Raw genomic sequence first — 69,599 nt, 5'->3', positions numbered from 1 at the left:
AGTGACAATAAGGTTAATAATAATAAAAACGAGATTTGGCTTTGGCATAGACGACTAGGACATCCCTCATTTGGTTATCTTAGGAGATTATTTCCCTCTTTATTTAATGGTTGTAGTCTTTCTGAGTTTGCTTGTGAAACCTGTGTAATGGCGAAAAGCCATTGTTTGGGCCCCACCTTCGGTGTGTTCTCAGACTCGGATCCGGCCCATCACCTTTCCGGACTTGGGTCCAACATTCTGGATTCAACCCAACATGATTCGGACTTGGTCGAGATCCAAATATTTACAGTGCATCCGCGGGTGATGTTGGGGCCCCACCGGTGTGTGTTTTCGGACTTCGGATCCGGCTCATCACCTTTCCTGGGACTCGCCCAACATTCGGATTCAACCCAACATGATTCGGACTTGGTCCGGATCAAATATTTACAAGTGCATCCGCGCGCGGTTTAAGAAAGAAAAAATAGGCAGTCCGGGTCAGCGGGGCGAGAAGGAAAAAGAAGATAAACCAAAATCTTGAGGAGATTTGGGGTTAGAGTGGGATCCGGATTTTGGAATCCGGTCTTTCTTATAAGAATCTGCTCTCACTTTCCGGAACTCACGGAAGCAAAAGCGCTAAGACTTGATCCCCTGTTTCCGGAGATGCAAGGCGTGAGGGACCTTCTAAGGTTGATCTCATTTCTTTTGGTCAATCAATCCACTCTTCTTCACAACCCTAACGTGTTTGGGAATTTCTAGTCCAAACATTTGCGCCGTCGTACTTTTCAAATCCACACCAATGGGAAGAGCACAAAACCCGGATCACAAAACCAATGGCCAAAATGGCCAACAACATCTGTAGTCTCCCAACGATCTACTCGGCGTAGAATGATTCTTCCAATGCCACACACGCAAGTAACATCCCACAAAATGTTGTCCGGGATGTTCCGGAATCTTCACGCCATCCGCAACAAAGTTCAACCCAATCGGATGAACTCCAATCGAAATCATGAGGCTTTACGCGAGAGAATGAAAGACTCGGAATGCTAGGGGAAAAGGCCTAGAATTCCCTCCCGGATAGTTATGAACAACATTTATCAGCACCACGAAGGAATCGAAATGTTTCGATGATAGCGAGAACCGGTTCCTCCAAAGACAATCAATGTATGGGGACGGACTAGGTTTAGATTCGCCATAATACGGAAGGATAGAGTCGGGACATGGAGTCCGGACTCATGATCATCATTCACCCGGAAGGACAAAGTCGAACATGGAGTCCGGACTCATGATCATCATTCAACCGGAAGGACAGATTCGGACATGGGCCCGGACTCGACTACTCCCCATCCCGTCATTCCGGACAGGTAAATTTTGATTCACGTGGTAATCGACATCGAGTTCTGACTCCTCCCCCATATGCTCACAGATATCGTCCTACTCATTCACACCGACACGATTTCCCAGAAGAAAGTAATGCTGGACTCGATCGAAGGACTGTCGAAGATATTGTAGCAAGAGCAATCAGAGGAAGAAGTACTCGTAATGACCAAATCAGAGACTTAGCCATAATGGGTTTTCAACATTATCCATTTTCAGATTATATTCGTAACTATCGTCGCCCTACGAACTTCAAGAAGCCCGACTTCGAAATGTATGATGAAGAGAATGGAGATCCATACACTCATATGTTTTACTACAGGTCCCAAATGGCTATGGAAAATGATGATGCACTACTTTGTAAGTTGTTTCCAGCCACTCTCAAAGGTGATGTTTTAGTATGGTTCAACTCTCTTACTTCCAAATCAATTAGAAACTTCCCAGAATTAGCTAAGAAGTTTGTTGATCACTATCAGTATAAGCAGCTTGAGATTAAGCGGGGATTACATTTGCCTTATTTAATCTCACAAAAATTCGGAGAATCTATCGGGGATTTTTGCAAAAGGTTTCAAACTTTACTCAATGTTCTCGATCCTCCCCCTCGACCGGTTTATCATCAAGCTTTCAAAGATGCCATAGGATATGATCGTAGTGGTTATACAATTCGCTTCACTAGGCAGGCCTTTGTTGTATCCGGATAAAAGAAAACAATAGAAGACAAGGACGAATAATAGAGGTAATAACCAAAGCGGATTAGCTGTCCTTAAGGAAAGATTTAAGCCCCTTCCAATGGTGCGAAAGGCAACGATGGCGTCTTCCTCCACGAGGATTCAATGGTTAACAGCGGTCGACTTTGCACTAGAACGGACTACCCTCTAGAAGCAAACAATATAACTCTCTCGGGCGGTGGGGAAGAAGAAAGAAGATTTAAGTAATGGAAGACTTAAGCTGTTTCGTGTATGGTGGAGAAGGGAGTATCCCCTGTTTATTTGGTGTGTATGGAGGCAAAGACGACTTCGTCTTCTCTCTCTCAATATAGAAGAAGCAAAGATCAGATATACGAGTTCTCTCTTATCGTCTCTCTCTCTCTCTCTTTCGTGATTCATCTCTCTTATGAACACAGCGGTGTTTATATAGAGGTATGATCGAATCATAGATGGAGAAGGACACCTCTCCATTCGGTTTCACAAGACCAAGTTGAAGTAGAACTCTCTCAAGCCGATCTGAGAATCCAGTAGTAAGTGGAACTCCAGCCGAAACTTGTTCAAAAAGAAAAAGTTTAGGCTATTGATAATCCACTACCCACTAGACTAACAGCCCAAGCCCACGACCGGACGGCGACTTCATTTCGGTTCGATTGTGGGGAGGATGGGCTGTAGCAAGGCGTGTGTGGCTTTGGGTGAGTCCTCCCTCCTAACACAAAAGCCTTTGTACCCTAAGGGCACGCCCTTATGCTAGAGGTTCACCTCAAATACCTCACTTGCTAGTGGTGGTTCATCAATGTGGGACTAAACAACACACAAGTATTTGAAATACACATGAAGATTCCAACAATCCCCCACTATTTCAAAATACTTATAGTCCCCCACTATTTTGGAATAGGATATTACAAAAGAAATGGGTTAACAAAATGCCGAGAGAATCGAAAAACAATGCATAAGATCTTTGGTGCTTTTCGGGCTTGAACCGGTCATAGGGTAACATGTCTTATAATACGTGAAAGTGGTGGATTAAAATCTTTGAACCAACATTCCCTTGTAGTAAAAAAATAGGACATGCACCCACATCTCTCCTTCATTATATGCGTTTCGTTAGCGCGGTGTTGCGCTTTTTTGGCCATTAAGCTTTCGCGTGTTATGTGAATGCTCTAGAGTATTTGCTGAATACTCATAAGAACCGACCCGGTTCTACATTCAAGTAGGTGGATATCCATCAAGTGTACATAGCAGTTAAAATACACTATCTCATAAAAATAATGGACTATGGATTCCATTAAGAGTAAAATAACTCATCCTTTTTCTCATTGCTATTCAAGTTATACAAAGTATACAATAATGCTATCTAGTCATAGGGTGGACGTCTCAAATAAAAGACAATAGCATACCGAGGCGACGAGGTGACTTGTTTTTCCCTTTGAACCTACTTCATGGGATCTCAATCACATAGGTGGGGTTGCGTCCGTTAATAAGCCCTCTATCTAAGGCAAAAGTCCCATCCCCCTCGACGTATCAACCACTTGTCTCATGTTAAGTGGCTTTGTCAGAGGATCGGCCAAATTTAACTCTGACCTCACATAATCTAGAGCCACAACTCCAGATTCCAAAGATTTGCTTTATAGGCGTAGTCTCGGGGCGAATATGCTGCTTTTCCCATTATACAATTTGCTCTTTGCCTTTGCTATTGCGGCTGGCCGACAAATACAATGCATAGGAATACATAAATTGGAGGCGGTTTTGTACCAATAGGAAGATGCCAAGAGGTTTCTAAGCCACTCAACCTCAAGACTTGCTTTATCTAAAGCAATAAGCTCGGACTCCATGGTTGAGCGAGCTATCAAGGTCTGCTTAGAAGATTTCCAAGCGATCGCACCTCCACCTAGGGTGAAAATATAACCACTAGTGGACTTGATATCATGAGAATCGGATATCCGGTTTGCATCACAATAACCCTCTATCACGAGGTGGAGTTTGTCAAAAACCTTATGCCGTAATTCATTGTTCCTCTCAAGTACTTGGCTAATCTCTAAAGCACTCCAATGTTCTGGCTAGGACAATGAGTGTATCTGCTTAACCTCGCTTGCTGCATAAGCAATGTCGGTCTAGTACAATTCATCAAGTACATGAGACTACCAATAATTTGGGTATATCTAGACTGAAGTACACCATGTTGAGCATTTTCCGAAGTTCACTATTTGCCTCATAAGGTGTCGACACCGCGGGCTTACTATCATAAAAGTTAAACTTCTTTCAAAAACTTCTCAACATAATGCTCTTGAAAGCGATATAGCCATCATCAAGCATTTACGATGATTTTGATTCCAAGAATCACATCGGCTTCTCCCAAATCCTTCATTTCAAATTGGGAGATAAAAACATCTTGGTGTTTCTCACAACATCAAGGCTAGGACTCATGATTAACATGTCATCCACATATAGACGGATAATCACATATGAATTCACATCAAAAGATTTGAAGTAAATACATTTATCAAAGATCAGATTTTACTACTAAAAATCTATATGCAAAGACTATTATTATGAGCATAACCAATGAACAGACAATCAACAGTTCTAGGTCCCAATTTTTTTTTTTTAGGTTCGTTCACAAGAACCTTAGCAAGACACCCCACATTTTTAAGTATTGCGGGTTAGGTACATGACCTTTCCATAACTCATATGGTGTCTTATTCCCTGTTTTTCTTGTTGGGTATCCTATTCTCGTATATGGCAAGCGGATAGGATTGCTTCCCACAAGTTCGAGGGAACCTCGAACTTACAAGCATAGCATTCATCATCTCTTTTGTTGTTCTTTTTTCCGTTCAGGCTACTCCATTAGACTTCGGAGAGTATGGTGGAGTAGTCTCATGAATAATGCCACTCTTGTCATTAAAAGTCACGGAAGGGTTAGACTCATATTCTCCACCCCTATCGGGACCAAGTCTCTTAATCTTATAGTTGCTTCGGTTTTCAACTTCACTTTGTACTTGAAAAACATCTCACGCCTCATGCTTGTGTCTAAGTAAATATACCATGGTGTACCTAGAGAAGTCATCTATGAATGTAATATAATAAAACTTCCCCTCTAGACATGGTACCGAATTCACCCAAATCCGTATGAATAAGAGTTAGTAATCCGGTTTATCTCTAGACACGTTTCTAGGGGTTTCTTCGTGGCTTTAGTCTCAAAGACATATCTCACATTTATCATTAGAAAAATCAGAAATATTAGACAATAAACCACATGCTTTCATCCTTTTCATATCTTGAACATTCACATGTCCTAGTCTACCATGCCATATATTAAAAAAGAGTCAAGCAAGTAAGCGTAAGCAGATTCATTCTTATTAATAATAATGTTGTCAAGTACATTCAACATGAAAAAGACCACTGCTATTATTACAATAACCTTTACCAACAAAACCCTCATTCTTTGTCGAACAAACTTGTCACTCTCAAAAGTCACCTTGACCCGACTTTTCCCAGTAGGGACCACGAAATCGATTCGGCCGAATCTCGGGGAACATGAAGAACATTACTAAGTGAAAGGGTTTTCCCGAAGTTAACCAGAAGAACCTTGCCTGTTCCCTCAACAGAACGGACCTAGAGTCACCCATATAGACCTTTTCATCTTTCACTAGTATGTAGTCCGAGAAGGCTTCAACATCACCACCAGGGCGTGGCGGGTGGCACGAGAATCTAGTACCCAGTTCCTCTTCCCGGTGGCTATGAACACTTGTGACATGGACGGCAACAATAATATCATCTCCCTCAACTAGATTAGCATTGGGAGGATCATCGGTGTCTTTCTTTGTATGCCTTTGAAAAGCCCTATGTCGGGTTTACCACAAACATAACAATTTCCATTGCGGTACCACTCCTTTTAAAAGAAGTGCCTTTGACCTTGAAATTCTTATTTTTGTTGGACTTACGCTTTTTTAGAGGTTTTGTTAGATTTCTTTGGGATTACCTTCAACGATATTGGCTTTAGAATGAAATTCCTTAGACAACACCTCATCCCGAAGTCTTGTTCTTTTCCTCTATGTGAATGTGAATGATCACATCCTCAAGAGTCATCGCTACGCTTTATGCTTCATACTATTTTTATAGTGTTTCCAAGACTCGGGGAGTTTCTCAATCAAACATCCGCCAACAAAGGATTAGGGTAAATTAATACCCCGGTTTTCAAATCATTAATCGTACATGAAAATCATGGATTTGAGAAGTTACATCTCTATCCTCTCATATGGAACTTTAGAAAATTCCCAATAGCATATTTAAAGTACCAAAGATCCTCTATTATGTATTTTTTTGTTCAAACTCTCCCATATATCATGTGCATTCTTATTTGAACAATAAATATCAAAAATCTCATTGGACAAGGTACTCAAAATAGCATGACGACATACCTTATTCCCATTGAGCCATGACTTGATTTCTTTCGAAATCATTAGAACCCTCCATGGGTCTTTGTATCGTTGAGATACTTTGCATAGTTGAGTACACATAGGGCTGTGAACACCCTTTCTCTCCATCTCTTGAAGTGTGAACCGTTGAAGGATTCAATCTTGGACACATTAGGTAAGTTCGCGAGCATTCATTATAGGTCGGCGTCTCTCATAGGCGAAGTAACTTCCATGACTCTTAATTGGTTTCTTTGATGGTGTCAGCGGGTGTAGACATCTTTCTTTCCTTAAGATTGTTGTATCGGATAAAAGAAAACAATAGAAGACAAATGAGAATAACAGGTAATAACCAAGGGCGGATTAGGTCGTGTCTTAAGGAAAGATTTAAGCCCCTTCCAATGGTGCGAAAGGCAACAGCGGTGGCGTCTTCCTCACGAGGATTTAATGGTTAACAATGAGATCGACTTTGCACTAGAGCGGACTACCCTCTAGAAACGACAATATAACTCTCTCTGGGCGGTGGCGGGAAGAAGAGAAGAAGATTTAAGTAATTGAAGACTTAAGCGTTTTAGGTGTATGGTGGAGAGAAGGGAGTATCCTCTGTTTTTTGGTGTGTATGGAAGCTTACGACGACTTACGTCTTCTCTCTCAATATAGAAAGTTAAAGATCACTTGTATACACGAAGTTCTCTTATCGTCTCTCTCTCTCTCTACGTTACGTGATTCATCTCTCTTATGAACACAGCAGTGTTTATATAGAGGTATGATCGAATCATAGATGGAGAAGGACACCTCTCCAATTCGGTTTCACAAGACCAAGTTGAAGTAGAACTCTCAAGCTGATACAGAATCCAACTGTAAGTGGAACTCCAACCGAAACTTGTTTTAGGCTATTGATAATCCACTACCCACTAGACTAACAGCCCAAGCCCAAGCCCACGACACGACGCGACTCGGTGCGGGCGCGCGCGTGTGGCTTTGGGTGAGTCCTCCCTCCTAACACAAAAGCCTTTGTACCCTAAGGGCACGCCCTTATGCTAGAGGTTCACCTCAAATACCTCACTTGCTAGTGGTGGTTCATCAATGTGGGACTAAACAACACACAAGTATTTGAAATACACATGAAGATTCCAACACCGCCTTTCTCCAAATCTGAGCTGTTTGATCGTGATGAAGAGTTTGCACGAGTTGAGGATGATCTCAAAGCTAGGCGACCGAGAAGAAAATCTTGAGAAAAACAAAAAAGAGTCGGATGAGAACTCCAAAGAACTATAAAGGGCGGACGAAACAAGAGAACAACTTCGGTCGGACGAGAACTCTAAGCCTACCCAGCCAAATAAAGAGGAAAAGATTTTCACTCCTTTTTGTCGATGAAACTTTACGAAGTTTCTGAGAAAAGAATAAAAGGGCGAAATCTTCTTTATAAGCCAAGGCCATTACCTGAATATACAGCCAACATCAGAGATAAATCCAAACGATGCAAATTTCATGATGATTTTGGCCACACTACTGACGATTGCAGAACTCAATTGCTACAAAAATAGGATGCTAGTGTAACTTATGAAAATGAGTCCGCACTAACCTTCTGTCGTGTCTGTGTGCTTGTGCATTCGAGGGAATCAGATGATATTTGCAACTTCCTATCTTTGACAACGTAAAAGGAACCATTATCTTTGAAACAGAAGCTAATGTAGCCCTCATTGGTCATAGAAGATCGATGGGAGCCTGACTTATTTTGAGCTGGTTCACTGTCTGCATGCAGAAAGAGTTGTTTGATGCTTTTCGACATTGTTTGAGGGCTTCTCATCATTCATTCACTTGCGAGTACGTAAAAGCATTGTTATAAACGAGTTTTTGAATTTGAAAAGGGGAAGAGTTACAAGTTTAATTTCATTTGGTCAGTTTCGTTTTTCAAAAATGGCAAGGAAAAAGGAGGTTAAATAGGAGAAATAGTTGGGAAGAAAAGTATTTAAATTGAGAAACTAAACATGGGCTTTAAACGGCTAGTTGCCTGCTTGTCAACAAGGCCCAAAGTAGGATCTAGATTTTTTTAACAATATGGGATTCTGGCTAGGGTCTAGGGTCGTTTCAAAAAATTGAGGAATCCAGAAGACAGCTGCAGCTTCCATTAGAGGTGTTGTTAGTTGTTACGGTGGTGTTGGGGTATATCCTAATCAGTTGCTTTTTGCTAGCATTTGCAAACGTTGCAGGGTATGCTTTTGATATCATTCTCAAGGTAGTGTAAGGCAAATGGGGATGTGGATATCAAACAGTAATTAGTGCTTCGGAAATGGTTGAGATATGTGTAGCACAAGATGACTGCGCCATGCATAAAAAGTTGTAATATGTTGCAATTGAGTACTATACCTATGCTCTTGGATACCGTGACATTGATTCTAAATCAAACTACAAAAGGACTGTTGTTTTTTACTATTTCAACATATATGCCGAATCAACTAAACACTCAGAAAAGGCCATTGCAATTTATCCGAAATTCAGCAAAGCCTATAATTGTCTTGGTTGGGCATACTGTCGCGAAAAACTCTGGAACTGGACCCAAAATACATCTTTTTGAAACATAACACTTGGGTTGCAGAGCAAGCCTTGATAAATGCAGAACACTATCAGAATGGAGGGGGTACAATAAGAGAGGCCATGTATGTTAGATTATATTTTATATAAGATGCATTTGGTGCATCATACATATACTCTATATTGTTGGAATCTTCATGTGTATTTCAAATACTTGTGTGTTGTTTAGTCCCACATTGATGAGCCACCACTAGCAAGTGAGGTATTTGAGGTGAACCTCTAACATAAGGGCGTGCCCTTAGGGTACAAAGGCTTTTGTGTTAGGAGGAGGACTCACCCAGCCAAAGCCTTGTAGCGCCGCTCCCAAGCACCGAACCGAACCGAACCGTGGCGTGGGCCGCAGCTATGTTCATTAGAGGGGAACCAGCGAAAGCGAAGTGCTACACCCTTCTCTTACCTACACGAAGCGGATAAGTCTTTATTGCTTCAATCTTCTTCTCTTCTTCCCCGTACCGCCGTAGGAGAGAGTTATATTCACGTTTAGAGGGTATCTATTCTAGTGCAAAGTTAGGCAGCGTTAACCATTGAATCTGTGAGGAAGACGCCATTTGTTGCCTTTTCTCGCACCATTGGAAGGGGCGAAATCTTTCCTTAGGACACACTAATCCGGCGCCTTGGTTATATGTTATTATTATATTTTCTATTGTTTTCTTTTATCTGCATACAACATATATTATTTCGTAGACTAATTTAGAAATATTCTAGGATCCAGAATGTTTCGAAGTTACGGCGATTGTGTATTGACATCTTTTCTCTTTAGCGACCAAAGACGAGGTACGCCTAGTATGAGTGTATGACACAAATTGGAGGGAGATTTTTCAGCTAGGGAGAATATATTTGTGAATGTTTGTTTGCTACTCTTTTGCTAGAAGCATGTTTTAATGTTTTATCATCAATAATTCACAACAATAATTTACTACAATACTAGAGTGTCAGAAACTCAGAGTTGTACAAAAAGATCAGAGTTGAAAGAAAATCTATTACAATTCTATAGTTCTACAATAGTACAAGCTAGTTTCAAAGCGGTGCTACGTAAATATTTATTGAAAGAAATTAGCTAGAGTTGTATAAAAATGATCAACTGCTCTGAAGCATCAACTCATCAACCTTGGGTGATCAAAATTCCAAGACATGGTGAAAAGATAGTATATATATATATATATATGTATATATATGACAAGCAAAGCCTCACTACCTTAATAAGGTCCGGTAAAGGAAACAAAAATGCAATGACAATTTACATTACAAGGGTTGCACCTGAGTGCCTATGTAGCTGTTGTTCTCTATGAACATAGGGAGAGAATGTAGCTAACTTCTCTGCCTTCCATGCTCTATTAATCTTCTCAATAAATTCTTCTGCTCTTATCCTCAATTCATCTTCACCTTCCTCATCGTCAATATTATCATTGCTATCCTCGTTAACTGGTTTCCCGTCGTCATTAGATACACTTGGTACGTTTGATGATTCTTCAATGTCGATTGGCAACAATGTTATTTCATCTGTTTCTATCTGTTCATTCTCAATTCTCTTGGGAATCAATATGTCGTTACCACCGCTTTCAATATTGGAATGAGATGAATTAGACTTTGAACTGCTAACAAAGAGAATGCCTATGATCAAATTGCAAAAACAGAACACCAAGTGAGAGTTTGAGGAAACTAGAGTGATCAACTCAATTGCTAAAATGAACATGGTTGGATTTACTATGTCAATGTGACAGAAAGGATTAAGCCCTTTTTAAAGGATTTTAAGAATGAACAAAGTGTACCAAAGAAGCCCTTTTCCTGTTATAAGATAAAGTTTGGGTAGTTAGGAAATAAAGTAGTTGATAGTGTAATGTGAAAGCTTAAGGGTTGACGTAGTATTTACTTTTTGTTTATGAGTCTTTGTTTATTGCCATGACTGATAAGGAAGTTTCTTGAAAATTGACTCATAATTTAACAAACCACATCAACGGGACGTAGACTTATCGGTAGACAAAGTCACAAAACTCAGAAGGGTTGGATGATTGGATGTCTAGCAATCTGGCATCAGCCAAATGCATGAATCCATGATTGGATGGTTTGTTATCGTTCATCCTTGTACCCATTTGAGGAAAGGAAAATAGTGGTAGCACACTCAGATTCAAGGGAATGATAAAAAGTCAAGCAACCAACAGTGGTAGCATACTCAGATTTAAGGGAATGATAAAAAGTCAGGCAACCAACAGTGGTAGCATACTCAGATTTAAGGGAATGGTAAAATGTCCCATACAACCAACAGTGCCTTGTCCCATACTTGAATGGCCGCGGTATTGATAGCCCTATAAATGGGACTAGCACCCATTTGACCAAATCAAAGGTACCAGCACCCCTCTATTAAATACACAAAAAACACTAACGGCAAGCAGCTGCCGCGAGATCATACAATCCACGATATCGGGTTGCCGCAAAATCCTATATCCCACGAAAAGTGATTGACATGGGTTCTTTGTTTTTTTAATAGCCACCGTAAAAAAATTAGTTGCCGCGAGATAATTTTGTTTATTAAAATGGAATATTTGTTTGTGTTAATTATCAAAACTCTTCTTCATTAATTTGATCACAAAATTTTCTTTATAGATATATGAAAATATTTGCTTGAGATAGTAAAATTATGGCTCGATTGTACATTTTTTTTTTGTCATGGTTTTAGTGTTGTTCTTGGAGTGTATAAATAAACTTTAAAGAAGAAAATGAGATCCATTAAAACCAGGGCCGATTCATTAATACCGATCAATATTGTCTCCAACTTCACTACCTCTAGAGCAGAAGCAATCTTCACTTGAAAAACCATAGTATATCTATCGTCACCTTCTATAGGTTTAGGATCTTGGTTCTTCACTGGGAACTTCTTATTCTTGGTGACTAATTAGTTTCTGCCCATTATTGAGAGTGCACTGTTGTTTGTAACTAGGTGTTGTTATAGGTGAAGCTCTTTCTCACTTCTTCTGTACTGTCTCCAGATTATCATATTTAAATAAAATTCACTTATAAAAAAAAAAAAGTAAATCGATACGTCACCTTTGGTGCTTAACTCCACACATCCAATACTCAAACGGTTATCCTGATATGGAACTTTGGTGTCATTCATCTAAGCTAATAATCCTGTAAAAATGCTAATAATCCTCTCTAGTTCTTTGATCAGTAAACTCTTACTAGTAATTAGCTTCTTAGACCGAACCATTTTCTAGGTGGAGCCAACTAACTTAATAGGGAAGACTCAGGACTCCTAAGAATGTACACTGGTTCCTCCAACCAAGAAATTGTAACCACTAAATTCTAAGTATCATTATTTGATACACAATCAATGTAAAAGGGGCATAACCATTTAATTTGAGATTGAGATGAATAACTTTCTAATAATTTGACAACAATGTAATAAAAATTCTGTAATGATTAGCTCATTCTTATAGTTTTGACTTTTGGATACGTGTTTACATCTTGAAAATAAAAAAACGGAAATATTAAAAGTCTGCATGGAGAATTCCCATTGGCGGAGCCAGGAATTTAAGTAAGGGTAAGCCACTCAGAAACCAAACATAAAAAAAAATAAAAAAATAAAAAAATAAAAATACACTAATTTTTTTTTAACTAAAAATTCAAGCCCGATCACAAAACAAATATATTTCAAATATATAAAAAAAAAAAAAAAAAAAAAAAATCATATAAAATGATTGTAATAAATGTAATATAAAAAAATAAAAAAATAAAAAAATCTAAACAAATACTTCTTCATAGTTGTTCTCGACGGCTTTCTTTTTTGTCATCCTTCTTTATTTTTTGAAAGCGTTGCAAGATCAACTCGGTATCAATACTATCAAAAACTTCTTTTTCAATGTATGTTATTAAATAATCATTCAACCATTCATCCGCCATCCCGATTGCATAGACAATTCTTTATGATATTCATAGCAAAAAATACCCTCTCTACGGGAGCAGTAGCAATAGGTAAAATTAGCGCCAACTTAATCAACAAATACACAAGTGGGTACACAATGTCTTTCATCGTCTCAACCATTTTTTTGGCTATACTGCTAATTCCATTTACTTTATCAAACTTAGTATCGGAACGCACATCAATAATATAATTCTCAAGGTGATCCGCTAATTCCATTTGATCTATTTCTGAAAAATCATCGAGATAAAGTCGAGCAAAATGAATCAACTTTTGTTTATCGAAAAGCGACAAGCGACTCACAACCCGCTTTGATGTAGGTTGTTCAACACCACCATCCTCAGTTTCTTGGTAACTTCGCTTTGAAGAGGATCCTACTTCAACACTAACAACATGATCTGTGTTACTAGTTGGTTGAGCGGGCAACGACTTTTCTTTGATCAAATACTTTAACATAGTTATTTAAACAATTAAAATAAACCACCAATCAATTTAATTGATATTGCACGAATTAAAATAAATCATCAATAATGTGCACAAAATAAAATAATAATCACAAAACATATAAAAATCTAAATAATATGGTTTAGGAATCAGTACAAAAAGACGACAAAAAATTAAATAATGTAAGGGTTACCTCTACAAAACCGGTAAGTGTAAAGGTACTTGTTTGGCTAGAAGAGTAGAAGACTTAAATTTTAATATAAAGTAATAGAGAATGAAAGAGAAGAGAAATAGAGTAACTCATAGGTTTTTTTTTTTTCTTTCTTATTTTTTTAATGAATATGAGAGAATTTCTTTGTTTGGGTTTATATATGGGTGTGTTTTTTCCGTGGAGTGATTTGTTGAGTTTTCTATTTTCTTTTTTTGGTTTTTTTGGTACTTTGTTCAAATACTAAAATATATAACACGTCAGCACAGCACATGACATTTTGTTTAGTTTCTACTCACTTGTTTCTACCTCTAAGTACTCAAGTACGTGTGAGTACGTACATCAGTGGCACATGGGCCAATATTTTTTTGCTCATTAACTTGTGCTATTTTGTAATTAATTGATAACTTTTTTTTTTTTTGGGTAGAGTTGAGGGTACGCCAGGGTGTACCCTGGCCCCCCTGGCTCCGCCACTAATTCCCAATGCAGGTGGATATAGTGGGAATGTGACAATATTCACTTTTTTATGGTTCAAAACTAGGGCAGGGATCGGATCGGGTTCTGGTCGGATATGGCTATATTCGAATCCGAATCCGAACCCGATTATATCCAAAATTTAATATCCGAACCCGACCGAACCCAACTAACCCGATCGGATAACACTAAAACTTCAAAAAAAACCCAAAAATTATATCCAAATCCGAATCCGAACCCGACATACTCGAACCCTAATCCGACCGGAATATATAAACGGATATGAAAATCGACCCGAACCTGATGTATTTGGTAATCGGGTCGGGTCGGATTCGGGTCTACCCGACCCGATTTCCTGCCCTATTCAAAACTTTTGTCCAATGCAAAAGTGAATATCAAAGTGACTATTTTTCCAAGTCAAAACGAAGGTGAAACCTTCAACTGAGATAGTGGAGGCTGAATTGTGAACTTCGGACGGGATGTTGGATTCGTCTCGCGTGTTTTTTCGATTTTTTTTTAATTTCAGACGAGATGTTTCATTCCGTCTGCCGTCTGGCGTGTTTTTTTGATTTTTACATTCAGACGAAATCTGACATCCCAAGATTAATATTCACCTTTGTATTGGACAACCTCACCTTGTTTTTCATCAAAATAGTAGAAAAAATGAGAAATTGAACCTACGTAGAGGTAAATAACATTGAGATGCATTGGGAATGCTCTAAAAAAATAGTAGGTGAAATAGAATTTTGACATGCTATTATCAGCTGGAGATCGAAGTGCTAAAAAATCCCACAATCTCGTATCAACCAATTGATATTCAAGTTCTGACTCCATCATGTATTCCTTTTTTTTTTCGATAAACTATCATGTACTCCTTTTAGTATCAAGTGTAGACACCAAACTTATTTGTTGACCCTGGTCAATTAGGTCTCGATCAGGAAAATATGTCAGTCACAAGACACATATTGACTACTGTTGTATTTTTTATTTTATTTTATTTTATAATTATTGACTACTGTTGTATTAGTCCCTGGTCTGAAAAATAATATAATTCACAGCGAACCAAAATGACCAGTCGTTATCCCAGCATATGGGATGATAGTTCAGGCATTAGCTATTTTACTCCCAAGTACTGTTCTCTCTGTGTATTTTTTTATTTTATTTTTCATTAAGAGCATTGAAATCTTCGTTTGAGCAGAGTCAAATCGATCTAGTCAATCTATGAAAAAAAATGCTTCCATCAACTAGTGGGAATTTTATCCATACATGTGCATTTATTCACATATTTTTTTGTGAACCAATCATTTTGATTATTTAACCTACGGTATGCATCAAGACCAGTGCCGGGCCTGATGCAAAGTGGGCTACCAACTCCTAACTAAAAACTAAGGCCACATTATCATTAACATAAAACTTTTCCAATATAGACTTTCCACTTTATTAGACAAAAATGCTTACCAAAATCCAGAAAAGAAAAAAACTCACGATTTCATCTCTTAATCAATTATTCCGAGAACCCAACTTTAATCAATTATTTTGAGAACCCAATTTTATAACAAAATCACTCCGCTTTCTCTTGGACTATTGATCTACTTTTTTCATTTCATTGTTTGAGAAATATATGTGTTTAATATTAACGCATATATAGCCACATTCTATTGCGTCGCTTTGGGCCATCAAAAGATCAAGGCCAACACTGATCAAGACAGTTCGAGAGCTAGGTTAAATGAACAAAGTTGTAGTCATTAGTGAATGAAATAGAATAAAAGGAGAAAGGCAGAATTCTCTTGAAAATACATGTACTGTGTATTGTTTAAGTTGGAATTAGTGTTTTAAAAGGCATTTGAGGTGCAAGCCTAGAGGAAAGCGAGGCGTACCTAAAACGCCCTTGAAGCGTTGGGTAAGGCGTTTGTGCAGGTGATGCGTGCACTTCAGGGTCTGAGGCATTCACCCGAGGCGTTCGCCTCACTAGCGATTGCGAAAATTTTGTCCACATTTTAATAACATTTAAAACCATTTTTTTTTTTCATCATAAAGCATTTAAGTCACGAGATTTTCTATTTTTTTTTCCCTGGAACATCATTTAACCCGTCAAGAAGAAGCTCATGGTCTCCTTCACCATCAGCAAGCTTAATAAAATGTCTAGTTAACATTTACTAAAGAGTAATGACATGAAATTTTTTGAGCGAAAATGTTAATATGGATAGTTACATACAAAATTATTGATCATAAATTTTCACATCTAACTGTGTTACTGTGTATCACATACTTTATATGATTTCATTGATATTTTTTGTTAAATTCAAATTTGTAGGATAAAGAACTTTGAATTTATGTACTATAAAGTTTTTGGAATTTAAAAAATGCGCTTGAGGCTTACGCCTTGCATCATGGGCTAGTCAAACGCCTCGCGTCGTGCATTCACGTTTTAAAACAGGTTGGAATTAACCAATGTAACAAAGATACAAAGAACCACAAAAGACTCTAGCCGTCTAGCCTAACCCACCTACCCCATAAGACAAGTATGCAAACAGTGTTTGTCTAGCATAACCCACCTACCCCATAAGACAAGTATGCAAACCGTGTTTCGCATCGGTTTTTTTCTAAAGTCTTGAAACCCATCATTCGAGATCGATAGTTAACATGATTTCTTTGGATTATAATTGTAATTGTTTGGGTGAGAACTCACGCAAACACACCAATGATCTTGACATTCACCCACACATAATTCGTTCCCAAACTCCTCTTAACAAGGAAATTGCACCCTAGCTGCTAACTAACGAAAGAAGACGAACGCTAATTTATTGACATTCAAGCGAAAAGACCAATAGAAATCAACCACAAGGTGTTCTCAAGCGATATCCATTGACATGGAAATTCCATTATAAAGGGACGGTGCAACTAATATGTAGAGAAAAAAGTTGTTTTCTCATTCGGTGAAGAAAGCGACCCGCTCCATTTACACTGGCAAGGCGACCAGCTCATGCCTTTGGTGACTTACAGACTCTTCAGTGCGACCCGCGCTCAACTTTGCCTGGTCGAGGGCGCGACCCGCGCTCCACCTTATTTCAGCACGAATTTGCCATTTTTCGGAAGTTTTCTGAAATAATATAAATATAAGTTTTTTTCTGTAGAAACCTAACTTTTTCAAAACAAAGAATTGCTCAAAGAATTCCAAATCTCTCTCTTTTTTTGTTTTGGAAAAGTTAGGTTTCTACAAAAAAAAAAAAAAAAATGGTATCAGAGCGTAGGTTTACGACCTAAGAATTTGTATAGACAAGGTATTCGATTAAATTCCTGAGTTAAAGTTTTTTTTGTTATTGTGTGTAACTTGAAAAAATGGTTCCCAAGATATCAAATGCTAAATTTGAAGTAGAGAAGTTTAATGGGAAGAATAATTTTGGGATGTGGAGAATCCAAGTAAGGAACATCCTCATCCAACAAGGTTTGCATAAGGCTTTAAAGGGGATTAAATCTAAGGCGGCGAGTATGAGTGATGATGATTGGGAAGAGTCCGATCTACAGGCTTGTTCATCAATCCGACTTTGTCTTGCTAATGAGATTATGTATAGTGTGATAGGAGAAGATACCGCTGCTGATATTTGGCTTAAGCTAGAGTCTATGTATATGACCAAGAGCATGACTAACAAAATGTACCTTAAGAAGCGTCTTTATCAGTACACGATGGTGGATGGTTTAATGAAACAAGAGCACGTTAGTGAGTTCCGTCGACGCCTAGCGGATTATTTGAATGTTGGCATGAAGATGGATGATGAGGATCAAGCGGCATGTTTAATATTCTCTTTGCCAGAAAGCTATGAGCATCTAATGACTAACTTTATGAACAGAGAAGATGTAGATCTCGACGAAGTTCAAACTGCGCTTCTTTCTTATGAGTTGATGAAGAAGACACGAGTTGAGAATAGTATTGATGCAGGATAGGGGATAATGGCAAGAGGAAATTCGTATGAACAAAATTCTACAAGCAATGAGAATTCTAGGTCCAAGTCAAAGAAGCCTTTAAAACATGTACAGTGCTACAATTGCGATGAAAAGGGACATTACGCAAGTAATTGTCCTCACTCGAAGAAAGAGAACAAGAGAGATGGTCAGAAGAAATGTAAGGCAAAAATTGAGGCAAATTATGCTTCAGGCTCTAAAGGGGATGAGTTCAGTCTCTGTGTGTCCACACAAGACTATATGACCGAAATATGGATTCTTGATTCCAGATGTTCCTATCATATGTGCCCGAATAGAAAGTGGTTTACTTCTTATGAGAGCATTGATGGTGGTTCCGTTTTGATGGGTAATGATGTTGCTTATAAGACGGTAGGAATTGGAACTATACGGGTCAAGATGTATGATGGTGTAGTGAGGACTTTAACCGATGTGAGACATGTTTATGAGCTAAATAAAAGTCTTATTTCTCTTGGTACATTGGATTCCAAAGGCCACAAGTTTGTGGGCGAAGGTGGAGTCCTAAATATTGTTAATGGCTCTTCAGTTGTTATGAAGGGTAAAAAATATGGAACCTTGTATACTCTGATAGGTAGTACAGTGATAGGCGATGTAGTAGTGGGTGCATATAGTAATGATTCTGAGTGCACTAAGATATGGCATATGCGTTTAGGGCATATGAGTGAAAAGGGTTTGTCTGAGTTGTGCAAGCGAGGGTTCTTGAAGAATTTGAAGAAGCCAAGTATGGGGTTCTGTGAGCATTGCGTCTATGGGAAACAGTGCGGAGTCAAGTTCAAGTCAAGCAAGCACACGACAACATGCATCCTTGACTATGTGCATACGGATGTTTGGGGACCCTCCAGGGTGGCTTCAAAGGGAGGTAACCGTTATTATGTCTCATTCATTGATGATCATACTCGCTATGTGTGGGTGTATATGATGAAATCGAAAGATGAAGTGTTTGAGACATTTAAGAAGTGGAAGGCAAGGGTTGAGAATCATACAGATAGAAAAGTAAAGACATTACGGTATGACAATGGTATTGAGTATACCTATGGACCTTTCCAAGAGTTTTGTGCACAACAAGGAATTGCTAGACACTAGACAGTCAGGGGCACGCCACAGCAGAATGGAATGGCAGAGAGGATGAATAGAACCTTGCTTGAAAGAGTGAGATGTTTGTTGTCTAATGCCAGTCTAGGCAAAGAGTATTGGGCAGATACAGTGTCCATGGCGTGTTACCTATACAATAGGTCACCAGTACCAGCTATAGATTGCAGGACAGTACACCTTATGAGGTGTGGTCAGGTAACCCAGCTGATTATAGTATTTTACGAGTGTTTGGATCGACAGCTTACTACCATGTGAAGGAAAGCAAGCTAGATCCTAGAGCTAAGAAGGCCATATTCTTAGGCTTCGCAAATGGGGTAAAAGGATACAGATTGTGGTGTCTAGAAGACCACAAGTTCCTGGTCAGCAGAGATGTTACCTTTGATGAGACTTCCGTATTATCTTTCAGTAAGCCGAAAGTAGGGGGAGAATGGGCGAAGTCTATAGAAGTTCAAGCCTCTTGAGCTTGAGTTGTGCGATCGCAGTGAGATGATTTGGTTAGATCATGATGAGGTACCAAATCATTGAACCACACAGCAACAGGAAGAAGAACAAGAGCATCCGCAATCTTGTAGTGGCTAACCCTAACCCAAAGAGACAAGTTAAAGAAGTGCACAAGTATGGACACGAGAAGCCGGTGAAACACTATGGTCAGGTGGATTTAGTGGCATATGCACTGAATATCGAAGATGATGAACCAGATAGCTTCAAGAAAGCTGTTAGAGATGCTCATTACAGAGATTGGTTGGTAGCTATGCAAGCAGAGATGGAATCTCTTGATAAAAATTACACATGGGACCTAGTTTTATTGCCAAAGGGCAAAAGGACTATCGGCAGTAAATGGGTGTTCAGAAAGAAAGAGGTTCTTCTTAAGTCCGACAGTACTGAGTACAAGGCAAGAGTGGTAGCAAAGGGTTTTTCACAGAAAAAAGGAGTCGACTACAATGAGGTATTTTCCCCGGTGTTCAAACATACGTCCATTCGTGTGTTATTGAGTTTAGTTGCTCACTTCGACTTGGAGTTAGAGCAACTTTATGTGAAAACTGCTTTCTTGCATGGGGACTTGGAGGAAGAGATCTATATGAGACAACCTGAAGGGTTTGTCGTTATTGAGAAAGAAGATCATGTATGCAAATTGAATCGGTTACTGTACGGGTTAAAGAAATCGCCCAGGCAATGGTACAAGTGCTTTGACATGTTCATGATGCAACATGAGTACACCCGAAGTAAGTATGATTGTTGTGTTTACTTTCGTAGGCTTCGTGGTAATGACTTCATCTATCTCCTGTTTTATGTGGATGACATGTTTATTGCTTCCAAAAGCATGGTGGAGATAGACAAATTGAAATCTCAACTTAGCTCTGAGTTTGAGATGAAAGACTTAGGTGGAGCCAAGAAGATACTAGGCATGGAGATTGATAGAGATAGGCAGAATCGACGGATAGTTGTATCTCAGAAGAAATACCTTCAGAAAGTACTTTCGCGTTTTGGTATGGAGAATGCAAAGTCGGTTTCTACGCCTTTGGCTGGGCATTTTAGGCTTTCAGCTAAGTTCTCTCCTAGTTCGGTAGAGGAACAAAAGTATATGGCACATGTTCCTTATGCTAATGCAGTGGGCAGTTTGATGTATGTTATGGTGTGCACACGCCCAAACATTTCACAGGCAGTTAGTGTTGTAAACAGGTATATGGTTAATCCTGGAAAGCAGCATTGGGAGGGTAGTGAAATGGGTATTAAGGTACTTGAAAGGTACCTTGGATGTGGGATTAGTTTATGATGGAGGCACTTGTTATGTCAGTGGATATGTGGATTCAGATTATGCAGGTGATTTAGATAGACGACGATCGACTACTGGTTATGTGTTTATGATGCATGGTGCACCGGTTAGTTAGAGGTCTATGCTACAGGCTATCGTTGCTCTATCTACTACTGAGGCAGAGTATATGGCGGCGTGAGAGGCGATGAAAGAGGCATTATGGCTTCGGAGGTCTTACGGATGATATGGGTATTGAGCATAATGGGTGTTGCTTTGCATTGTGATAGTCGAGTGCTATTCATTTGGCGAAAAACCAGGTTCATCATGCTCGGACCAAGTATATTGATGTCCGTTATCACTTTATACGGGATGTCGTTGAGGATGGTGATGTAGCACTTGAGAAAGTGGACACCCATGACAATCATGCTGATATGCTGACTAAGGTTGTCACCGGAGTTAAGTTCCAACACTGTTTGGACTTGCTCCAAATCCTACATGCTTGATAGAGCCCTTTGTGGGCATGGCCCTTAAGGGCGGATGGACTGCGAATGTCTGGTTGGATGTGTTCTTGCTGGATGTGTTCGGCTCGGTTTTATGTGTTAAAACCTCACCGAGGTGGAGAATTGTAGAGAAAAAAGTTGTTTTCTCATTCTAGTGTGAAGAAGCGACCACCCATTTCCATTTACTGGGCAAGGTGTGACCCGCGCTCATGCCTTTGGTGAATTACAGGCTCTTCAGCGCGACTTGCGCTCAACTTTGCCTGATCGAGAGCGCGACCCGCGCTCTACCTTATTTCAGCACGAATTTGCCCTTTTTCGGAAGTTTTCTGAAATAGTATAAATATAGGTTTTTTCTGTAGAAATCTAACTTTTCCAAAACAAAGAAATAGAGAGATTATAAGTGAGCAATTCTTTGTGAGTTGAGTGTTCATTCTTTGTGAGTGAATTGAGAAACTTGTAATCTGTTACTCCGGACATCTAGTAAAGCTTGAAACTCATAGTGTGGACGTAGGCAAATTGCCGAACCACAATATATCTCGTCTTGTGGTTTGTTCTTCTTTTACATTAATTATTTTACTTTAGATACTTGTTATTTGATATTGAGAAGTGTTGGGATTACTTTAGAGGGTGTTGAAGTCTTGTCTAGTAAGAAGGATCGATTCTTGTGTAGGATTGATCTATTGTAGTGGATAACGTTATTTCCGCAGTGTTATATTCACAACATAATAACTTTTCAGCGGAACATGACCAACATAAGAATATGAAATGGCATTAGACTTGAAACTTCTTCCACTGGCTATAACTAGTTTGACAGACCAACCTAGAGACAGACGGTATTACACTAGTTTGAGACTTTGTGTGATAAACTCACAGAATCAGACAATAAGAAGAGAACTCTAAAGCTGGACAGCTATCCCACCCAAAGACCAATCTCATACTCGAGGAGTCGAGGGCCAAACTCAGATAGGCGGCTTGTGTTTCATACTTTCATGATGATATATTCACAAAGATATTGACATCTCAAGTGATTGTATTAGTAATTAGCTGTATCCTAAGAAAAGTGTGTTTGCCACTCCGAAAGAGATAAACACAGGTCTTTATATATATAATACAGTATTACACTACACCAAAAACTGATTTGAAGTATCCTTTGTCAATTCAGATACAAAGCCATGATGATTTGTTGGAAATCATTTTCAACTGATTCCTCTTCAAAAAGGAATTGGGTCCTAGCAGCTGGTTCAAGGACCTAGTCAGTCTCCTTCAAGTTGCCAAAAAAGGATTTGGTCATCACTTGTGAACATTGCATTTTTACTGGACAATACTTTCAATCATCACATCTCTGATAGAATACTTTCAATCATCACATTGTGAGAAGCACCCAGAAAACTGGCAATCAGCAATCAGCAATCAGCAGCACCTTCCATTTTCCTGCTTCAAAGTATCCTAGCCCTTAATCATTTACAAAATTCTACTCACAAAAGTACCATCTCTTATTGCCATAATAATTGACTAGAGAATGTGCAACGACAATGATATTCATGTTACAAGTGTGCCTCCCAGGTTCCTCTCTAAACTGTAAACATAGCCAGAGTTACCCAAGTTCTCTGCCTTCCATCCTCTATTAGTCTTCTCAATGAATTCCTCAAATCTTTTCCTCAGTTCATCTTCATCTTCCTCGTCATATTTTCCATCATATTCATTGTCGTTAACTAGTACCTCTTTAACACTGGAAACTTCTTCTACAATGTCTAGTGATGCTTCAATGCGGATCGAGAAGGAATCTCCATCTTTCATCACATGTTCCTCACTCCCCTTAGTATTCATTGGCATTATTATTACAGAATCACTAGTTTCATTATGGGATGTAGCTGAATTTGACGTCAAAGTGCTAACAAGGAGAATCACAATGATCAAATTGAAAAAACAAAAGACCAAAAGAGTGTTAGAGGAGACTAAACTGATAAGTTCCATTGTGGCATTAATCATGATTTTGTAATGTAAGAGAGGAGAGAAATTCCCAAGGAAGAACTAAGAGAATATGAAAGATCCTCGACAGTCAGACAAGATGCAGAAAGGAAGAATGTGAGTACTAAAGGAAGGTATGAGCCCTTTTAAAGGCTTTTTCCATTGAAAAAAAATGTACTAAGCAAGCTTTTGTCTTTCTTGCAAGAGTTAAAAACAACACAAGGGAAAAGTATTTTGTTTATTGTGATTAGGAAGCCTCGGCCTAGTTTATTAGTTATCCATAGACTCCTCAAAATCCTCAATGAACCACTACAGAGTCCAGACAACTTCTCAGTCGATAAATAGGTTATATGGCTGGCATCAGCTATATCCATAGTTGAATAGTTTACCATCCTTTATACAACTCTAAGAATGGTAACCACACATGTAAGAGGCCCCTCCCGGTTAATATACTTAGAGCATCATCAACGCATTTCCATTTTGTTTTAACCTCAGTTTTGGTAGTTCAAAATTTCTAAAAAGAAGGGAAGAATCAACGTATTTTGGGCAAAATTTGCTTTTTAATTTTGGATGGGAATAGTTGTCCCATGCCAAATTACAAAAGCCCAACAGTTCAAAAGCCCAACGGTACAAAATCGAACTATTTGAAATTTTTTATTAAAAAAAACGAAAAAAAATCTAGACGGTAAAAGTAGTCCCATCCCACTCTTGGACAGGTCAAATTGTCCCGCGAGACATTTCTATTTTGGTTCTAGATTTGAATTTTTTATTAAAAAAACAAACTCTTTGGGCTAAAAGTAGGTCCCACTCTTGGACGGGTCAAGTTGTCCCGTGCACACCATTTCTATATTCTTCACCAATTTGGGTCTAATTTTGACAATTCTTAAAATCAAAACGATCATTTGACAACGGGTTGGTGACGAAAATTGCTATAAAAATTGTCAATTGTCACATTAAAAATGAAATATCACAACGCGTTGATGATGCTCTTAGAATCCAACATCCCTACGACGAAAAGATCATCTTATCCGGTTATCCCAAGTGGTTACAGTTATTTTATACCAAGTGGTTACAGTTAATATATATCTCAACTACCCCGCAACGTGTAGTTTGAATTTGAGAAATGTGACGCTCGGGTCAAATGCAACCATTGGTTTGTTCAAATCGAAGTCATAAGGATGTCCATGACTCCATGGACTGAGTTTGGACCTACTTCTTGGAAAAATTTGCACGTTGGATATGATCACCCAATCCAATATGATTTACGTCTTCTTAACAGGGGAAACCCCTACTATCATTCTAATTTGGATTGGGAAATTAGATCTGAATCTACAATATCATCCTCGAGATGAAGTTTGTTAACCATTTGAACTATGGACTTGGTTTTGACAGGTCTACCAATCTACCATAGGATTGGAATTTGGATGTAATGTGCTCGAGTAGCTTATGGAAAAAGGGTGGCTTGCTTATTTCATCTTACCTGGGAAGTGGGAACTGCAGGTTCAACTCAAGACATATATACTACAAAAGCAAACAACAAGAATCTGTCAATTAATAAGAGGAATGATGCTGGATTTTCTTAAAAGAATGTCATCAGGCTTTGGAGTTTTCTGGCAAGTTGACTCCTATGAAGCAGACCTTATCGACCAAGATATTTTGTTACAGACAGTCAGTCATACAATGATCTAGGTGGAGCCAACTAGTCATAGTCAAAACTGAAGAGTGGAGCCTAGAAATTAGGACTGATAGGAATGTTCACTTATATAGTTACCCAAACGGCCAAACACAACTGAAACATTAACAGCTAAGACCCATCCCAAGATATATAATCAGCAGATTCCTCACTTTGATGATCTGATTCAACTCTAAATGCTTTTCGATGCCCTTTGTACTTTTTTTTTCCTTTTTTAAAAGGCCTGAATTCAGGATGTTTGCATTTTACAGGATATACATTTGAGGATACTACACTGATAAATTTATAAAAGAATATCAGTGTAGCTATACACAATTTTAGAAATGATCAGTTCAGCAGATGAAAGTTCCGTATAAAGGAAAAACTGAAATACTGGTTATCCACCTTAAAGATGAAAGACCGATCTCTTTAGGGCCAAACTATTATAGCTGCCTTGATTTTATGATAATTTCTCCAAACAGATTAGCATCTAAAAAGAGTTAATGATTAGTCAGGCAGTAGAGGAACAACAAGCGAGCTTCCGGGCTCGGAGATTTTCACATAATTAAAATGGATTTACTGATCAAGATACATCACACCAAAACTGATTTCTAGTCCCACACTTCCTCTGTACGTGACTGTCAATACAAAAACAAGAAGCAGGTTCAGAATGGATTCAGTCACATACCCAACAGTTTTTTGTTATGATTTTAACCAAAATCTACTTCAAAAGGAAATTACATCCAAGCTGCTGGTTCAAAGATATATTCTCCTCTCCTCCAAACTGGTATAAAAGGATTTGATAAACATTGCATCCTTGCTATACAATACTTTCTATCATCAGCATCCCTAGTAGGATTGTATGGCAAAGCATCAAGGAAATTAAAGTGCGATCAGAGTCACCTCCCAAGTGTCGATCATCACCCCTTCTTTCTTCATCAGTATCAAATTTCCTAGCGTCATTTAATCATGGCCACAATAGGATGCCAAAAGTATTATCCCTCTTCTTAGTGCAGTGGCAATGTCATTTACATTACTAGTTTACTACTGTGCTTCCTAGGTGCCCATGTAGCTGTTCTCTTTGGGTATAGCCAGAAGTACCTAACTTCTCTGCCTTCCAAGCTCTATTAATTTTCTCAATGAATTCCTCGGCTCTTCTCCTCAGTTCATCTTCGTCTTCCTCGTCCTCATTTTTATTAGCTTCAGCCTGGTTAACTAATTCCTTTTTAGTAACAGGAACCTCAGCTACGATGTCTGATGATGCTTCAATTTGGATAGAGAATGAAGCTTCATCTTCTTCAATATGTTCCTTCTCAGTCTCCTTGGGACTTAATGCAACACGAACACCACTTTCATTATGAGATGGAGATGAACTACACTTTGAATGGCTAACAAAGAGAATGAGTATGATCAAATTACAAAAAGAGAAGACCAAGATGGAATTGGATGAAACTAGACTGATAAACTCCACTGTGGCATGAAACATAGTGTTGGGATTGAAGAGAGAAAAGAAAATCCAAAGGAATAACAAAGAGGACTGTTAAAAGTCAGACCAGACTGAAGATAAAATGAGAGTACTGTGTGGCAGAAAAGTAAGGTATAAGCCCTTTTAAAGGCCTTTGTTGTTGAAGAAAAGTGTACCATGGAAGCCAAGTAGTTGTAGCACTTGTATGGTGGAAGCTTTTGGGAATTGACGTCGTATCTACTTTTGTTTATTGTGATTAGGAAGTTTCTTATACCTATAATAATAGTATTAGTTATGGTTGTCATCCATAGGCCCTCAATGACCACTCTAAGGCCCAGGGAACTTCTCAGTAGATAATTCAGATTGACTGACTGGCAATGTCATCAGCTAAATACATAATTGGTTCCTATTACAACTTCAATAACGGTACCCCTTCTCGCACAATATACTGAACAGGATTCAACATTTCAACTACTGCTACGACAATAAGTTGTTTGGAGTTAATATTTTGGTTTCAACCAGCCCACAATCTGTAAAGAGAATTCTAGAAATTCAACCCGACTAAATGCAGTTTACTTAATCATATCCAACATCACAAGGACGTCAACGGATGGACTGGACGTACTTCTTACTACGTTTAGCCTGTCGCCTATGATCACTCAGTCCAATATGTTTTACGTTTTCCCATTAGGGAGGAAGTGGGGAACCAATTCTACCTATTTCATCGTTGCAATGAAGTTTGTCAACCATCTGAGCTATGGATTAGAGCCTTATATAGTTTATATATTTTTTTGGGAAGTTTGGCTCATTGTGACAAGGTCGGCTTGCTTATTTTTATCTAACCTGGGAACTGCGGGATCAACTGACGACAGGATCCCCAAGTTTGTGATCCAAGTGGTCTCGTATACTTGTACAAGCTACAATAACAATAACTACATTCTGACAGATAATAAGAGAAAAGAATGCTGAATTCTTAGAAAAACGTTAACAATCATGGAGCAATTTGCTCAGTTAACAACTTATGCAGTAGACTTTATAGACCAAGATTAATGGTTACAGACACTGATCTAGGTGGATCCAATTTGTTTAGTCAAGTGTGGAGCCTAGAGATTAAGACTTGATAGGAATCTGCACTTTATGGGCGAAATGAACCTATATTATATTAAGACCCATCCCAACTATAAAATTGGGCACTAAAATAATCAAAAAGATATTATTATTAGTATACAATTATTATTAATAAAAGTAACAGCTAATTTTGTATTCTACATTCAATAGACATTATGGTTTTGACACATTCAATAAAATATTTTTGTGACCATATCCCTAAATGTTCCCCTAAATAACTCTTTTTCCAATCCATTTCAAAAGAAATTATATCCTATGTGGCAGAATCGCCGTCCAATGGTGGAAACTACCCTGGTGTGGGCCAGCTAAAGGGGCCACCTGTGTGGCTGGGATCAACTCCTCCACACGGCCCATCTCTTCCCAAATAGGAGACTTGAGCCTAGCCGGTAGCCGCCTAGGCCCAAGATGGGTACAACCAATGTTTCCATCCACTGCACTCTCCAATCCCCAGTTAGATCTAAAAGGGTCATTATGCAAAAATGAGAAAACGATGAATGACCTGAACAGGAGCTACAATGAAATATGACACAATAAAGGAACTCCCTTCCTACAAATTGCAGCAGAAGATCCCTAATAATGGGTGTAGATGCCTAGCCTCAGATGACAGACTAGTTCCAAGCATCAGGGCTACTGGTAAAAATGGAAAGACACACTGACAAACATCAACACAGAGAACCCAAGCAAGATAGCAGGTAAACCATACACTTATGCCCCATTAACTTTATGAGTCGGCCTATTTTTCCCTTTAATTTCATTTGTATGTGTTGCAGTAGAAGTCTGATCAAACATGGTGCCACTGCACCCACTGCCCTCAGTCAAAGATCTAGGTCTCAAATTATTTCCACCAATCATCCTCTTTCAGCTCTTGGTGAAAGATAGTCATGGAAACTCAACAGAGATGAAGGCCTGGGCCTTTCATGGAATCTAAACTACCACAGCCTAGTGTGACACACATAAAGACCAGGTGATAATCATTACTGGTAACTGAACCTAATTGATAAGTTACGCATCTATGATCTGTTGTTTTTCATACAAACTTTGAAAAAAGTGCGAAGAATTACTAAACAGAGGGTCCAGGAACAAGACAGGAGATTAAGATCGCTAGCACAACTTGGTTAAGTTATATACATACACCCTGATAATCATGTTGAGAATATAACTGTACCCTACTTTACTATGCTTTTTCTAGAATAGGCACAAAATTAAACAGTAAAGGAGCCACGGGCAATACCAAATATCTAAAAGCATAAAATAATTACCAAGTTGTCCTGATGACAATTCATCGGAAAGACATATATTCAATCCTTTGCTATGCTAAATGATCATCACACTTGATCGTGATAACAAAGCAATGGATTCATGATCTCATCCTCCAAAGTATGTAATTAGGCAGGTTTCTCATACGAATTCTGGTCTCTGAATTCTGAAATGGCACTACGGATCATTTCACCAACATTTGGTAGGACAAAGAGGTGAGTGTTGTCCAGCACATGTAATATGAACCTCTGGGAAGCTGGCAATGACGAATTATAGTTGATAATAAATTGTGTCATAGGTATGTCACTGCAAGAAACAACCACAAACAAACCTATTCACTCCAAGACAACATAAAGGGACACAAAGCACCCTTATAGGTGTTATTGGTAGATAAGGGAATCCTTTGCATCTGCCTACTAGTGAGAATTATCTTAAACTACCTCTTACAGGTGTTGGCAATTATCAGAATATCAGATTGAGCAGGGTCAGCATTTGTGACAAAATGGTCAGGACAACTATGGCACAAAGAAACTTATAACTGCCGAATTGCCAAGTACATAGAAACTGGCAACTGCCTAGTACTGTAGTACAGTGAAGCCGATATCATTTTGCAGTGTATACAAACTAAAACCTACAATAATTGCATAATGCCCTTCAAAGGGTCTGCATGAAAGAACCACATGCAAAGCTCACTCCAAGATGGGACAAAGGGATTTATCGGACAATGTACAGGTATAGGTGGTATTGGTTTATGAGTGCAGTGAAACAATCTGATATTTCGCAGTATACAAATTAAATTCTAGAATAATTGCAAAATACACTCCCAAGAGCCGAGCTTTTTAGGCACATTACCATGAGATAAGTAGTCCTTTGGTGGCATTGACCATTATGTACCAGTGATCACAAAGTCAAAGCCTCTGAACTGCACCAAAATAAAACATCTTCTTAGTCTTCTGAAATGCTCTAATCTGAGTTTTCTATCTTCCACATAGCATGACTCACTAGTCTGGTTTTGACATGCACACATGGAAAATCTAAATTAACACTATTTGGTCCCGTCCCACATATGAATTTTAGTAATTCACTCAAAATAGGAAACTACTTACCACCAGAATATAAAATTCTGTTGAAGTAAACCCTCACCAATTTAGTCTCTCCTATTTCTTGATAATCAAAAAAAGAAGAAGAAAACATTCACTTCCATATTTAAGGAGCAGATTTTGATCGTCAAACAACCATATACCATACAAGAGACACAGTAATAATATGTCAGTCACATCTTTCTTCCATTGCTTTCTTTTCATTTGTTACTGCTATTTCCTTTTTCAGTTCTGAATAAATACACACACACATATATACATCAAACAAATCTCACAAACAAAATACACGACTGCCATTGCAAAATACAACGATTTATCAGTATTGAAGAGCCATCCAAGTTTCTCAACCAATTTGATCTCCATTACTCTTAAATTTCATATGAAAACTCAAAATTCTAACTTATCTTAGTAATTGACCATAATAACTATTTCAATCATAGTTTCACCAACACAAACCCATTTTTTTCCTTTCCCTGACAGGCAAAGTAAAGTAACTCATATACACAATGGAACTTTGGTTCTCCACCTCTATGGTAACCAGGAGTATATTTTAGTAGATACAACACCATCATATGGAAAAATAAAAGTGTGACCCATAAGTCAGTACTGTGACGAAGCGGCTGTTGCTCACCCAACACGATCTGGAGTGGTGACAGATAAGAACCCATCTTAAAAACCAATCCTCAGTTAGGAACCAATCTTCCCATAAAGTACAAACCTATCGAAACATATAAAAATACCATCTGATTATCATTTGTTGCTCCAACAAGATAAGTTATACTCCTCACTGTTATTTACTCAATTTACGATTACGGCACCCACAAAGCATTGTAGCAGAAGTGGTCCACACGCAACCCCTAATGGGTACTGCTTATGTGCATACTTTAAAAAAAAAAAAAAAAATCAAAAACAAAACAAAACAATAGAATGCAAAACTATTAAAAGACGTTATGTGCAAAAATATTTTGCAAAACAAGTACCAGGAGTTCTTTGCCGAGATGCACATACTAAGACAAGCTTGATCTTTTAAATGAACTAGAAGAAATACGAGACTCTTCAATGGATCTGGTGAGGTGTGATATAGCATAATGTGAAGCGCTGGAGGCAGTGTAATAGGATGTGACAGAGAGCTGAACAAACTTGGGAAATGCATAACCTCCAAACGTTGCGCTAGCAGCAGCAAATAAAAGGAATGAAGGAAGTCCAACAACAAAAGAAACCCATTTAGGCCCCTTTACGTGCTTCTGAACAAACGATAGTCCTGAGTTTAAGCCATGAACAGAACTTAGCACTGCACCCGCTCCCGACCCAACCACAGACGTTACGTCATGTAAAACGGAAGTTATAGTCCATTCTCCAATTTCCTGTTTCGAGATTCAAACCAAGTAAAAAGCACATAAGGTTTCTCTACTAAACTTCATCAGATAGGATCTATCTGCAATTAAAGTATGAAGGAGAAATTTCATACGGAATCCCTGTCTAAGAGTGAAAGACAACGAGGGCAACGAGAGGAACCAAGGCCAGGGTTGATGGTCGGATCGTGGTGGAGATAACCAGATCTCAGTTTCTTCTCATACACCTTTCTAGTTCCCATTGACAACTTTATTAGATACTCTTTGTCTGACAACAGCTATGGCTTTAAGATTACTGCAATACACCACTAGAAGATGATTGGTAGAAATTTACTGAATTTATATCTCTCAAAAAATAAACATGGGGAGAACAATAAGAAATCGCCACCTCAGGAATCACGTCTCCAAAACAGCATAAGATTCTTGGCTACTACGGATGAAAAGCATACTAACCTACAAGATCTTCACTTTCAGAACCTAGATGTAAGTTCATATTAATCACTTTGCCTCGTGGGTCTGAGAAAGAATATTTAAATTTTTACTCATGTGGGTATGCATGTGTCATGGATCGAAAAATCTAAGGGGTCTGGAAATCCCATTTCTCTTGGCCATAAATAAGCTCCACAAGATATCGTTGACCCAATTTGCATAGTAGCCTGGTCTAGCAGTCTTTCAGACTTTGTAACAAAAGCAAACCGTTTATATACACAAAATGAGCTACAAACTAGGAGTAATAACAAACAAACAACCCTCTAGAATTACGAAAAACATTGATTCAACAAATCTAGGGTTTGATTTGTTAAATCCGAAACACAGGTAAACATTATATTATTAAACAGAGACATAATTTTCTTCATCAAGTAAAGAGAGAAACGTACCAGTTGGGAAGAGATGGCTTGGAACACAAGAATACTAACTTTTGTGACTTCGATTTACAAAAACAAGTCGAGGTCTTTGTAATAAATCATTTTCGGTTACTTACACCCAAAGGCGTGGTTGAATATGGGCCGGGTTTCGGGCTTTGAATATGGACCGGGCGCTGCCATTGAAGAAACACAAGAGCAACAGATAAGACGATGATGAAAGCTGATCAGCCAGAGCATAAAAACGGTAATTAGTACTACTTAACTGGGCTTTGGTGGTTGAACGGTTGATTAATCATGTTCCAATTCTGAAATTTGTTTTTTCCAATAAAAATGGAGTCTTTAGAGTCTGATTGGTGTGACGAGTGGGATGAAAACTTCTTGGAACAAGCTACTCGTGTTGCGGAACAAGCATTTATCTCTTCTTCTTCTTCTCCTATTCATTCTCCTCCGCGACACCTCTCTCAAAAATCCTCCCATCTCCTCCCCCACCGTCAAAATAACGAATCTTTATTATGCTCCCGCAAAAACTATAACAATCCTCCCGCGGACTATTCTCCTCCCCGAGAGCTTCTTCCCCACCACGAAATCGACTCGTTAAAGAAAGAGCTCCGTCGTGTCTCTGAACAGCTATCGAACTTGGAAAAGGAGTGTGTGTACTTAAAGAAGGACAGAGACAATAAAGAGGAGCAGCTTAGATTACGTAATGTGGAACATATGGCTGTTTTTGAAGACCGCCTTCAGTTTCAAAATGCAAGCACCTCATTCCCCATGGCTGGAATTGAAGCTATGGGTAACCACAGAACCTCGTCTTCCAGACCAATTTTGGAAAGGGTTTCCAATACTGGCATAAACGGCATTGAATGTATAGAGGTCCCTTCTTCATGCCATCAACCGCGGGGAGGCTATGGTCCTAAGTGGAAAAATGTGCAGGCTGATGGAGTAGATGTAACAACTGATCTCAGGCGCCGTGCTCTGATAAATAGTGGTTCAACTGAGCGCTCTTTTCAGAAATCAGTTCTCCCTGAAGCAACCACACAGCCAAAGCATACTAAAGCAGTTGGTGTCCAAACAGAGACGGATGATGGTTCTGGTCTTTTAATTAGAAAGAATGACTTCGATTCCCAGCACGATTTGTTTAACAAACTTCAGGCTATCTGGGGATTGCCAAGCCGCGAAAAAGCAGGAAAAAGTCTAGTATCCAAGCTGTTTGTGATGTGTGCTGCAGATATATATGCCCTTTTCAGGTGCATGGGCATGAGTATGCCAGTCGGTGCAACTTCAGACTCTTTGGCAGATTTATGTTTCTCAGATGCAGCATTAAATGATAAACTGCAACATGTTCATTCTGCCGAAGCTGCTAAAGTGGCTCGTCTTTACATCATTTTAACAAAGATAAACAATGAGATGATGAAGTTTGAAGTTTTGATTGATGCATTGCTTGATCTCTGTACTCTTGACAATGTTGTTTTTGTTTATAGATCTTTGCGTATAATGTGCATTGTCTTACAACAGGTTCTAGGCTGGGATACAAGATCTTATCGAAGGGACAATGTCGTGATTGAAGGCATGTGTGAGAACAAGATCGCGGAGATCTGGAAATCACAGAAGGTGCACACTGGGGACCAGTTTGCAGTGACAAGGAGTGAGGCATCTTATCTAGGGGATGTTACTTCTGGTACGAGATCAGTTGACTTTGATATTCTTTCTAATAAGGACTATGGATATCCCGGCAATGTGGCATTTGTTTCTGCTCTAGATTGGTTTTCCCTCTTTGAGATGATTCATCAGATTGCTATAGGGAATAAAGTAGAATGCATACAAGTAGAGGCACTATCTGTCATGAATATAATAGTTATGAGAAGCAACCCTTGTTCAGAAAGAGAAACATTTGGCTCGAGGTTGCTGTTTGAGAGTCTGTCTAAGCTGTTGTGCAAAAGTGCCAGTTTGCATGTGCAGAAGCAAGCAGTGCGCCTTCTATATCTCCTTTTGAACTGTCCAAAAATTTTGGTTTCATTCTGTTCTGCATGTAAAGATGATCCGAGTTCAGAAGCTACTGATGATGCCACCACAGATGGCTTGACATTTCAAGTATTTAGCAATATACTGGAGGGCTTGGCAGAATGTGTAAAATGCAGAGGACGTGGTACACAGGAGCTGAAACTTCGGACCCTTGCGATAGTGGTGCTCGCTTTTGTTGCCTCCTCTGGAAAATTAGGTTTTGAAGTTTTCTTGAATCCAAAGATGTCTAATGGGGCCAACTTTCTGGAGTTGATTTTGCAAGCATTGGCTTCAGAATTGGATGCTGAGGCAGTGGAGTCAGCCAAATCAGCAGAAACGTGCAGAGAAAGGAATTTGCTGGTACGAGAAGCACTGATTCTTTTGAATAGACTGGCATCAAGTCCTACCTGCTCGAGTGCTATCATACATGCACTTACAAGTAGCAGAGACATGATTAGCTTAACTGTTGATGTTGTAAGCAGGACGTCCAGGAAAGGCAGGGCCTGGTGGAAATCTGATAGTACTAAGAAGAGAAAGGCTGAGGATGAGATTGTAGAGTTAGCTAGAGTGTTTCGATCAAGAGTTTTTGCCTCCTTGGGAAATCCCTAATCCTAATATAATTATTAAAAACTCAGCCTACGCCTTTCTTCCGGCAGATTTAGCCAAGAAGGAGATGATCATCAACTTTGGAAGTGTAATGTGCAATTCACGCCAGATGTAATCAATAGTTTGATTGTTTTCTCGTTCAAATTTTTGTGCAATATGATTCATCTTAATTGTCTAAATCCTTGCCAGGTAAATTTGTCATTAATTTTTGCAATTGTTATTGTGTTTAATCAGCATAGTTTAGTATCATGGGTGCATATGAAACAGTTAAGTTCTTCATTTTTGAGTGTAATATATACTACTAAAGACTATAATGCAGACCAACGGGGTGTGATCACCAGAAACTTGAAAACTGATTCCGTGCTCTGCTCTTCATTTTCAGTTGTTTAATAGTTGTGCTGTTAGTCCATTCCATGTCTGAGCCATATTACTCTGTACCTTGGGATGCTAGATGACACAGGTGCATCAGTATTGAGACTATCTAGGTGATGGAAATCGAAAGTGATGGTATGGAATTAGCAGTAGGCTATGAAATGGTCTTCAAATACACTTTTTCTAATTTTACATGTTTACATATTGCAGTGGAATCTCTAGACCGCGCTGCGTTATTCCTAATTTTTTTTTTTTTTTTTTTTAATTTAATTATCTATTAATTAATTTATTTATTCGAATAAGAAAATAAAGGGTTAAGGATGCCCGAACCAATGTTACTAATCAATTCTCAGATGCATTTGTCCATTCCTGTCCTGGTAAAATAATAGCTTCAAGCTTACAGTTAAGAGTTGGGATGGAATACAAAATATGCTAATCAGCATTTGCACACACTTTAGATAGGTAATCAGCTACTTCGTTGCCTTCCCTAAAGGTGTGCACAACCTCGCTGGCTTATTTTGTTACCAAAGAAGTTGCTTATATATTAGATTTTGATCTGCCTGGCAAGTTTAGTTGTGTAAGGCCGGAACTGTTATGTTGTGGCTGGTTATTAGGAGGCTATAAGCAGAATATGCCACTATGCAGTCCCTGTTTTCCAAACTATAACATAACGACTATTGAGTTCCATGCAGCTAGCATTTCCGCCGTTCTAATAACTATTCTCTTGGTGCTGGTCTCCTTATCAAGCAACAGAGCAAACACCAATACTACAAACAGTCAAAATCCAATTTCTTAAGTTATCCAGGGGATGAAATTTCTTTGAATTCCCACAAGCAGAAGAGGCACAAAGAACAAATACGTGAGTGTGTTTACAGTGAACAAATACGCTTGTTACTGTATGTTCAAGCTGAAGAAATTCGCTCGTGTAAATTTGTGATTAGTTTTTCATAATTGAAATAAGCTAGAAAAAAGTTAAATCGACAGTAAACCAAGCCTTCAAAATCGACAACATAAAAGGACAAGTCGCCAGTCTTTATGTTTCCTCAAATGCGCACCCTTTGTTCTAGGCATTTTAATAGGACTGCCACTCCAAACTCTGTTCAATCTGCATATATAGTTGCATTTGCAAACTCATTAGAACAAATTTTCCATGCTCCTCAATTTTAAGGAAAAGAATAGATTGAGATAAAATGATTTAATCTAACTTACGCAGGAAAGGCAAATGAACCTGCGCTGTCATTTGATGCGCTGGATTCATGTGATATTGGTTGATAATCTTCATTCTCGTCATATTGATAATCTTCATTTCCATCATACTCATACTCTTCATTTTCGTCATATGGTTCTTCTGTAATTCCTTGGGCAGAGGACTCTGGATCAAAGTAGATGCTCTCTTCTTCTTCTTCTTCACCCTAGAAAAGACACCATAATAAAGTTCCTTAATCTGTTTGTTATAATATTCTGTTTGAACTAATTAAATTGTGATTGATCTCACTATTGCCTAACGAAGACCGTAGTTTATAGGCATACAAGAAAATAAAGCCAAACCTTTCCATAGTAAGATTCCCTCTTACTTGTTGCTTCAAGATCAATTCCATCTTCTTTGAAGTTGTCTACGTTCTCTTCATATCGAAGCTGTTTGAACAAATAATAATTCTATTACTCAATTGCACCAAAAATAAGATGCTAGTGTAACTTATGGGAATGAGTAAGCACTAACCTTCCGCCTTGTCCGTGTGCTTGTGCATTCGAGGGAATCAGATGATATTTGCGACTTCCTATCTTTGACAACGTAAAAGGAACCATTACCTTTGAAACAGAAGCTAATGTAGCCCTCACTGGTCATAGAAGATCGATGGGAGCCTGACTTATTTTGAGCTGGTTCACTGTCTACAGAAGGAGTTGTTTGATGCTTTTTCGACATTGTTTGAGGGCTTCTCATCATTCATTCACTTGTGAGTATGTAAAAGCATTGTTATAAACGAGTTTTTGAATTTGAAAAGAGGAACATAAAATGAGTTACAAGTTTAATTTCATTTGGTCAGTTTCGTTTTTCAAAAATGGCAAGTAAAAAGGAGGTTAAATAGGAGAAATAGTTGGGAAGAAAAGTATTTAAATTGAGAAACTAAGCATGGGCCTGTCAACAAGGCCCAAAGTAGGATCTAGAATTTTAACAAGATGTAACTAGCTAGGGTCTAGGGACGTTTCAAAAAATTGAGGAATCCAGAAGACAGCTTCAACTTCCATTAGAGGTGTTGTTAGTTGTTCCGATGGTGTTGGGGTATATCCTAATCAGCTGTTTTTTGCTAGCGTGTTCAAACGTTGTAGGGTATTCTTTTGATATCATTCTCAAGGTAGTGTAAGGCAAATGTGGATGTGGGTGCTTCGGAAATGGCTAAGATATGTGTAGCACAACTGCACAAGGGGACTACGCCATGCATAAAAGGTTGTAATATGTTGTAATTGAGTACTATACCTATGCTCTTGGAGTCTTGGACACTGTGACATTGATTCTAAATCCAACTACAAAAAGACCGCTTTTTTTTGCTATTTCAACATGGTGATTTAATTTGGCACAACCCCCCCCCCCCCCGGCCAAAATATTACAAATTTGTCATCAAAGCCCAAGCCCAACAACCAATTTAACCGATCTTGCCATAACGAAATCCTCGCGTCGTTTGAATGTACACTCAAACGGTCTCGCCATGTCGTTTCAATATACACTCAAGCAGTCTTCGCATGTCGTTTGAGATAAAACTTTGGGTTTTTAGCTAGACAATATAATGGGGTCGTTTGGACAGTCTCCAGGACGACAATGCGGGGTCATTTGGGGACTCTCTTGGGCAACATGATTGGGTCGTTTGGACCTCATAACAAATAAGTTTGTTTGTTTGCGAAAAATTCGGTTTGTTTGTCAGGATTTAGTTTGTTTGTTTGTGTTGGTGTTGCAAAAAAATTTGAGTCCGAGACAGAATGAACAAACAAACTATCGATTTCACTTAAATTGAGCAACATCAATCCTCAAAAATTGAGCAACAAACAAACCATCGGTTGCAACACCAATCCTCAAAAATTGAACAACACCAATTCGGTTTCACTTAAATTGAGCATAACCAATCCTCAAAAATTGAGCAACACCAATTCAGTTTGTTCTCGGGTTTGTTTGTCATGAGGTTTCACTTGTTGTGTTCCACGAGTATTTGGTTTGTTTGTCATAAGGTTCTGAGTATGAACATGACAGAAAACTCAAAAAAAAATATATATATATATTTTTTAGGGTTCAGTCTTGCAAGAGAGATGAAACCGGTTAAAACGGTTTGAAAAAATAGTAACCGGTATGCGTTGAGGGGGTGTATTGGGCTATTTCTGTTGGATTTAGTTGTTGGGCTTGGGCCAAAGCTGCCCGCAATTTCATGAGTGCCCAATAGAGTACCCTTTCAACATATACGCCGAATCAATTAAAGACTCAGAAAAGGCCATTGCAATTTATTCGAAATTCAGCAAAGCCTATAATTGTCTTGGTTGGGCATACTGTCGCGAAAAACTCTGGAACTCGACCCAAAATACGCCTTTTTGAAGCATAACACTTGGGTTGCAGAGCAAGCCTTCATAAGTGCAGAACACTATCAGAATGGAGGGGTACAATAAGAGTGGCCATGTATGTTAGATTATATTTTATATAAGATGCATTTGGTGCATCATACATATACTCTATACTCTTTCGTAGACTAATTTAGAAATATTCTAGGATCCAGAATATTTCGAAGTTACACGAATGTGTATTGACATCTTTTCTCTTTTGCGGCCAAGGGACGAGGTACGCCTAGTATGGCACAAATTGGAGGGAGATTTTTCAGCTTGGGAAAATATATTTGTGAATATTTGTTTGCTACTCTTTTGCTAGAAGCATGTTTTATCATCAATTGTTCAAACATAATCTACTACAATACTAGTGTCAGAAACTCAGAGTTGTTCAAAAAGATCAGAGTTGAAAGAAAATCTATTGCAATTCTACAGTATTACTACAATAGTACAAGCTAGTTTCAAAGCGGGTGCTACGTAAATATTTATTGAAAGAAATCAGCTAGAGTTGTATAAAAATGATCAACTGCTCTGAAGCATCAACTCATCAACCTTGGGTGATCAAAATTCCTAGACATGGTGAAAAAATAGTTTATATATATATGACAATTGACAAACAAGGCCTCACTACCTTAATAAGATCCGGTCAAGGAAACAAAAATGCAATGACAATTTACATTACAAGGGTTGCACCTAACTGCCTACGTAGCTGTTGTTCTCTATGAACATAGGGAGAGAATGTAGCTAACTTCTCTGCCTTCCATGCTCTATTAATCTTCTCAATAAATTCTTCTACTCTTCTTCTGAATTCATCTTCACCTTCCTCATCGTCAATATTATCATTGCTATCCTCGTTAATTGGTTTCCCGTCGTCATTAGAAACACTTGGTACGTTTGATGATTCTTCAATGTCGATTGGCAACAATGTTATTTCATCTGTTTCTATCTGTTCATTCTCAATTCTCTTGGGAATCAATATGTCGTTACCACCGCATTCAATATTGGAATGAAATGAATTAGACTTTGAACTGCAAACAAAGAGAATGCCTACGATCAAATTGCAAAAACAGAACACCAAGTGAGAGTTTGAGGAAACTAGAGTGATCAACTCAATTGCTAAAGTGAAAATGGCTTTGGAGTTGGATTTTTGGAATCAGAGAGAAGAACAAAGAGAAGTTTTACTATGTCAATGTGACAGAAAGCCTTAATCCCTTTTAAAGGATTTTAAGAATGAACAAAGTGTTACCAAAGAAGCTCTTTTCCTGTTATAATAAAGTTTGGGGAGTGACTAGTGAGGAAATAAAGTAGTTGATAGTGTAATGTGAAAGGCTGAAAGCTTAAGGGTTGACGTAGTATTTACTTTTGCTTACGAGTCTTTGTTTAGGGGTAACGAGTATTAACAGTGGAAAATAAAGAACCTGTTTCATCTGCAGCAGGACAAAATCTGCTGATTACGAAATGCTAAAATTTGCAAGAAGTAATGATCACATAGGTTACCTGGAAAGGATTTCAGACATGTTATTTCAAACAGCTGAAAAAAAAATTTTAACTCCGTGTTATGACTAGTATGACAAAAGGGAGAACAAAAACCAATTTTAACTGGCAAGTACTCTGTATCACGATCATCATTAGCAGTAATCATCTGGTGAAACAAAAGAAATATTAACTATGATTAAATCATGCAAAGACAGATATTTTAAAACAATTCATTAAACGGTTTAGGATATCAAGAACGTGGAAAGAGTTTGGGGCAGATATACATGAAAGCAGCTAAAACAAAAGAGTTGTGGGAGACAAAGTTTCAAATAAATCAACCAAATTTAGGAGAAAAGTTGCAAGAGTCCTATCAGAGGAACATGTCACACAATTTTTAAGCTTACAACAGCTGAAGAACGATTGAAGTGTGATCAACAGCTGAAGAACAGTTGTAGTGTGATTAATCTGTGCAATATAGCCTTGCCAGTTGAGATGCAATCTGTGCAACACCATGAGTACAACAAAAACTGAAACAATACATACATTGAAAAAGCATGTTTGTACAATGGTGTAGGAAACAGTTCAATAAATAATGAAGTGTCCAAATTAATAACAGAATTTCCTCGTGCCACAATTTGAAGAATTGGATTTTCATGAAAAAAGAAAATTCCTTTTTCCAATTATTGTAAATCTCGATTATAAGAAAAATAAAACTCTCACGAAGTAGGAAAATCAGTTGCCAAGTAAAATTTATCCACACCCTTTCGCTGTGAATTCTTCCGGAGAAAAAAACACAATGTGAAGTGCTTCGCAAGCACTCCTTACTAACATGAAACTTTTCTACTGCCAAGTGAGAAGTAAATAATAGAAAATTAAAGTAATGATTTTATCTTAAAAATAAAAGAACCATCCAAAACCACCGAGGTATAACAAGAATTAAACAATAATAACCAGAAAAGAAAGCCGCTCAACAAGATACGAAGCATTTTCACAGAAATAACCCTCAAAATAACGGTGTGTACTGTGTAGGAATGCAGTACAATAAAAAATGTGTCATTGAATGAGAAAGTTTCATCAAGCCAGAATTCATAGAATTGAATGAGAAAGTTTCCTTGAGCCACAATTTGTAGAATTGAACTTTCATAACAAACAAAATTTATTTTTCACATTTTCTCATGCGCAGAGGAAACAAATCATTTTGAAAACCAGAACTCAGTTCCGCAACAACTTTGACAAGTTTAGAAATGTAGACACGATATTGTATTTTCATAGGATGAACTCAATGGTGACGAGAGCATCTTCACCAAACGATACCTTTTTCATTATCAATACCTTATAGAAATATATAATGCCATATCTACAGTTGTAGACCTCTAACTTTCTCAGGTGTGTCTTGACACGAGGATGCATGTACACATAAAGCATGTCATTAAGTTTTAAAGGAAGTGCATTCAAGATTTCAAGTGCATAAGAGACACCTTTGCAACCGTAAGTTTTTTAAGACAAATCGTTATTGACAGTTTGACAACTATTTGTGTGTGTGTTTTACTGTCGGCTGCAGATTGCTCAATACATGGAGCCTTAAAAAATTGGCAATACCACCAAGGAGCAAGCATATTAAATCATGTAACAAATCAGCATCTTTATACAGATCGTGTGTGTGTGTCTGCAATAGTCCAGAAAATTTGTGGAGAACAATTGCGGGGCAGCACTCTGAAAAGAAAGATGATGCCCTGCTTATGTTGATCTCATGGCAACATGTGCATTTATTTCAAACTATGATCCCATTTTTTCAAACCGCAAAGGTCGCATCCCAGCCCCGTGGAAGGAAATTGTACATAAACATTTCATCATAACTTTCCTAGTAAACGGCAGCTGTTATCATTCTCATGTTAAGAAAATTATCCTTCATTAACAAAACAACATTACATACCTAAGCACAGGGGCGAATCTAAAGGTTGGCTGACCGGGGCTAAATGGACTAAACTGAATAATTCTCATGTTCAAAGAAAATTATCCTTCATTAACAAAACAACATTACATACCTAAGATAGTCATGATTCCCATTCGTATAACCAATGGGAATGGCAGGACAATCATACAGATATCTGTCCACTCAAATTTCTCATCTGTTTGTTGGCGTAGCAAATGCTTAAAACATGCATTAGAGATAAGATAAGAGGTGTAGAATGGAAACAAGAGGTCAAGTCAGTAAAACAAACCTAGCAAGGTATAAATTCCCATGGATAACATCTGTAAATTCTGTAAATTTGCGATGGATAATATCTGTAAATTTGCGATGGATAATATCTGTAAGTTTGTGATGGATCAAATTTCCGATGCAAATGCTTAAAACATGCATGGATAAAATGGATAATGGATAAATTCGCGATGGATAACATGGGATAAATTTGCGATGGATAAATTTAAAAGATGGATAATTTGTATGGAGGGATAAATTTGCGAGGGATAACATCGCATGGGATAAATTCGCGATGGATAACATCTATAAATTTGCGATGGATAACATCGTAAAGTAAATTTGCGAGGAATAATTTGTAAATTTTGAATGGATAAAATCGTAAAAGGATAAATGGATAAAATCGCGATGGATAAAATGGGTAACATCGGATAAAGGGATAAAAAACAAGGGATAATTTTCGAGGGCGAGGGATAACATCGTAAGGGATAAATTTGCGAGGGATAACATCGGATAAATTCGCGATGGAAAACATTTGTAAATGCGAGGGATAACATCGGATAAATTCGCGATGGAAAACATTTGTAAATTTGCAAGGGATAACTTCTGTAAATTTGCGATGGATAACATCTGTAAATTCGCAAGGGATAACATCTGTAAATTTGCGGGGATAACATCGCAAGGGATAAATTCGTGAGGAATAACATCGTAAGGGATAAATTTGCGAGGGATAACATTTGTAAACACATTCCTCTTTTACAAATACTCTTTAACATAAATTCCTCACAAAATTAAATAGAGCAGTCTTCGTTTAACAAGTAAAAACATTCCCCATTTTACATCGGTAAGTGTTCGAGGATAACATTTGCAAATTCGCGTGGGCCTTACATCTGTAAGTGTTCGACGACAACATTTGTAAGTTTGCGTGGGCCTTACATCTGTAAGTGTTCGAGGACAACATTTGTAAGTTTTACGTGGGACTTATATCTATAAGTTTGAGGGAAGGTTTGAGGGAAGGCCTAGGAATTCAATTTCCTCCAATACATCATGAGATTTCCCGACGCTTTTATCCATCTAAACTTTTTGCGCATCTATTATGTATATATATGTTGTAGTAATTAAAATCAGGAACTGACATGAAAAGCCTCTGTTTTTGTTTGACTATGCTTATGGCAGAAAGTTATACCTAGCATATATATGATTTTATTTAATTAATATCACAATTTTCATGCAAGCATTATGTGTTCTCCAGACTCATACAATTTCTATGTGTGTGCATGTAATTTACTTTCTTTTGCATGAAATATCTACACCTCTTTCATAAAACATGTTGAACTTATATTCCAATTGATGCAACACAACATCTTTGCATTGAAATGAATTCCGAATGAAAACTTATTTTCAACACAAAATAAATATCTTTTTATTTTGGATTTTTGGATCTAGTTTGGGCTTTCGTACGACATACTAAAATTCCCATTACAAATGGGGGCAACGAGAATAGATAGAGAAGGACGTCATCATCGTATCCAAGTGCTGCAAGAATTTCAGACTCTCCTTACTTTCCTCAATACACTGCTTCTCTAAAATGTAATAATCACCCCTCTTTCTCTCTTTTTTGCAAATTTATTTTAATAATGTAAAGCAAGAATTTGTATGATCATTTAAACTTAGTTTGGTTGGAATGCTTTCGGAAAATGGAGACTTGGATATAAGGAAATCAATCTGTAAGTCTATTTTATTGTTTATGGTAAACAGATCCTTGTATTGATAGTTGGGGAATTTGAAGATAAACACACCCCCCTCATTTCTCTGTTTGCATGGATGGTAATGCTTTTGAAATGGTTGTCCCAAGGTGCTATAATTAGGGAATTTGAAGACTTTGGTGTCAAGTATTATAACTTGAAGTGAACCATAGTTTCTCAAAAGTTTGGTAAGGTTTTAAATGATGTTGAGAGTGAACTCTACGTGTTAGAGGGGGCAAATTACATAGTGTGTATATTTATATGATTAAAAGAGCATGTATTTTGCATAAAGTATATGAGTATCATGCGGTGTCTAGTTTATGATATTTTTAACTCCAAGCTGTCATGAACCAAATTCCTTTTTGACAAACTAGCTGAGTTAGTTTGACAAAGGAAGGAGTAAGCACAATTTAAAGGTAATAGAGTTATAGTTTGAATTCAATATCACATCAGAGGCCATTAGAAACACTTCCTGGCCAATATTAATTGGTGTACCAATCTTAGCGTACAATTGTTTCATTTTTCGTTGAACCTCTTGTTGCCTAAGACCATAGCAAGCCTCAAGGCTTGTATTAGTTAGCATTTGTCCAACAAGAACCTTCTGCAGCATTCGCCACATTAGGCCATGAGGACTCCAAACAATGTCAACTCCACCATGTCACAGATCACGGTTGGAAAAGATACCATCATGGTCTCTAAGAACCTCTTTTATTAAAACAGGTGAACTCAATACAACACAAAATTTATTGCCCATTCTAAGTTTTAAAATTGGACCATAAACTTCAGCCAATTTTGTGAAATATCTGTGCAGATCAGCCTCAACAAATGGAAGATTTCCTAACATTGGCAAGCCTCGCGGACCTGGTGGCAATGGAAACTGCCTCTTGCTGAACCTGTTGTTCACCACCCATTTGTACCAACAAATCACAAGCACCATAATAAAAATGGTAAAAGGAAATCTAGCAGCTTCACGATCAATGTTGCTTCCATCCCACCACCATGACCATACATAGAATCTTATTGGCAAGACTGAAAATCATATTTCTTTGTCACTATAAGCATGAAAAAAAACCTTCCAACTCGAGTACTAATATAAGAGCATGCTTTAACTGATATAGAGCGCCTAAAAATTCATACTTCAAATCACATTACCCTGAACATTTATACTTGGACCATTTAATATAAAGACAGACACAATGAAATACAAATATTGACTTCTTATCGATGATATTGATTTCTAGATTGAGAATGGAGCAGAAGGAATCTACAAATAAAAACAGTAAGTTTTATAACTGCATCGATTGCAAGTAGAAGAAAGTCAAGAAACCAAAGTAAGGGCAGAAATTGAGAGTAAACAAGGATAAGAAAAGAGAAAAAACAAGCAGTTGACTTAATTACTACAGGAGAGTTTCTCATGACAAAAGTAGGGAGAAATAAGTACTATACTATGACCATTTGGAGTTGTGAAGGTTCTGTTTCTGATTCCTACACTAGAAAATTTGGTGTTATAAGACTATGTTTTCAGTTAACCGTACATCTCACATACTAATCACTCCTTCAATTCAAAGAAAACTTTATTGAACGGGACATTGACATATAAAGTATTATTCATGATCAAGGAAGCATCGTCCTTAACTTTAAACGCATTTGATCCTGAAGGATCGATCCGTCCTAACTTAAACGTGACAATATTTTGCATTGAAAACTTCTGACAAAATTCAACAGCCATCCCCTAGAAATACTCAATCACTAACATAAGAACAATCCATCCATACATAAAGTTTCAAATGGAAGGGTCCAAGGATGGAAGAAACTTCCAAAATAAAAAAATAAAAAAACAAGTTATCACACTATGCAAAGACAACGAAAGTTATCTTAAATTTAGTATACTGTTACCCACTTCTATTAATTGTAGAGCTCAAGATTCGACAATCTTGGAGTAGGGATGATGACTAGTGGTGTTGTTTTCTTTAAAACAAGCCCAAACTTCTCCGTAAAATTGAGCGTAGTTCCTTCTGGCAACTTCCATTTAAATGAATGCAATAGCGAAGCCAATATATAAATTAGCATCCTTTCAGCTAGTGGAATCCCTGCACATATCTTCTCCCATATCCAAATGGTATAAATTAGTTCTCACACTTAAACGTGTTTTTTTTGTGTGTATTTGGGGGAGACCCTAATTTCCCATCTAAATCTAGTGGGGGAAAATCCTAATTGGCTCATCTAGTGGGGGTAATATTCGTTAACCCTTATTAGAAACATCTAGGAACCTCTCTGGATGAAAGGCAAAAGGATTCTCCCAAGCTTCGGGGTCTCTATGCATGGCCCATACGTTGAAAAAAACTCTAGCACCCTTAGGGACGGTATAACCACCCCCACTGTGCATGAAACACTTGGGCTGTGGGGAACCAAGAGAGGCAGTGCAGGATGCAACCTGAGGGTCTCCTTCAGCACTGCATCCAAATAGTGCACCCTGGGACAAATGTGAGTCTTCTATCATGTTGTTCATTCCTACTACCTCTTCCAGTTCTGCTTGAGCTTTTCTCGTTACTTCTGGACGTTGCATCATCTCCGTTATCGCCCACTCTAAGGTTGTTGATGTCGTGTCCGTACCACCACCCACAACAATGTCCTGTATTACATCATTAAGGTAGAAAGCTCAAAATCATAGCAATAGAAGTTTACAGAATTGGTAGCAATTAGAATTGGCAGAACATACCATGAATAAGGCCTTAAGTTGCAGTGTGGTTAAAGGTGTTTTAGCATCTTGTTGCTCCTGGAGCTCCAAAAGAAACTATAAAAAACCCTTGTTTTCATTCTGTTGGAAAGTTGTGTTTGCTCCCTGATGCATCCTTTCTCTGCTTCTCTTCAATTATTGAATTAAAGATTTTATCAAACCAAGACAAAAGCTCCTTTGCTCGATGCTCAATGCGTTGTATATCGAAACGTGCAAGAACTGGAAATATATCGGAAACATTAGGCTTTCCTAACAACTCAGCAATCCTGCCACCCCATTTGAAACTCGGCTCCAACACTGCTCCTCACTTTCCCATGTAGTCTGCCTCCCCACAACATGCTCAATATCACATTAGAGGTCATTAGAAACACTTCCTGGCCAATATTAATTGGTGTACCAATCTTAGTGTACAAATCCTTCATTTTTTGTTGAACCTCTTGTTGCCTGAGACCATAACAAGCCTCAAGGCTTTTATTGCTTAGCATTTGTCGGACAAGAACCTTGCGAAGCATTCGCCACATTGGGCCATGAGGACTCCAAGCAATGTCTAGTCCACCATAGGTCACAGCCAACACGGCAATGGGAGCATCACGGTTGGCAAAGGTAGCGTCACGATCTCTAAGAACCTCTTTGATCAAATCAGGTGAACTCAATACAACACATAATTTCTTGCCCATTCTAAGTTTCAAAAGTGGACCATAGATTTGAGCTAACTTTGTGAAATATTTGTGCAGATCAGCTTCAAGAAATGGAAGATTTCCTACCAATGGCAAGCCTCGCGGACCTGGTGGTAATGGAAACTACCCCTTGCTAAAGATGTTGTTCACCACCCATTTGTACCAACAAACCACAAGAAAAATAATGAACATAGTAAAAACAACTCTAGCACCTTTGCGATCAATGTTGCTTCCTTCCCACAACATGACCAACCATGACCAACTACAGACAAAATCTTAATTGCAAGATTGAGGATCATATTTCTAGTCATTATCTTTATAAAAATTAAAACAAAAGCAGTAAGCAAACGCTTACAAGGCTACAAATACACTACGAGGGTAGAATAACTTCAACATATCACCCTTATATCATTTATATACGATAAAAGAGATTTTAATCTAGACCATTTAATAAGACAGTGACCGAATGAAATACTAACATCAGAAGATAAAATATACCAATTATCGATGATATTGATGATCCGATCTCTAAAAGTAGAATGTAGCTACAAAGATAAAGTCCAAGTCCCCTAAAATACATCGCTTCTAAGTAGAGGAAACCTGATTAGCGGAAAATAAACATAGAAGAAACCAAAGAAAAGGCATGAATGCGAGAGAAAACAAGGTTAAAAAAATAAGAGAAAAAACAAGCAGAGGACTTTGTAACAAAGGACTGCCAAAATTAAAAAAATCAACATAAATCCGATCTCAACTTTTCTAGATAGACTTTGTAAGTACAGAACTGTACGAATTGTGACTGGACTCTTGTCATTGTTACCTTGAACCTGATCCATTTCATGAGACTGTCCGTCCCATGTGAAGAATAGAACACTTGAGCTCCGGCTTCCTAGTAAATTTATACATTCGCACGCACACACAGCATCTATCAGATTCTAAGTATATAGATGTAGAGCCTACTTAGCCAGTCCTCAAAAACTCGAAACAGATCTTGACTCGAAATTCTAATGGCTGCTCTACCTGTACATTTATTGTTTTTTCAATTATACATCCGTGATAGTGAACACATATCGCCAGGAAAAAAAAATAATCATAAATAAATAAAATAAAATAAATCATAAATCATAAATTTTCCTCTCCGTCTCATTCTTGTGATATCCGAATAGTGTACACCTTCCAACTCACACGTAAACAAAATAAGAGTGGTGGTGACTGGTGAACTTCCAAAGTGGGATCTATATCAAAGGTGAAGGTTCAGCTCAAACAACTAGCCACATGAACTGTATATGGAGCAAGTCCTGCATATTGAGAAATCCCACTAGAAGAAAATATCACTTAACCTGGAAAATACACTTTCCTGGCCTACAAGCACTTTACTGTTTACAGACTCGTTGAGATGAAAAAGATAATCAAAGGAACTGGATAGATTCGAATTTACTTCATTTCGGGACCTAACTACTCTGAAATCTTAACTGAGATATTCAGAAGGTTAAAGGCGTTATGACATACATATATACGGTCTGCACAACCAAAAGTTTACAAGCAACTACACCTCGCAAAAAGTACAAATAACCCTTGTAAAGAAAGCAAATTAAAAACTGAATAAAGATGCACAGTACAGCTCATTGGTTCCCACTGTGTCTCTCGGTCCATTTCATCCGCATCATCAAAGCGCTGATCATCGATTTGGAGCTGAAATGAAAAAGGAAAGGAGAATTACTTTACAATGTAAAGTCCTAGCACATACTAGACAGTGTGTATAAGCAAACACTCTAGTCATCCTCACCACAAAAAAGCTCAAAAACAACCGAACACCTAGTCCAAAGAATTTGAGATTGAAACAACATCAATACCCAGAGATGGATTGCTATTTTATTTCGCAAGGAGATGAAATGTACATCCAAAAATGCAGGCAAGAGAGACAGCGACTTAAAAAGTATTATTATCCTAATAATCATTGTATGTATATGGATTGATAGCAACAATCAGTCTCCAGGAGAATAAGACATCATAATAGCTATGCCCAAAATGTGAGGCACACTATGAGCCATTCAGTGCTCCAAATATGAAACTGTTGGACAAAGGGTGATGAACGAAAGGTACTTTACATGAAATTTTCTTCCACATTCTAAACCGTAAGTATAAAATAAAATCAGTTCTCATACTTGAATTTGCATAATTGTCTATAAAATAAAGATTGATAGAAACCACCACAGTCCTGGAGAATCATACATCATAGACCACCCCTAACTAACTAGCTTTGTCTAAATACTCTAATATAAAGCATAGTGTGTGCTCCATATGAACTCCTAGACACAGAGTGATGGGATATGAGCCATACAGGGTTGCTTGATTGTAGTGTTTTCTAATTTGTTTTTGTAACATAGGCCTACTTTGCACTGTTACTGAACTTTAACATATACGGCAGGGGGATGGGATTCAATAATAATGACTTCGTCCACACCTTCTGACCATATTAGCATGGAGTTCAAGTTAACTACAGCACGACCAAACCAGAACTCAGTTCTGCAACAACTTTGACAAGTTTAGAAATGTAGACACGATATTGTATTTCCATAGGATGAACTCAATGGTGAAGAGAGCATCTTCACCAAACGATACTTTTTTCATTATCAATACCTTATAGAAATATATAATGCCATATCTACAGTTGTAGACTCCTCACTTTCTCAGGTGTGTCTTAACACGAGGATGCATGTACACATAAAGCATGTCATTAAGTTTTAAAGGAAGTGCATTCAAGATTTCAAGTGCATAAGAGACACCTTTGCAACCATAAGTTTTTTAAGACAAATCGTTATTGACACAACTATTTGTGTGTGTGTTTTTCTGTCGGCTGCAGATTGCTCAATACATGGAGCCTTAAAAAATTGGCAATACCACCAAGGAGCAAGTATATTAAATCATGTAACAAATCAGCATCTTTATACAGATTGTGTGTGTGTGTGTGTGTCTGCAATAGTCCAGAAATTTGTGGAGAACAATTGCGGGGCAGCACTCTGAAAAGAAAGATGATGCCCTGCTAATGTTGATCTGATGGCAGCATGTGCATTTATTTCAAACTATGATCCCAATTTTTTCAAACAAAGGTCGCATCCCAGCCCCGTGGAAGGAAATTGTACTTAAACATTTCATCATAACTTTCCTAGTAAACGGCAGCTGTTATCATTCTCATGTTAAGAAAATTATCCTTCATTAACAAAACAACATTGCATACCTAAGCATAGCCATGATTCCCATTCGTATAACTAATGGGAATGGCAGGATCCTCAGATATCTGCCACTCAAACTCTCCTTCTGCAAATGCTTAAAACATGCATTAGAGATAAGATCAGAGGTGTAGAATGGAAAAGAGAGTTCAAGTCAGTAAAACAAACCTGGCCAGCCCTAGTAATCCAATTGTGTTCTTCCTCTTGTTCTAATGGATTATGTAGATCAAAGAATAATGTGAAATGACTAAACGGGACAGAAACTTTCATACCAAAAAAGCAATCAACAAAAGGATGCTAACCTTCATTAGGTTCAGGATTCAGCTCAGCGCACTCACAAAGTCACAAAAGAAGTCAAAAAGAGCATCCACTACACATAAGAAGGTCGAGGAAACAGAACATTAGTATGCAGGTATTCCTATAGTAAGCAGGCATCACAATATAGGAAATTAACCAAAATGCTTCATACAAACGTTTAATCATGAGACTACACAATGACGTACATTGGCTGGGGTCTGAAGGAACAAGCCTCATATCGGTGATCTTGGACAGGTCCATGGTTTCATTGCCTTCTGAGTCATCGTATTCACCAGCTTCGGTCTCAATCTTCAAAAGAAAATTACTAAATCAAACTCTTTACAAACAAACTCAATAAGTAGAAGGTTGCATTGGTGAAATCACAAAAAAGATTATAAAAAGTTGGGAATTTCTTTTTCTAATTATTTTGATTATATGCAAACTTTTTTTTTTCCTAAGTGACATTAGGAAGTTTTTTTCTAAATTCTTAATTAAAGAGGGCTTGTTCTAAAATTAGTTAAATCATTTAAGTGACATTAGGGGGGTTTTTTAAAATTATTAATAAAGGGGTTTGTTCTAATTTTTGTGAGGGAGTTGTTTATAAATTGAGTAAATAGGGAGATTGATAGTGGAGAGTGGGTTACTCAAAACCCGGATATCATATATAGTGTAGAGATTAGACATTAACATAATTAAGTTATATATTAAGCAAAAATCAAGTAGTTAATCAGGTCAACAACTTCACAAGTCAAACATAACAAAAAAACCTAGTAGAGAAATAAGTGAAAAAAATATTGAAGTAACCTGAGCATAAATGAAACAAGGAGAGGGGAAAGTTTCAGGATCTCTAGAGAAGTAGGATGAATCAACCACATATCCTTTCTCCTTGTCCACTTGTCCACGTCACTCAACCAAACCACTTTTCAGCAAACAAAAACAAAAACACACATTACAAATAACAAACAGTAAAAAAAAAATTACATTAAAAAGTAAAAGAGTGTGAGAAGGGGCGGCTCAAGTCAATCGTCCCTAAACAAAATTCCAATAAAATTGTTACATCTTATCTTATAGATCGATATGATTTATTTATGTTATTTTATATGAATGCAAACACTTAGTTTATTTAACAAAACATTTAGAAGATAACAATTATTGTAAAAATTGATCTTAATATTTTTTTTTTTTTTTAAATAGTCTCTTCCACCAACATTTTGTTTTTATAACAACAAAATTATAAAATAATAATTATTGTAAAAATTGATCATAACATTTTCTTTTTTCTTTTTTTAATAGTCTCCCCCACAAACATTTTTTTTTTATAACAAAAAATTTATAAGATAACAATTATTGTCAAAATTGATCTTAACATTTTCTTTATTCTTTCTTTAATAGTCTCTCCACAATTTTTTTTTTAATTTAATTTTATTGATAAAAGTAACAGAAATACAAAGTGAAGTAGACAGAGAGAACATAAATATATGAGGAAGAGTAGAAGAATAAAAAAATATCCTACACCTATAACATTGTAGCAGATCGTGGCCAAACAACAATGTCACAACTTGAAATTTCAATAGATTTATTTAACAAATAATTATACAAGAGATAGAAATAATTCTAAAAAAAAAAAAAAAAAAAAAAAAAAAAAAAAAAAAAAAAAAAACAAATAAGACAAAAGAATGGTATAAATAATATTGAAGTGTTTGCTTCAATTTGATAAATTGTCATAAGATGTTAAAGAAGTTTAATTAGTTATGGAGGTGTGTCTGTTTATTTATTGGAGAAGACGAAAACGCTAGGGACTTTTATTGATTACTGTATGAATCCATGTTTCAAATGTCATGAGCAAACTTCATAAATTTAATAAAATATAATACAACCAAAATAAAATACAATGGAAGAATTGCAACATCATTAGATTAAATATCAACCACGTTTAACAAGTAGAAACATTCCCCATTTTACATTTGTAACTTTTGGAGGACAATATCTGCAAATGTGCGTGTGCCTAACATATGTAAGTGTTCGATGACAATATCTGCAAGTTCGCGTGCAGGACCAGGAATTCAATTTCCTCAAAAAATATCCCGAGGCTTTTATCCATCTAAACTTTTTGTATCTATTATATATATAAAATCAGGAACTGACACTCTGTTCTTGTTTGTGGCTTATGGCATAAAGTTATGTGTTCTCCGGAGTCCGGACTATATATCACAATTTTCATGCATTATGTGTTATCGGACTCATGAATTTACCGGACTCATGAATTTACTTTCTGAAATGAATTCCGAATGAAAATCTTTTTTATTATAATCTTATATATAAAGCGGATACCAGATTTTCCAATTAGTTTCCGTATTCCCAGTTTTATACCAAAGTTTTTAATGGGAAGGGTACCGGAAAGTTAGACAACCACTTATTTTTTTTAATAAGAAGTTTAATTAGTTACAGAGGCGTGTTTGTTTTTTATTGGAGAAGACGAAAACGCTAGGGAAATGAAAGGATTTAATGCGATTTTATAATTTCTAATTTTCCAATGTAAAACCGTTTATCTAACGGATTAAAATAAATGAAAAACAAATAGTAAACTTTTTTTTTTCACAATAAAACAATAATAGACTTAAGACTGTAGGTGGGCTAGGATATATTAAAGAAGGTGGAGAGTTAGGAGACAAATATGGATCTTATTCACTACAAGCTGATCATGATCTAGAAATTGTCTTCTTCAACATAACTGGGAATTATAAAACAGTTTTGTTTAAGATATATGTTATATAAACATATACATAAAATTCATTCATTTATTAGAAGTCATTACAATATAAACCCCTCAAATCGGTTACAAGATCTAAACACAAAGAGTTATTCGGAAGAAGAAGACTGTGAAGGCGCAAGGTTTCAATTTCCAAGTTATTTGGAAAAAAATGACTGTGAAGCCCGAGGTTTTCATTTTTCCGAAGAAGTTATTGAAGGAAGATTTAGTTTACTCCAATACATCAAGTAGGAAGTCGAATTTTGAAACATCCTTAGACCCTTCTTCTCTAAACTGGAATGAAGTGGGTTGCGTCAATATGAGCAGACGCTTCAAAATTTTCAACAGAGATTATGGAAAAATCAATATTGCAACAACCGAGCTCACCGTGATCAACTAACGAATGTGATAAAAAAAACTGAGGATATTCTTACTATTGTACATATTATTAATTAAAGTAATTTTTCTTGCCTTCCGTTGTTTAACACTTTACAAAAACTAGAATGGTAATGGCTAATCTAGAAATTTTATCTCTCTCATCTGGAATTTCTCTCTTCCAAGTGTCCATGAAAAGCCCCCAACAATTTTTCTCTCTTTTTAGATAGGGGTAAAAAAGGTAAATAAAAAAAAATAGAGGGGCAAATAACAAATGATAAAAAAAGAGGATATTCTTAAGAGTTACATAATTAATTCAATAGTAATAATTTTTCTTGCGGGACTGTAGCTAACAGTCGCGTTCTTTAAAGTATTATAGATAAAAATATAATGGACAATCTAGAAATTGTACAATCGGTGGTATTTTTTTGGGAGCAAAAAATTCCATAATTTTACAAAGAGAATCCCGTGAGAATATGCTCTTTGTAAACTACTCCACTCGTACCCAAGCATTCCGTGATGGTCAAGCTACTCATCTTAACTAACAATCTCAACCATCCAAATCACCTTTCTATTAACCAACGTTCACAATACCCCCACCTGTGTGTAAATAACCTACCCCACCCACTCTTCCTATAAATACGCCCAAACAGTCAAACACAAATGCTGTCGTTATTTACGATATTGTTAGTGCGTGTTTTGGAGAAAATAAGAAAAAATGGGAGAAACAATTAAAAGTGTTAAAGCTAGACAAATATTTGATAGCCGTGGAAACCCAACTGTTGAAGTAATATATATTTTTGCCCAATGTAGTTTAATCTAGTTGTTAAATGTTTTTTTGGAGATGTGACTTATTGGGTTAAGTGAATTTATTAGGTGGACATTATTCTTTCTGATGGAACACTAGCCAGAGCTGCTGTGCCCAGTGGTGCTTCAACTGGTAATGATTAAATCAATTTTGTTTGCTTTACATGTCCATTTGTGTGTGTGTGTGTGTGGTAAACTGGTAACTGTATTTTTTTTTTAATAATGTTGTAGGTATTTATGAAGCTTTGGAATTAAGAGATGGGGGATCAGATTACCTTGGGAAAGGTGTCTCTAAGGTTAGTGGTTTGTAGTTAACTTTGTTATGTGTCACACTATGAGTTTGAGATTTTAAGCATTATTGGTGTTTCCAGGATGAATGATGTTGTGGTAAACACTAATGTTAAGTGATGGTTTGGGTAGGTTGAATATGATTAAGATGGATGGACACATACTATGTCAATATTTTAGAATATATGATATGAAAATGTAGGATGGAGTAAGTAGATATTTGGAGTGGGGTTTACCTTTGTTTTTCCCCTCTGCCCATGCCAATAAATAATTAGATCTCAGGAGTTAAATCAATTCTTTTAGACTAAGTCAGAGATGTCACTAGAAAGTAGAACTTGTTGTGAAGTTGTATTTCTTTAAGAAGATGAAATGTAATTACTGGTTAATGTACCAACAAATTTGGTGTCTCTAGTTGTGCTCACAGGTTTTAACAGAGTCTTTTCAAGGTTGTATGTTGCTTGCTTGCACTGTACTTTTCTGATTACAGTTTCTTTTGTTTATCTTGGAAACTATATGTAAACGTATAAAGGGTCCTGGATACAAGACCACCATTCCACATTTTTCTTTTTAAATATTGTCTTGAGCAAATCTCCGGATGGCTATATGGAGAAGTCTGAAACTGATTGTGCTGTCCATGTTTTTTATATTTTATTTGTAGGCTGTGGCGAATGTAAATGCAATTATTGGGCCTGCATTGATTGGCAAGGTACTGTGAAACCCTTTCAGAAGATCCATTTGGTTGCTTATAGCATGATTGGTTGATAATTAGTGCGCCAACATCATGATATATTGCCACATGAGCTTACAGGATCCAACAAAGCAGACTGAGATTGACAACTTCATGGTACAGCAGTTGGATGGAACAGTCAATGAGTGGGGTTGGTGCAAACAAAAGGTATTGATCTTGATTTACATATGACTTTGTACTGCCATAACGTTGCACTGCTCCCAGAATACTCATTCAGTCTACTTGTTTTCACCTTTTCTTGACATGTTAGCTTGGTGCAAATGCAATATTGGCTGTGTCCCTTGCTCTATGTAAAGCAGGAGCTAGTGTGAATAAGATCCCTCTCTACAAGGTATATGCAAATTGCCACTATATTCTTGTTTTTCAGCGTTTGGAGATATATATTTCTTGTTATATAATATTTTATAACAACACCATGCAAATTGTTTCCTGGCTTATGCTTCCTGCACTTCTGGGCTGCAGCACATAGCCAATCTTGCTGGTAACAAGAATTTAGTGCTGCCTGTACCAGCATTCAATGTCATTAATGGAGGTTCACATGCAGGCAATAAGCTGGCAATGCAGGTAACAATAATCTTCACTGCTTTGTAATGATTGATTGTTGTCTTCTCTTTATTCGTATTACACCAATTTCTAATTTTCTTCTTATAGGAGTTTATGATTCTTCCTGTGGGGGCATCTTCTTTTAAGGAGGCAATGAAAATGGGTGTTGAAGTATATCATCACTTAAAAGTAAGATCATTAATATTATTATTTTTTCCTTCTCTTTGGAAGTTACCACAGTTCTTTCTTCCTTTGTTGGCTAAAGTTGTTACAGTATTTAGACTTCCTAATTCACTTTTATTGGGTCTTTCAGGCTGTTATAAAAAAAAAGTATGGTCAAGATGCTACCAATGTTGGTGATGAAGGTGGTTTTGCTCCTAATATTCAGGTTGGCAATTGCTTTAATCCTTTTGGCCAAAGAACTTTGCAATATAAGTATAATGTTTCAAATGTCTGCCTGAGGAAGTTTTTGTTTTATTTGTTTTAAATCAAGATTGTTGACATCAGAAAGATTTCAAATGCTTGTGTTTGGGAGGAACAAGTGTTTTCTGTTTTTAGTGAATGCTTCCTATATCTTTGTTCAAAGTAGTGTTGAGCCTGATTCTTCGAGGTCTATTCTAGTTAGGGCTTAGCTGGTAGAGTTATGTAGGTGGTTTCTTCTTCGTGTGTGTGTTTTTTTGTGGCTGTAATCACTTGAATTATAATTAATATATTCTTGTCCATGTCTAACCATTTATATGTAATTTGGCATCCAGGAAAACAAAGAGGGTCTTGAACTGCTGAAAACTGCTATAGCAAAGGCTGGATATACTGGCAAAGTAATTCCATCTTGAAACCTACCGTTCATGATATTATTGCTATTCAGTGAATGCCACAATACTCAGTCTGCTATGCATGTTTCACTTATGGCAGGTTGTGATTGGGATGGATGTCGCTGCTTCTGAGTTTTATGATGGCAAGGATAAGACTTATGATTTAAATTTCAAAGAAGAGGTGAGGAATAAGGAAAGGCATCCAGCTTTTTTATATTTGAGTTCTCCATTAGATGTACACTCCTGTACCTGGATATCACGGTCAAAATTATTGATGCATGGCTTCTCTGGATTGTAGAGTAATGAAATTGATTCCATTATTAGTAATTTTACTTTTTATGTTTCCTCTAGTTTATTGCTATGTTACATGGCACGCCAAATTGTGAAAAAAATCTGTGTCGGATGCGTATCCATGTGTCCGTTTTGGACACTTATCGGACATATTTTATGTGATATACCTCAATATTTGATATTTCGCCGTGTCAGACACTTCGCATACGTGTCAAATACGGACACACCTATCGGTGTCAATGTAACTTGGGTTTATTGGGAGCTAGCTTATGAATTGCTACTGATATTTGGTGAAGATGACTCAAATAGACTTCTCCATCTACAAACTTTCCAACTTAAAGCTTATTAGGCTTCTTGTGTATATGAGTAACGATTTACAACCCATGAAGTGATAGGTTTCATGGTTTATCTGAAAAAACGAAGAAGAAAAATTATTAACTCGTGAATTTCGTGTATTGGAGTTATTGTATATGATGTGTTGCATAATCAGATTCTCAGCAACTGAAGAGTTCTCTCTTGCAGAAAAATGATGGGTCACAAAAAATATCAGGGGACAGTTTGAAGAATGTTTACAAGTCCTTTGTGGAAGATTACCCTATTGTATCTATTGAAGATCCATTCGATCAAGATGATTGGGAACACTATGCCAAGTTAACTGGCGAGATGGGGCAGCAAGTACAAATTGTCGGGGATGATCTACTAGTTACCAATCCTAAGGTGAATATATCATTTTTAAAAAGACATGTAATCAGAAAAAAAAGGTTTTGTTGCATTCCTGATTTTTTTTTTGCCGTGGCTTATGTAGCGTGTGGATAAGGCAATCAAGGAGAACACCTGCAATGCCCTTCTTCTGAAGGTACCTTTCAATCGGTGCTGTTTTGTTGTCAAAAATAATAGTGTATGATTTGATCATGAATCTGGTAAAAGTGTTTGATTTGACAATTTCTTTTAATGACAAGGTCAATCAAATCGGTTCTGTTACTGAGAGCATTGAAGCCGTAAGAATGTCTAAGCATGCCGGATGGGGTGTGATGGCCAGCCACCGAAGGTAGTGTAAAAGCTATGCTCTGAATGTAGTTGTTTATGCACAAAAGTTATGGCTAGAAACATGTTGGAGATATATATATCAGAAATTTAGGAAACAGATTCATCCCTCCAATATATTCATTGATTATTGGCATTCGTTTTTGCCTTTGCTGGAATATATTTATAGTCAGATATGTTAGACTGTATAGATATTGTAAGCCTTTCTCTGACTGGTTTAATTAATGGTGCAGTGGAGAAACTGAGGATACGTTTATTGCAGACCTTTCTGTTGGTTTGGCCACGGTATGATTATTGGTTTATTTTCTTTCTTCCTAGTACATTACTTGCAGATGCTTGTAGAGTTCTGTTGAAGTTTGAGATTATTCCTCATGTCTGTTCATATTGATACAGGGCCAAATCAAGACTGGAGCTCCATGCAGATCAGAACGCCTTGCCAAATACAACCAGGTAACTCTTCCTTCACTTTGAAATGGATTAAGATATTGTCAACTGGACGATAGCAAATTAATCCACGGGAAGGGATACATATGTGATAATTAATCGAACCATGTGATTATTTATTAAAAATTTCTCTTGTGGTGATAATTTTTTTTTGACATTGTTTGTGCACAGTGAGTTAACCATGAACCCCTTTTTGTTAACATGTCTCATCTGGTGTGTGTTGCTTGCAGCTTCTTAGGATCGAGGAAGAGCTTGGATCTGCTGCGATTTATGCTGGAGCAAAATTCCGAGCACCAGTTGAGCCTTACTAACAGATCTAGGCAGAATGAGGCAGATTCAGTTCTCGTGTTTAGTTTAGTTTGATAATCTCCCTTTGGGTTCAGTGATGCATGCATTCGTATGATGTCACTTTTTCTTGGTTACTATTGGTAAAACAATCAACGCGCAAACTTATTTTCTTGACATACAGATAAATTGGATTGTCCAAGTTAGCTTAGAAGCTTAGTTTAGTCCGTATGACCATCATAGAAGTTTAGTGCTATGCATGGTGTTTGAACATGCGGCTATTATCTATAACCTGTGGCTTTATCTACAACCTTACGAACTTAAGAAGTGGCTAAACTTGAGTGCGGTTCTGCAACAAACGCCCGTAAATTCCTATCCCAAAAATTTGACAACTGTGAAAGGGCGGTGTACCGTATATGTGAATATTATTACAAGATAGAAACCATCCTCCTTCATGCAGAATTGGGAAATACACAATGATACAGCCTAAAGTGCTAAACCAAGCAGATTAAATTGCTGAAAGGCGGACCTCATGTTCTCTTTAATTTGGGCAAGTACAATCAAACTTTCTTACTGATCAAGCTCGTCTTGCTCTACAGCGGCATATATTATATGTCCCTCCATCTCTCTCTGCCCATCAACCAACTAAAATCGTGGGAGCAAGCATTATCCTTTTTCTTCTTTCTGGCCAAGACGAGAGAAACTGAAGTCATGAGTGTGAGCAAGTTAGCTAGGATGTCGAGTGGGTAAAGTATTGGTTGTCAATTCACAATCACTGATCTTCCTGGATGGCTAGATGCATTATTGGTCGCATGGACGCTGTCTATTAAGACGGAGATGCATCAACGTTCCCACCTTCTCACAATAAGCATGGTGATACCCGTTTTTTATATGGCATTCCTTTTTGGAGGTCCCCACATTGAAGTATCTGGCCATTTATCTGCCTTGTGCTTTTGTCCTTTGACAAACAACCTGAGGCACAACAGCCAAAGCAAAGAGGTGCTGTGGCCTGTGGAAGTTCTAAAATATGATCGTCCTTCAGAACGCAATGCTGAAAATAGAAGCACGACCATGCATAACCAAGCGGAATTTCCTCACTTCTTAATGCATTAGATACAACTTTGTGGTAATATTTGGAAAAAAACATAAAACTTTGTTGCTTACAAATTCAAAGAAGCCTCTTCCAGTCTCACATGGCTTTCACACTTCGCTATGCCCTGAGGGAGCCACGATACAAGTAACTATACGTTCCAATCTTTTTTCATGCTGAATTCATAATTGCCAAAAAAAACTTTATTGGGATGATTATTTACAAGTAAATAGAGAGAGCGAGTGAGATCAAAAATCAAATTTCAGCAATCACGTTCAGAGCTTTTGTTTAGCTAAAAGGCACACATGTAAACCCTGTGTCCCCATTTTTCTGGGACATTCTCATTGATCTCAATATGTTTTAACAACACTTTTCGAAACTAAAGATTGCTAGAGGTATCTAGGAACAAGAAGCCGATAATAATTTACAACACAAGTAATGCGACACACCACCAAACCAATCTGCATGTAGAGTTGTAACTCTCCCTGGAACCATGTTAAGACTTTCTCTTCTTAGAGAGATCTGCATCAAAACCAAACAGCGAGCATCACTAAATATATCATACAGGCAACCTCTAAAAACCAAATTAAATTTACTAACGGGTGGTATTTTGAATGAATGGATACAACAAAATACACAGAAACAACAATCCAAAAAAAATTCTGCAGATAGACCACTTCAAATGTCTACAAAATTGATAACCGGCTGCCTTCAAGTTGCTATCTTTCACAATCAGACCCTTACCCACGACTCAACAAAGACCTCAGACTCCTAAAGTACATAAAACCCTACACTCCGCTTTGGGAAAAAGAGAGCAGCACCAGTCTTATAATGATGTCATTCATAAAAACAACAACATATACTCAATCAGTCAAACCAACTAATGAGATCACACCACATGGCTATATGGGTCAATTTAATTACAGTATTAGAAAATCTATATACGTCCAAACTAACAGAAAGATGTATTTCCAAGCTAAAGTTTGACATAATAAACAAAAGCAAAATTAAATCTTAGTAAGTTAGCATTGGTAAAATAAAAATTCCAAAAGAATGAGTAGAACAAAATGGTGACCTTCAGATCAATGTACGAGAGACTAGGCAGTAATACAACATAACAAAATTGCATATTTATATACTCAAGTTGATGTTTGTTAACAAGAAAGTAAAAGTGATGTAGACAAGGACACATGACCTGCAATCATATCCCACTTATAGGATGCAGGCGAACTCAAAACTTTTGTTCCATGCACAAGATAATGATAGTGATATAGAAAGAACTAAAATTTCAACACACTTGACACTTACAGAGGCCAGTTGTGCGTCGGAAGGATGAAGCTACACTCTGGGTCAATCATAATATTCGTGGTCGTCCAATACGCTATAAATCATCCTACAGTAAATAATCATAATATTAAAACAAATAGAGTTTCTTAATTACATTCATACTCTCATAAGAAGATTGTCTTCTGTTGCATACCAGAATATGCAGAGGAAGAGAAGAATAACAAGATACACAAGCTTAACAAGTCGTTGCTTCTTTTCCCAGTTGAGCTGGTTAAAGATCTCAGTTATGTCTACCAAATGTTGCCTCCGCATGTACCTGATCTCAGAACCACAAAATCTCAACTTACAAAACTAGCAGATACTTAGTGTTCAGTAACATGCACTGCAAGGGATACAAGAATTAATAACACCACAATTGCAATGAGGCTGCATATCTGGTTGTTTTATGTTGTAATAACACATAATACTTAAAAAACAGAAAGGAAAATACATTTATATGGAAATACTTGGTCTTACTAAGTAATACTTCAAGATATCCAGATATGTATAGTTGATCACTTGGTCTACACTTCCCATTTGTACTCCTAAAAGGGTCTATTTTAAAAATACAGAATTATGCACCACAAACCATAAGAAATAATATGCTTAAATAAATAGTACTTCTAAATTTAAATTAGATCCTGCACATGAATATCGAATAATACGTTCTACCAGTCATTCAGAACCTGGTGGACTAGCAGAGAAAGATAGGACTGCTTTTATTTTTCTATCTTCCTGTTTGTACAAGACTAATTCCTCTTTATAATAACCATTTATACCAACTCAAAAATTCAAGCAAGAGATAAATTAGTAAAGGCCTAGATTGTCCCGTGCAGCGCATGAGTCACACACATAAAGCACTACGTATTATACAATATACATAATTGAGTACTTTTCTGATGTAGTAGTTTCTTAAAGACCAACTGTTTTGCAGGGGCAACCTAACGTCCTAATTGGTCAAGTCTGAATTCAATACCACATTACCACATATGTCTTTACACTTGTTACCTAAACATGTTCCTGTGGCACCATCAAATTTCCAAATCAATCATCTTTGTTCAATTAAGCTTGAGTCCTATTTTCAATTCATTGCATTGTAATTAGTTGGATATAAATGGGAAAAAGACTTACAGTCTTGCATTGTAATAAAGGTACGGAACGGACAATAAGAACATAATCCAGTGGCCTGTTACGAGAAAGAGCAAGCATAAAACTCCTTGAGCAATAAACTCAGGCAAAACAACTCTATTTATCCGTGACGCTGAATCATATGGATTTATATAATCAAATTCAAGGTCCGCCAAGCACATCAACTGCAGAATAAAAGGGAGAATGAAAATGAATTGAAATGAAAAGAGTAATGAAAATGGAGATGTGGGTGTGGAGAAAAAAAAGAACCTGGTATACAACAATGCCGAGAATACTGATGAGAAAGAAGAAGGATAAGAGCAGTGAATAAAGATCCAAGCCCATATCCAATCTTCCTCTCTCTCTCCTCAATAAGATTGCACAATTGAATTATTAATAAATATTTTTTTTGTTTGCTATTTTCAGATATAATTGTGGTATCCCTTTTTTGTACTTGCAAGTTTGGTATATAATAAGATTCACACCCTTCTTCTACGCCGTAGCAAGTAACGTTAATTTTTTGTCTGGGCAATTAACTGGGCTGGGCCTTGGACCTTGTTTTATACAGACACCAACCGAGTTTTTAACTCCCACGCAACTCTCGGTGCCAATTAATGGGTTGGGCACCTTCCAGACTAAATAAAGTTAGCCTGTTGCCAACTTTTTGTTGTCTTTTTCTTCTCTTAATAAAAACTTGTTTGGAGAATTGGTTTATTTCTCGTGTTATCTCCCTATTTTTGGTATATTTGGGGTGAAATCAATAAGAATTGGAGGCCTTTTGAATTTCAAGTAAATGTCGCATGAAATGCAATTGGTTCAAATGAATTTGATTGAGTTGTGCACAATGTGCATTATTGGCACGTTCTGCTGGTTCATCATTTGAAAGCAGTATCACTTTCCATTACACCTGAACTTTACGTTTCGAAGGAGTTGTGAAGCAAGTAAATTGATTTGAAAATGACTATGAGATGTTATTAACTTTGTGTGCGATCTTGAATAATTACATGACTGCCTATCAAGAGCAGTTCTTAATGCACCCAAGAACCCAAGCTTCTCTATGTTTATTTACTTTATTAGGGGAAAAAAATAAAAGAAAACAAAACTTCTCTATGTTTCTCACCCACACTAGAAAAATACTTAAGTATTTAATAAGGTCACTTCCATGAGATTGTACCGTATCTGGTGATGATCCTTGCCCTAGTAGTGCCCAGCCATTCTTGTTGTCATCACAACTCGTCAATGACACCACCAAAAGCTACATAATGTGATTAGTATTTGTCGACTTTCCTAGTTGGAGTTTTGATCTCTAGATACTCTCCAACCGAAGCCAAAATAAAAGTATATCTTATAAAGAGAGGTATCCACTTCATTTTTCTCGAGCTATTGGCTGCTATTATGTTACTGACTGTTGCATCAGGTTTCCTCTTACCAACTTAAACTCCAACTTGCATCTTACCATAGTTGTTCATCCCTCCAAGTCGCAAAGGGATAAGCCACACTACCCCAGATAAAAACCATACTGATTGCATCTGTGGAGGAAACTATCCCACGAGGATCCAAAACAACCATCAATGGCTCGTCTACAAAATTCCAAACCTACTTAACGTACTTCACCACCACCAAACTAACTAACCATGGGTGGCGTGTATTTAATAACACGGTAAAGTGTTTGACAATAAATTAAAAACTTCTACTTCAGTGTTGCTCCACGTATGTATTAGAAGATGAAATCGGGATTAGTATGGGAGTACAGTAGTATAAAGCGAGCGACATCACCAAGTCCTTTGGGAGTACAGTAGTATAAAAGCGAGCGGCATCACCAAGTCGTCTTGGAGTAGTATAAAGCATGGCCCAAAATATCGCCGAGATATCCGATATCTCGCCGATATATCTCGGTAAATTGGTACACCGATATCGATATTTCCGACATATATCTACCGAATATTGAACTCCTTTTTTTCCGAGATATATCGGAATTTCCGATATGAAAGTTTATATCGCCGATATAATCGATATTTTCGAGATAATCGATATATATCAGTTGACTTTTTGACCAATTGTTAATAATTTAATATTTAAATTTCCGAAATATCCGATATATCCGAGATATATCGGCGAGATATCCGATATTTTAGAAACTTTGGACTGGTCACCAAAAAAACCGAGATATCCGATATATCCGATATATCTCGGTTTTTGGGTACACCGATATATTAACCGATATCGAAATTTTGGGCCTTGGTATAAAGCGACATCACGAAGTCGTTCAAATACTTATGGAAATTTGGCCTTGGGGTGGCACTGACGAGTCGTCTAGAAATACAAAAATACGGCTTCACTGAGTTGCTCAAAATAATTGAATGTCGTCCCGTACAGTCGTTTGTGATTTGAAGAATTGATCTAGCTGGGCCGTTTGGACTAAGTAATAGTATACGCACCAAACACACTTACACCCATAATCAGTACTCTTGATTGGTTTCAATTCTTCTATGGAGATAACACTTAAAAGCTAAAACTAGTTCTTAGATACACTAAATTGTAGTATCAATCATTTTTCGAGAGGGAGAACACAACACAATATCGGGAGCCAATCTAAAAGTCAACAGAGATCGAGAGGGCGAATAAATTCACACAATTTGGTTGGGACGAAGGCTGGTTGTAACAGAGGCGAAGGTTGGGATGAATGCTGGTTGTAATGGAGACGAAGGCTGGGATGAAGACTGGTTACGAATGAAGTTGTAATTAGTTATTTCCGGTTTTTTTTGTTCGGGCTTTGGTGATGGGGTCTGCCCAACACTCTAGGTTGCGCCCAACACAATTACATACCCCAAATTGGGCCGGAGTCTGCCTAATACAAAATGGGGTCTGTCTATAACATGACTCTTATTTTAAGTGGTTCGTAGCCCCAACGCAAAGTGTAAACCTTATGCAACTGTTTCTTATATATAAAGCCAGTGGTCAAGTGAGTCATAAATAAGGACAGGGCGGCCTTGAAGGTGCATCTCATGTTATTGTAGCTCAATTGCTTGAAGGTACACTTAAATAAATTAACATTAGATTTTAGGGTTAATTTGTCTAAACCCCTCCACATTTGTCACCAGTACGTTTATTAAAAACCCCCAACACTCGTAAACATCACGATTTTCTCCCACACCGTCTCACTTCCATTCTAGTTCTGCTAGTATTTCACCTCATACTAAAATTACACGTGTAAATAGAAAAAAGATAAAATATAATAACGGTTCTTTTTTAGGGGTAATTTTAGAATACTAACGGAATTATAATTGAAGTCAGACGGAGTGGAGAAAATCACGAAGTTTACAAATGTGGGGGATTTATTATAAACTAGTGACAAATGTTGGGGGTTTAGACAAATTAACCATAGATTTTATTGGTTTTCATACATTGAATTTGATAGTCAAACTTATCGGAGTGAAAGAAATTTTTAGCAATTTTTTTTCGTAAACACGTACCTGCTGCTTTTTTGTCTCAATTGTTTTTTTTTTCTTTTTAAATATGTTTGAGGGTGTTTTCTTGCTTATCGATCATCATACACAACTGATCAAATTTCTTTGTTAAAACTGAAGGATCATGTTATGTCTTTGCAAATTTTGCTTGAAAGCATTGTCCAAAAAGTAACCTACTTGGCTACTTTGTAGATCTCCTGATTTTACGCACTCGTTTATTGATTTTTATTTTATATTACATGTTTCATGCACATTGTACTTGGACAATGAGCGTCATTACTGTATTGGGGATCACTTACAACAGTGCTGCCTGAGGGATCATCTCATGTCTTTGAAGTGTTTGAAAGCATGTTAAAAAAGTAGTCATAAAGTCTTTGTTTTTGGGTGATTTTGGACACACCCATAAAAACACTTCCATACCCCAACTTTAAAATAAACAAATAAATTTATTTTAAATATATTTAAATTCCTAAATTGCCCTTTTTTATTAGGCGTATCAAGACAAAACAAGTTATTTACTTATTCTTATTATTTCTTTCAAAAAAAAAAAGGCTCTTGAATTCTTCTCCAATAATTTACCTCGCACTCTAAGTCTCTACCAACATTTTTCTCACCAATAAACACGAGCATGAATCAACTATACCAAAGTAATGAGGATGCAAAAAACAAACAAAAAATCAAATTAAAATTGAAGAAAAAAAAAAATCAAATTTTGACGAATGGGAGAACTTATAAAATTATTATACTTTTAATTACTACAATGGACAAGTACAAATACCTATGTTTTTTGTCCAACCTAAGTCTCAATCGAAAACTAATGATTTTGAATTATGAAGTGCAAGATTACAAGACCACGCTGTTATTATTGTTGTTGTTGTTTTTATTTGTTTTTTGCCCCTATTGGAAATACCCCAAATAAATTTGGGATATATTATTGGATTGAAGCGGTTAGTGGGGTATGACAAAAAATTTAGTTAGTTATGGGGTATGGGAGTGGTTTTATGGGTGTGTCCAAGTTTGAGGGATCATCTAATTTTTGTTGCTGGAAGGATCACACCTTACGTCTTTGTAGACTCTGCTAAAATAACATTTATTTAGATATTGCCTCAGCTCATTGCAGTTAAAAAAAAAACAAAAACAAAAACAAAAACAAAAATTTCCAAAATATATGATTTCATTGTGTAATGTTTTTAAAAAAACTTTTGTGTCTCATTGTTATTCCCCTTTGAGCGTGTTTTCTTACCCATTCTGATGCACAGACGATATGAAATTATATTTAAATCTGTGAGATCATCTACAACCGTGGTGCCTAAGAGATCATCTCATATCTTTGTAGATTGTTTTTGAAAGCACAATGAAAAAGTACGTAGTTTGCTTCCGTTTTTATAATATTCATTTATGTGATTATTTACTTGAATGTTTTTTTTTTTTTTTTTTTACACAATATACGTAGACGGCGAAGCCTTGAGTCGGAGGGAACTCGTAGTTTGTGATGCCCGAGGGATAACTGGATCACCTTACCTCTTTGTAGATCGTGCTCAATATTTATAAAAAAGTAATGTCTCGTTGTAGATTTGTTTTTAAAAGCCTTTAAAGGATAATATCTTCAAATTTTTTTGAATTATTTTGTAAAATTTGTTTTTCAATTTCCCCTTGAGCATGTTTTCTTTCCCATTCTACATAGATAATAAGGTTTATTCGAATATCAGTTATCATCTACAACTGTGCTGCCTCGAGGGATCGTGCTATGTCTCTCCACATAGTGTATGTGGAGAAAAACACTTTTTCTTGTTAGGTTACATGGGTGTTTGGATCTAATTTGTTCAAAAAATATATTTTTTTCAAAATATATTTGTTTCAAAATGTATTTTTTTGAAAAATATATTTAGGGGTTGTTTGTTTGTTTTTGAATTCAGCATTCAGAGCCTCTTAAACTTAAGTTTTAAGCATTAAGGGGATCTAAACTTATTTTTCTTTTTTTTTAAAGTAATTTAAGTATTCAGTGGTACTTTCAGCATTCAGCATTTAACACCAAAGTTTATCCTGAATGCTGAATTATAATACTTGAAACGAGAAAGTCTCTTCTTTCCCTGCCTTTTCTTAAGAACTCAATCTCAAGAACTCATCTACTTTCTTACCTTGACCTTTATGGATTTGAAATAGGTTATTCAAAATTTGATGTTGGCGTAAGGGATTTTTTCATTTTTTGGGGTGAATGATATCCACTTTGTTAAAAATAGGATTACACATATATTTTATGAAAATAAACAAAATATGAAAATAAACCGTTAAAATATTTTTGTGAAAGCATATTTTAAATAAATTTATTTATCATTTATTTTCTTCGATAATCCATCTCCCTTCCTCAAATATAATATATATTTTGTTTTACAATAAATCAAGTTAGTGTTTAAAATAGATAGTATGAGTAAAATTGTCCGAATGATTTACATTCAGCCTTCAGAACCAGGTTATTCTAACAGAAAACAAATATGTTTTTCAGAATTCACCAATCCAGCATTCAAGGATGGGCCATTCAGTATCCAACATTTAGCATTCAGAGACTCAGAAAAACAAACGACCCCTTATTCTAAAAACAATTTTTAAATAAACATGTTTAGCCGAGATTTTTTTTAAAAAACTATTTTATCAAACTAGTAAATTTCGTGATATTTTTCGAAATATCTTAGCATATTTTGGCATTTTTCGCTAATCTCGAAATATATTAGCATATCTCGGGGTCTGCAGCTAGTCGTGTATTGCGCTTGATCACATGTTTTGAAAAAGAAAGTTTTGTTTGTTTATTTTGTAACTGAATCTTTGTATTACTCTCTGAGGGATCATGGTTTGATAAGCGATAAAATCAGATTTTGAGCCTATGATATCAGTTATGAGTGGTGGTGCCTTGAGGGGTCATCTCACATTTCTGTATGTGTTGTGCTTGAGGGATAATTTCACAGTGCTCTAGCATTGTACTCGATTGCGTGCTCACAAAGGAAAGGTTTTTCTTTATATTTTTACCATATGTTTATAATAATAGACTGT

The 69,599-nt window shown here is 37.1% G+C and overlaps 10 protein-coding genes and 1 pseudogene across 20 annotated transcripts; 2 read left to right on the top strand and 9 right to left on the bottom strand.

Annotated features, from left to right (window-relative positions):
* Positions 1-10,013: 10,013 nt before the first annotated feature.
* Positions 10,014-11,070, bottom strand: LOC147514088 (uncharacterized). The gene has a single exon (XM_086599593.1). The coding sequence runs from the start codon at positions 10,758-10,760 to the stop codon at positions 10,305-10,307; it is 456 nt and encodes a 151-aa protein (XP_086455719.1). The 5' UTR covers positions 10,761-11,070; the 3' UTR covers positions 10,014-10,304.
* Positions 11,071-22,512: 11,442 nt separating this feature from the next.
* On the bottom strand, positions 22,513-23,569 carry LOC147514087 (uncharacterized). Its single transcript, XM_086597504.1, has one exon. It carries the CDS (start codon positions 23,419-23,421, stop codon positions 22,972-22,974), a length of 450 nt encoding a protein of 149 aa, XP_086453630.1. The 5' UTR covers positions 23,422-23,569; the 3' UTR covers positions 22,513-22,971.
* A 5,315-nt stretch (positions 23,570-28,884) lies between these two features.
* LOC147514086 (general transcription and DNA repair factor IIH subunit TFB5-like) lies at positions 28,885-32,391 on the bottom strand. 4 transcript variants are annotated; one of them, XM_086597500.1, is made up of 3 exons: positions 32,253-32,391; positions 29,775-29,844; positions 28,885-29,228 (listed from the first exon to the last, which is right to left on the bottom strand). In XM_086597500.1, exons 2-3 carry the CDS (start codon positions 29,807-29,809, stop codon positions 29,051-29,053), a joined length of 213 nt encoding a protein of 70 aa, XP_086453626.1. In that variant the 5' UTR covers positions 29,810-29,844; positions 32,253-32,391; the 3' UTR covers positions 28,885-29,050. The 4 variants fall into 4 exon arrangements, with proteins under 4 accessions (XP_086453626.1, XP_086453628.1, XP_086453627.1 ...); XM_086597502.1 differs by having other exon boundaries at positions 29,775-29,839; positions 32,253-32,298; XM_086597501.1 differs by lacking the exon at positions 32,253-32,391 and adding an exon at positions 31,003-31,141.
* On the bottom strand, positions 29,439-32,392 carry LOC147514085 (uncharacterized). Of its 6 annotated transcripts, XR_015215894.1 has the most exons (5): positions 32,253-32,392; positions 31,491-31,669; positions 31,003-31,386; positions 30,029-30,085; positions 29,439-29,844 (listed from the first exon to the last, which is right to left on the bottom strand). XR_015215894.1 is itself a non-coding variant. In XM_086597495.1 (4 exons), the coding sequence occupies exons 2-3, from the start codon at positions 31,614-31,616 to the stop codon at positions 31,030-31,032; spliced, it is 483 nt and encodes a 160-aa protein (XP_086453621.1). In that variant the 5' UTR covers positions 31,617-31,669; positions 32,253-32,392; the 3' UTR covers positions 29,439-29,844; positions 31,003-31,029. The 6 variants fall into 6 exon arrangements, 5 of the variants coding, with proteins under 5 accessions (XP_086453621.1, XP_086453622.1, XP_086453625.1 ...); XM_086597495.1 differs by lacking the exon at positions 30,029-30,085; XM_086597496.1 differs by lacking the exon at positions 30,029-30,085 and having other exon boundaries at positions 29,439-29,839.
* Positions 32,393-32,570: 178 nt separating this feature from the next.
* SUV2 (protein dimerization) lies at positions 32,571-35,038 on the top strand. The gene has a single exon (XM_086597494.1). The coding sequence runs from the start codon at positions 32,571-32,573 to the stop codon at positions 34,845-34,847; it is 2,277 nt and encodes a 758-aa protein (XP_086453620.1). The 3' UTR covers positions 34,848-35,038.
* A 986-nt stretch (positions 35,039-36,024) lies between these two features.
* LOC147514083 (protein BREAKING OF ASYMMETRY IN THE STOMATAL LINEAGE-like) lies at positions 36,025-37,593 on the bottom strand. Of its 2 annotated transcripts, none has more exons than XM_086599591.1 (4): positions 36,937-37,593; positions 36,765-36,851; positions 36,426-36,628; positions 36,025-36,321 (listed from the first exon to the last, which is right to left on the bottom strand). In XM_086599591.1, the coding sequence occupies exons 1-4, from the start codon at positions 37,159-37,161 to the stop codon at positions 36,213-36,215; spliced, it is 624 nt and encodes a 207-aa protein (XP_086455717.1). In that variant the 5' UTR covers positions 37,162-37,593; the 3' UTR covers positions 36,025-36,212. The 2 variants fall into 2 exon arrangements, with proteins under 2 accessions (XP_086455717.1, XP_086455718.1); XM_086599592.1 differs by having other exon boundaries at positions 36,445-36,628.
* Positions 37,594-39,282: 1,689 nt separating this feature from the next.
* On the bottom strand, positions 39,283-39,945 carry LOC147514082 (uncharacterized; the record flags this gene model as incomplete). Its single annotated transcript, XM_086598990.1, has 1 exon — positions 39,283-39,945. A coding segment is annotated over one exon (474 nt), but the record flags the coding sequence as incomplete, so codon positions are not given.
* A 6,023-nt stretch (positions 39,946-45,968) lies between these two features.
* LOC147514081 (cytochrome P450 monooxygenase 76AD131-like) lies at positions 45,969-47,944 on the bottom strand (annotated as a pseudogene). The gene is made up of 3 exons (XR_015216124.1): positions 47,846-47,944; positions 46,939-47,756; positions 45,969-46,851 (listed from the first exon to the last, which is right to left on the bottom strand). The product of XR_015216124.1 is annotated as a cytochrome P450 monooxygenase 76AD131-like (transcript).
* A 1,111-nt stretch (positions 47,945-49,055) lies between these two features.
* On the bottom strand, positions 49,056-51,928 carry LOC147514080 (chloride conductance regulatory protein ICln-like). Its single transcript, XM_086597493.1, is given in 6 exon segments — positions 49,056-49,322; positions 50,869-50,948; positions 51,029-51,069; positions 51,163-51,205; positions 51,208-51,230; positions 51,364-51,928. Coding segments are annotated over 6 exon segments (312 nt in total). The 5' UTR covers positions 51,419-51,928; the 3' UTR covers positions 49,056-49,252.
* Positions 51,929-54,914: 2,986 nt separating this feature from the next.
* On the top strand, positions 54,915-59,722 carry LOC147514079 (enolase-like). Its single transcript, XM_086597491.1, has 17 exons — positions 54,915-55,068; positions 55,158-55,221; positions 55,320-55,384; positions 56,035-56,082; positions 56,185-56,271; positions 56,375-56,455; positions 56,587-56,688; positions 56,776-56,856; positions 56,981-57,055; positions 57,423-57,485; positions 57,580-57,660; positions 58,293-58,487; positions 58,576-58,626; positions 58,730-58,818; positions 59,048-59,099; positions 59,208-59,264; positions 59,489-59,722. The coding sequence occupies exons 1-17, from the start codon at positions 55,000-55,002 to the stop codon at positions 59,567-59,569; spliced, it is 1,341 nt and encodes a 446-aa protein (XP_086453617.1). The 5' UTR covers positions 54,915-54,999; the 3' UTR covers positions 59,570-59,722.
* A 1,154-nt stretch (positions 59,723-60,876) lies between these two features.
* Positions 60,877-63,617, bottom strand: LOC147514078 (Cornichon family protein). Its single transcript, XM_086597492.1, has 5 exons — positions 63,358-63,617; positions 63,091-63,272; positions 62,114-62,236; positions 61,942-62,026; positions 60,877-61,155 (listed from the first exon to the last, which is right to left on the bottom strand). The coding sequence occupies exons 1-4, from the start codon at positions 63,430-63,432 to the stop codon at positions 61,984-61,986; spliced, it is 423 nt and encodes a 140-aa protein (XP_086453618.1). The 5' UTR covers positions 63,433-63,617; the 3' UTR covers positions 60,877-61,155; positions 61,942-61,983.
* Positions 63,618-69,599: the final 5,982 nt, after the last annotated feature.

This window comes from Coptis chinensis, chromosome 3, assembly GCF_015680905.1.
Source record: "Coptis chinensis isolate HL-2020 chromosome 3, ASM1568090v1, whole genome shotgun sequence".
NCBI classification, from domain to species: Eukaryota; Viridiplantae; Streptophyta; class Magnoliopsida; order Ranunculales; family Ranunculaceae; genus Coptis; species Coptis chinensis.
Note: the sequence above shows the minus strand (reverse complement) of the source record. Positions and strands in the feature narration are given on the sequence as shown.

Excerpts from the sequence above, each read along its gene's own strand:
- LOC147514088 (XM_086599593.1), bottom strand. The coding sequence starts at position 10,760 with ATGTTCATTTTAGCAATTGAGTTGATCACTCTAGTTTCCTCAAACTCT.
- LOC147514087 (XM_086597504.1), bottom strand. The coding sequence starts at position 23,421 with ATGATTAATGCCACAATGGAACTTATCAGTTTAGTCTCCTCTAACACT.
- LOC147514086 (XM_086597500.1), bottom strand. The coding sequence starts at position 29,809 with ATGGTCAATGCCACCAAAGGACTACTTATCTCATG. Across the intron at positions 29,229-29,774 it reads AAAGGACTACTTATCTCATG|TGACATACCTATGACACAAT; the intron begins GTAATGTGCCTA and ends TGTTTCTTGCAG.
- LOC147514085 (XM_086597495.1), bottom strand. The coding sequence starts at position 31,616 with ATGGGAACTAGAAAGGTGTATGAGAAGAAACTGAGATCTGGTTATCTC. Across the intron at positions 31,387-31,490 it reads CACTCTTAGACAGGGATTCC|GAAATTGGAGAATGGACTAT; the intron begins GTATGAAATTTC and ends ATCTCGAAACAG.
- SUV2 (XM_086597494.1), top strand. The coding sequence starts at position 32,571 with ATGGAGTCTTTAGAGTCTGATTGGTGTGACGAGTGGGATGAAAACTTC.
- LOC147514083 (XM_086599591.1), bottom strand. The coding sequence starts at position 37,161 with ATGATGAGAAGCCCTCAAACAATGTCGAAAAAGCATCAAACAACTCCT. Across the intron at positions 36,852-36,936 it reads GCACACGGACAAGGCGGAAG|CTTCGATATGAAGAGAACGT; the intron begins GTTAGTGCTTAC and ends TTGTTCAAACAG. Across the intron at positions 36,322-36,425 it reads GGTTCATTTGCCTTTCCTGC|ATTGAACAGAGTTTGGAGTG; the intron begins GTAAGTTAGATT and ends CTATATATGCAG.
- LOC147514079 (XM_086597491.1), top strand. The coding sequence starts at position 55,000 with ATGGGAGAAACAATTAAAAGTGTTAAAGCTAGACAAATATTTGATAGC. Across the intron at positions 55,385-56,034 it reads TTGGGAAAGGTGTCTCTAAG|GCTGTGGCGAATGTAAATGC; the intron begins GTTAGTGGTTTG and ends TTTTATTTGTAG. Across the intron at positions 56,689-56,775 it reads GCAATAAGCTGGCAATGCAG|GAGTTTATGATTCTTCCTGT; the intron begins GTAACAATAATC and ends TTCTTCTTATAG.
- LOC147514078 (XM_086597492.1), bottom strand. The coding sequence starts at position 63,432 with ATGGGCTTGGATCTTTATTCACTGCTCTTATCCTTCTTCTTTCTCATC. Across the intron at positions 63,273-63,357 it reads TCGGCATTGTTGTATACCAG|TTGATGTGCTTGGCGGACCT; the intron begins GTTCTTTTTTTT and ends TTTATTCTGCAG. Across the intron at positions 62,027-62,113 it reads CTCTTCCTCTGCATATTCTG|GATGATTTATAGCGTATTGG; the intron begins GTATGCAACAGA and ends TATTTACTGTAG.